Source organism: Agelaius tricolor, unplaced genomic scaffold (genome assembly GCF_023055355.1).
Source record: "Agelaius tricolor isolate 1412-34295 unplaced genomic scaffold, bAgeTri1.0.p SCAF_181, whole genome shotgun sequence".
NCBI classification, from domain to species: Eukaryota; Metazoa; Chordata; class Aves; order Passeriformes; family Icteridae; genus Agelaius; species Agelaius tricolor.
In genome coordinates, this window is record NW_027269441.1 from 1 (window position 1) to 68,139 (window position 68,139).

Here is a 68,139-nt window from a genome sequence, read left to right on the forward strand (position 1 = left end):
GGGGAAATGTTGTGGTTTTCCTGGTAATTTTTGGGGTTTTTGGAGGTGGTTTTTGAGGGGTTTCGGGGTCTTTTAGGGGGGTCCTGGAACGGATTTGGGGAGGATTTTGGGGGTCTCAGGGGAGAATTTTGGGGGGTCCTGAAAGGACACCAGGTCTACGCCATAGACTCCTATTGGAATGAGAGACAACAGGTCTACCCATAGACTTCTATTGGGATGAGAGACACCAGTCTACCCATAGACTTGTATTGAGAGGGGAGACAACAGGGTCTACCCATAGACTTGTATTGAGAGGGGAGACAACAGGTCTACCCATAGAGTTCTATTGAGAGGAGAGACACCAGGTCTACCCATAGACTTGTATTGAGAAGAGAGACAACAGGTCTACCCATAGACTTGTATTGGGATGAGAGACAACAGGTCTACCCCATAGACTCCAATAGGAACAGCAGACACCAGGTCTACCCCATAGACTCCAATAGGAGCAGCAGACACCAGGTCTACCCCATAGACTCCAATAGGAACAGCAGACACCAGGTCTACCCCATAGACTCCAATAGGAACAGCAGACACCAGGTCTACCCCATAGACTCCAATAGGAACAGCAGACACCAGGTCTACCCCATAGACTCCAATAGGAGCAGCAGACACCAGGTCTACCCCCATAGACTCCTATTGGGACAGCAGACACCAGGTCTACCCCATAGACTTCTATTGGGATGAGAGTCACCGGGTCTACCCATAGAGTTTTATTGGGACCACAGACACCAGGTCTACCCATAGACTTGTATTGAGAAGAGAGACAACAGGTCTACCCCCATAGAGTTCTATTGAAACGGGAGACACCAGGTCTACCCCATAGAGTTCCATTGGGATGGGAGACACCAGGTCTACCCCATAGACTCCTATTGGGACAGCCAGACACCAGGTCTACCCATAGAGTTCCATAGGTACAGCAGACACCAGGTCTACCCATAGACTTGTATTGGGAAGAGAGACACCAGGTCTACCCATAGGGTTCTATTAGAACAGGAGACACCAGGTCTACCCCTAGAGTTCTGTTATGAGGGGAGACACCAGGTCTACCCCATAGACTTCCATAGGGATGAGAGACACCAGGTCTACCCATAGACTCGTATTGGGACGGGAGACACCAGGTCTACCCACAGACTTGTATTGAGAAGAGAGACACCAGGTCTACCCCATAGAGTTCTATAGGGACGGGAGACACCAGGTCTACCCATAGGTTTCTATTAGGATGAGAGACACCAGGTCTACCCCATAGACTTCTATTGGGGCCGGAGGACACCAGGTCTACCCATAGACTTGTATTGAGAAGAGAGACAACAGGTCTACCCATAGACTTCCATAGGGATGGGGAGACACCAGATCTACCCCCATAGACTTCCATTGATACAGAAGACACCAGGTCTACCCATAGACTCCTATTGGAACAGAAGACACCAGGTCTACCCCATAGACTTGTATAGGGGCAGGAGGCACCAGGTCTACCCCATAGACTTGTATTGAGAAGAGAGACAACAGGTCTACCCATAGACTCCAATAGGAACAGCAGAGACCAGGTCTACCCATAGGCTTCTATTGTGAGGGAAGACACCAGGTCTACCCCATAGACTTCCATAGGGATGAGAGACAACAGGTCTACCCCCATAGACTCCTATTGGGATGAAAGACACCAGGTGTACCCCATAGACTCCTATAGGAGCAGCAGACACCAGGTCTACCCCATAGACTCCTATTGGTACAGGCGACACCAGGTCTACCCCCATAGAGTTCTATTGGGATGAAAGACACCAGGTCTACCCATAGACTTGTATTGGGATGAGAGACACCAGGTCTACCCCATAGACTTGCATTGGGACAGGAGACACCAGGTCTACCCCATAGACTCCAATAGGAACAGCAGACACCAGGTCCACCCCATCGTTTCACCCACCGAGCCCAATTTTCGGGGCCGTTCCTCCGGAAGATTTTGGGACTTCCCCGAGGACCTTTTGGGCCATCTCCCCTCCCCTTTGGGCCTTCTGACCGTGCTCTCCTCCCTCCCCCAGCGCTGCGAGCACTGCGGCCGCCCCGGGGCCACCGTCGGCTGCTGCTTGGCCGCCTGTGCCGCCAACTATCACTTCATGTGCGCCCGGCGCTGCCAGGCCGCCTTCCTCAGGGACAAGAGAGTGTTCTGCCAGCGCCACGGCCGCCTGCTGGCCGGGGACGTGAGTCTGGGGGGGATTTCGGGGGTCCTGAGGGGGATTTTGGGGATTACAGGGGGGTTTAGGGTGATTTGGGGAAGGTTTCGGGGTGCCCGTTCCTCAGGGACAAGGGAGTGTTGTGCCAGGGCCACGGCTGCCTGCTGGCTGGGGATGTGAGTCTGGGGGGATTTGGGGGGTCCTGAGGGGATCTGGGGGCTCCTGAGGGAATTTGGGGGTCCTGAGGGGGATTTTGGGGGGTTACAAGGGGGTTTAGGGTGATTTGGGGAAGGTTTCGGGGTGCCCGTTCCTCAGGGACAAGGGAGTGTTCTGCCAGGGCCATGGCCGCCTGCTGGCTGGGGATGTGAGTCTGGGGGGATTTAGGGGTCCTGAGGGAATTAGGGGGTCCTGAGGGAATTTTGGGAGTCCTGAGGGGGATTTTGGGGGGTTACAAGGGGGTTTAGGGTGATTTGGGGGAAGGTTTTGGGGTGCCCGTTCCTCAGGGATGAGAGAATGTTGGGCCAGGGCCACGGCTGCCTGCTGGCTGGGGATGTGAGTCCGGGGGGATTTTGGGAGTGATTTGGGGGGTCCTGAGGGGATTTAGGGGGTCCCCGAGGGGATTTAGGGGGTCCCATGGGGATTTTGGGGGGTTACAAGGGGTTTTAGGGTGATTTTGGGGAAGGTTTGGGGTGCCCGTTCCTCAGGGATGAGAGAGTGCCAGGGCCGCCTGCTGGCTGGGGATGTGAGTCTGGTGTGGGATTTTGGGGGGGTCCTGAGGGGATTTTGGGGGGTCCTGAGGGAATTTGGGGGGTCCTGGGGGGGTCCTCGAGGGGTTCCATAGGGATTTGGGGGGGTTCCATGGGGATTTTGGGGGGGTTCCAAGGGGTTTTAGGGTGATTTGGGGTGAAGTTTGGGGGTGCCCATTCCTCAGGGACAAGGGAGTGTTGTGCCAGTGCCACAGCTGGGGGAGTCTGGGGGAAATTTGGGGGGTCCTGAGGGAATTTGGGGGGTCCTGAGGGGAATTTGGGGGGTCCTGAGAGGAAATTTAGGGGGTTCCATGGGGATTTTGGGGGGTTACAAGGGGGTTTTAGGGTGATTTGGAGGAAGTTTGGGGTGCCCCTTCCTCAGGGACAAGAAGTGCCAGGGCCGCCTCATGGCCGGGGATGTGAGTCTGGGGGGATTTGGGGGGTCCTGAAGGGAAATTTGGGGGGTCCTGAGGGGATTTTGGGGGGTTTCTGAGGGGGGATTTGGGGTTTCCTGAGGGAGTTTGGGGGGTCCCCGAGGGGATTTTGGGGGGGTCCTGAGGGGATTTTGGGGGGTCCAGGGGGGGGATTTTGGGGTTTTTTTTTTGTGGGATTTTAGGGGTTTTTTTTAATAGGATTTTGATGTTTTTGGGGGGTATTTTGTAGGATTTTGGGGGGGTTTGGGGGTTTTTGGTGGTTTTGGGGGTTGGATTTTGGGGGTTTTTGGGGTGAATTTTGATGGTTTTAGGGTTGAATTTTGATGTTTTTGGGGTGAATTTTGATGTTTTTGGGGTGAATTTTGATGTTTTTGGGGTGAATTTGGGGGCTTTTAGGGTCGAATTTTGACGTTTTTGGGGTGAATTTTGGGTTTTTGGCGCAGGAGCTGGTTCGGGACGGGGGTTTCTGTAGGATTTTGGGTTTTTAGGGTTGAATTTTGGGGTGAATTTTGGGGTTGAATTTTTGATGATTTTGGTGTAGGATTTTGATGTTTTTAGGGTTGGATTTTGATGTTTTTGGGGTGAATTTTGGGGTTTTGTAGGATTTTGATGATTTTCGGTTGGATTTTGATGTTTTTGGGGTCGAATTTTGCTATTTCTGGGGTGAATTTTGGGTTTTTTGGCGCAGGAGCTGGTTCGGGCCGGGGTTTCTGTAGGATTCTGGGTTTTTAGGGTTGAATTTTGGGGTGAAATTTTGGTGTTTTTTGGCGCAGGAGCTGGTTCGGGACGGGGGTTTCTGTAGGATTTTGGGTTTTTAGGGTCGAATTTTTGGGGTGAATTTTGGGGTTGAATTTTGATGATTTTAGTGTAGGATTTTGATGTTTTTAGGGTTGGATTTTGATGTTTTTGGGGTCGAATTTTGATGTTTTTGGGGTGAATTTTGGGGTTTTTGGCACAGGAGCTGGTTCAGAACAGGGGTTTCTGTAGGATTTTGATGTTTTTAGGGTTGAATTTTTGATGTTTTTGGGGTGAATTTTGGGGTTTTTGGGGTGAATTTTGAGGGTTTTTTGGGGTTGAATTTTGATGATTTTGGGGTTGAATTTTGATGATTTTGGTGTAGGATTTTGATGTTTTTAGGGTTGAATTTTGACGTTTTTGGGGTGAATTTTGCAGTTTTTGGGGTGAATTTGGTGTTTTTGGCGCAGGAGCTGGTTCGGGACGGGGTTTCTGTAGGATTTTGGTTTTTTAGGGTTGAATTTTGGGGTGAATTTTGGGTTTTTTTGGCACAGGAGCTGGTTCGGGACGGGGGTTTCGCGGTGCTGCGCCGGGTCCTGGTGGATTTTGGGGGCATCAGCCTCAAGAGGAAATTCCTGGGGGGCCTCGAGCCCGAGGCCGTCAACGTCATGATCGGTGAGAATGGGGGGGGGGGGGACCCCAAATTGGGGAGGGGTCCCCGCTTTGGGGGGGTTGGGGGAAGTTGGGGGAATTTTGGGATTTTTTGGGATTTTTGGGAATTTTTAGGGGTGATTTTGGGGGGGGGTTGGGGGGAATTTTGGGGATTTTTTTGGGATTTTTGGGGTTTTTCGGGGGGGCTCTGAGGGGATTTTTGGGGATTTTTTTGGGGGGGTTTGGGGGGAATTTTGGGGATTTTTTTTGGGAATTTTTGGGGTTTTTTGGGGGGTCTGAGGGGATTTTTTGGGGAATTTTTTTTGGGGGGTTGGGGATTTTTTGGATTTTTGGGGATTTTTGGGGGGGGATTTTGGGGCTTTGGGGGGAATTTTTGGGATTTTTGGGGGGATTTTTGGGGGGGTTAGGGGGGAATGTTGGGGATTTTTTTTGGGATTTTTTGGGGGGTTTGGGGGGAATTTCGGAGATTTTTTTGGGGGGTTTGGGGGGAATTTTGGGGATTTTTTTTGGGGGGATTTTGGGGGGTTTGGGCTTTTGGGGGGGCTCTGAGGGGATTTTTTTTGAATTTTGGGGATTTTTTTGGGGCGGGAATTTGGGGGATTTTGGGGTTTTTCAGGAGGCTCTGAGGGGATTTTTTTGGGATTTTGGGGATTTTTGGGGATTTTTTGGGGGAATTTTTGGGGGGGTTTGGGGGGAATTTTGGGGACTTTTTGGGGGGGATTTTGGGGCTTTTTGGGGGGCTCTGAGGGGATTTTTTGGAATTTTGGGGATTTTTTGGGGTGATTTGGGTGTTTTTGTTATCCTGGGGCTGGTTTTGGGGTGATTTTGGGTTGTTTGGGTTATCCTGGGACTGTTTTTGGGGTGATTTTGGGTGATTTTAGGTGATTTTGGGGTGATTTTGGGTGATTCTGGTGCCTCTTCCAGGCTCCATCCGCATCGACCGCCTGGGGGCGCTCTCGGAGCTGTCGGAGCGCGAGGGGCGCCTGTTCCCCCGTGGGATACCAGTGAGTGACTGGGGTGTACTGGGTTATACTGGTTTGTACTGGGAGGGACTGGTTTATACTGGTTTGTGTTCCCCGTGGGATACCAGTGAGTGACTGGGGTGTACTGGTCTGTACTGGGATATACTGGTTTGTACTGGTTTGTGTTCCCCGTGAGATACCAGTGAGTGACTGGGGTGTACTGGGATATACTGGTTTGTACTGGAGGGACTGGTTTATACTGGTTTGTGTTCCCCGTGGGATACCAGTGAGTGACTGGGGTGTACTGGTTTGTACTGGGATATACTGGTTTGTACTGGTTTGTGTTCCCCGTGGGATACCAGTGAGTGACTGGGATAGACTGGTTTGTACTGGGATATACTGGTTTGTACTGGTTTGTACTGGGATGTACTGGTCTGTACTGGTTTATACTGGTTTGTGTTCCCCGTGGGATACCAGTGAGTGACTGGATAGACTGGTTTGTACTGGGATATACTGGTTTGTACTGGTTTGTACTGGGAGAGGCACCTGTTCCCAGTGGGATACCAGTGAGTGACTGGGATAGACTGGTTTGTACTGGGATATACTGGTTTGTACTGGTTTGTACTGGTTTGTACATGGTTTGTACTGGTTTATACTGGTTTGTGTTCCCCGTGGGATACCAGTGAGTGACTGGGATAGACTGGTTTATACTGGTCCATACTGGTCCATAGAGCTCTATAGGCTCTATATCACTCTGTACTGGTCCATACCGGTCCATACTGGTCCATACTGGTTTATACTGGTCCATACTGGTTTATACTGGTTTATACTGGTCCATAACTGGTTTATACTGGGTTATACTGGTTTATACTGGTCCATACTGGTCCGCAGGTGCTGGCGGCTGTACTGGAGCACGCGTGACGCCCACCGCCATTGCTGGGCTATACTGGGTTATACTGGTCCATACTGGTTTATACTGTCCATAGGGCTCTATAGGGGTTTATATCACCGCCATACTGGTCCATACTGGTCCGTACTGGTTTGTACTGGTTTTAGGTGCTCGGCGGCTGTACTGGAGCACGCGTGACGCCCTCCGCCATTGCTGGGCCATACTGGTCCATACTGGGTCCATAGGGCTCTATAATCACTCCATACTGGTCCATACTGGTCCATACTGGTTTATACTGGTCGGTACTGGTCCGCAGGTGCTGGCGGCTGTACTGGAGCACGCGTGACGCCCGCCGCCATTGCTGGGTTATACTGGGTTATACTGGTTTATACTGGTCCATAGGGCTCTATATCATGCCATACTGGTCCATACTGGTTTATACTGGTCCATACTGGTCCATACTGGTCCATACTGGTCCATACTGGTTCCAGGTGCTGGCGGCTGTACTGGAGCACGCGTGACGCCCGCCGCCATTGCTGGGCCATACTGGTTTATACTGGTCCCATACTGGTCCATACTGGTTTATACCGGTCCATACTGGTTTATACTGGTCCGTACTGGTCCGCAGGTGCTGGCGGCTGTACTGGAGCACGCGTGACGCCCGCCGCCGCTGTTGGTACCGGTGCCGGATCCTGGAGCAGCCCCCCGGGGCCCGCGGGGGGCGGGGCCGGGACCCCTCCCCAAATCCCCCCCGAGCACAACCGGACCATCGCCCACGGCAGCCCCGGTACGGCCCCTAATTAGCACTAATTAATGATAATTAATGCTAATTAACACACAGAGACCCCTCCCCAAATCCCCCCCCCCGAGCACAACCGGACCATCGCCCCACGGGCAGCCCCGGTATGGGACCTAATTAACGCTAATTAATGCTAATTAATGATAATTAACATACAGATCCCTCCCCAAATCCCCCCCCCCCGAGCACAACCGGACCATGGCCCATGGGAGCCCTGGTATGGGCCCTAATTAACGCTAATTAATGCTAATTAACATACAGACCCCTCCCCAAATCCCCCCCCCGAGCACAACCGGACCATCGCCCATGGGAGCCCCGGTATGGGCCCTAATTAACGCTAATTAATGCTAATTAACATACAGACCCCTCCCCAAATCCCCCCCCCCAGCACAACCGGACCATCGCCCACGGCAGCCCTGGTATGGCTCCTAATTAGCGCTAATTAATGATAATTAATCCTGATACTCCTCCCTAATTAACCCCAAATTCACTGAGACCCCTCCCCGAATTAACCCTGAGACCCCTCCCCAAATTAACCTTAATTAACCCTGATTAACTGTGAGACCCCTCCCCAAATCCCCCCCGAGCACAACTGGACCATCGCCCCTAGGAGCCCTGGTATGGCTCCTAATTAACGCTAATTAATGCTAATTAATACAGAGACCCCTGCCCTAATTAACCCTGAGACTCCTCCCCAAATTGTCCTTAATTAACCCTCATTAACCCTGAGACCCCCCCCTCCCCAAATTAACCTTAATTAACCCTAATTAACTGTGAGACCCCTCCCCAAATTCACCCCCTGAGCACAACTGGACCATCGCCCATGGGAGCCCTGGTATGGTTCCTAATTAATGCTAATTAACGATAATTAATGCTAATTAACACACAGATCCCCTCCCCAAATCCCCCCCCCCCCCAAGCACAACCGACCATCGCCCACAGGAGCCCTGGTACAGGCCCCTAATTAGCGCTAATTAATGCTAATTAATACAGAGACTCCTGCCCTACTTAACCCTGAGAGCCCTCCCCAAATTAACCCTGATTAACACTGAGAGCCCTCCCCAAATTAACCTTAATTAACCCTAATTAAACTGTGAGACCCCTCCCCAAATTCTCCCCCCGAGCACAACCGGACCATCGCCCACGGGAGCCCTTGGTATGGGCCCTAATTAATGATAATTAATACAGAGACCCCTGCCCTAATTAACCCCAAATTCACTGAGACCCCTCCCCGAATTAACCCTGATTAACCCCAAAGTAAACCCTTAAACCCCCTCCCCAAATTAACCCTGATTAACACAGAGACCCCTCCCCTAATTAACTTTAATTAACACTGAGACCCCTCCCCAAATTAACCTTAATTAACCCTGAGACCTCTCCCCTAATTAACCTTAATTAACGCTGAGACCCCTCCCCTAATTAACCTTAATTAACCCTGAGACCCCCATCCCTAATTAACCTTAATTAACCCTCAGATCCCTCCCCTAATTAACCTTAATTAACCCTCAGACCCCTCCCCTACTTAACCTTAATTAACCCTGAGACGCCTCCCCTAATTAACCTTAATTTGGGCCCCTCCCCCCCTCATTTCCACCCCTCCCCCCTCATTTTCCACCCCTCCCCCCCCTCATTTCCCACCCTCCCCCCCTCATTTTCCGCCCCTCCCCCCCCTCATTTTCTGCCCCTCCCCCCCCGCAGGTTCCAGCCCGGGACCCCCCCCCAGCCCGGGGGGAGGGGAGGGCGGAGGGGGGGGAGGGGACGCCGATGTCCCCAATGTCCCCAGCAAGGGGGCGGCCCCTCCCCCCCCCGCCGGGGGTGTCCCCCCCCCCGCCGCCCCCCCCCGGGCAGCTCCGGACGGCCCCTCCCCCCCCCGGGTGAGTGGACAGCGCCGAGGGGACAATGGGGACAATGGGGGGGGGGCAATGGGACAATGGGGGGGTTGGGGGGACATTGGGAAAAAATGGGGGGAAAAGGAAAAAAATGGGACTGGGGACATTGGGGACAATGGGGACAATGGGGGGGGGGCAATGGGGACAATGGGGACAATGGGGGGGGCAATGGGGACAGTGGGGGACAATGGAGGGATTGGGGACAATGGGGACATTGAGGGGACATTGAGCGAAAATGGGGAACAATGGGAAAAAATGGTGGAAAATTGGGAAAAAAATGGGATTGGGGACATTGGGGACTTTGGGGGACAATGGGGACATTGGGGACATTGAGGGGACATTGGGGATAATGGGGACAATGGGGACATTGAGGGGACAATGGGGACATTGGGGGCAATGGGGGGACAATGGGGACATTGGGGAAAAAATGGGGGGAAAAAAGGGAAAAAATGAGATTGGGGACACTGGGGACATTGAGGGGACATTGGGGACAATGGGGGGACAATGGGGGGACAATGGGGACATTGGGGACATTGAGGGGACAGTGGGGGGCATTGGGGACATTGAGGGGGACATTGGGGATAATGGGGACAATGGGGACATTGAGGGGGACATTGGGGACACAGAGGGGACAATGGGGACAGTGGGAAAAAATGGGGGAAAAAAAGGGAAAAATGAGATTGGGGACACTGGGGACATTGAGGGGGACATTGGGGACATTGGGAAAAAAATGGGACTGGGGACACTGGGGACATTGGGGACATTTTGGGACATTTTGGGGGACACCCTGGTGACATTTTGGTGCCATTTTGGTGCCATTTTGGTGCCATTTCTGGTGGCATTTGCTGTCCCCAGGCCTGGCCCCGGCCGTGCCGCGCCTCATCCCCACCGTGGGTGACCCCGAGGTGGCCCCGAGGCCGCGGTGGCCGCGCCGGGCGCTGTCCCCAGCCGGGGCCACCGCGCGCAGGGGACACCAAACCCCGACGGGACACCGGAGACGATGGCACCGATGGTGGCACCTGCAGGGACGGGGACAACGCCACCAACCCCGACCAGGTCAGTGTCACCCCCCCCAGTGTCACCTCCCAGTTCATTGTCACCTCTTGGGGACAGCGTCACCCCCAGTGTCACCTCCCAGGTGTCACCCAAGGGCACAGGGCCACCCCCAGTGTCACCCCCCAATGTCACCCCCCAGTGTCACCTCTTGGGGACAGTGTCATCTCCCAGTGTCACCCAAGGGCACAGGGTCACCCCCAGTGTCACCTCCCAGTTCATTGTCACCTCTCAGGGACAGCGTCACCTCCAAGGTGGTGGCAGCCAATGGGACAATGAGTGACATCGAGGCTGTTGTCACCTCAGTGTCATTGTCACCTCAGTGTCATTGTCACCCCCCAGGGTGACATCACCTTCCAGGCCATTGTCACCTCCATGGTGGTGGCACCCTCAGTGTCATTGTCACCCCAGGGGTGGTGGCACCCACAGAGTAACGTCAACCCTCAGTGTCATTGTCACCTCAGTGCCATTGTCACCTTGATGTCATTGTCACCCTCAATGCCATTGTCACCTCAGTGTCACTGTCACCTCAGTGTCATTGTCACCCTTGATGTCATTGTCACCCTCAGTGTCATTGTCACCTCAATGCCATTGTCACCCTCAATGCCATTGTCACCGTCAATGCCATTGTCACCTCAATGCCATTGTCACCTCAGTGTCACTGTCACCTCAGTGCCATTGTCACCTCAGTGCCATTGTCACCCTTGATGTCATTGTCACCCTCTGTGTCATTGTCACCTCAGTGCCATCGTCACCCTTGATGTCATTGTCACCTCAGTGTCATTGTCCACCTCAGTGTCACTGTCACCTCAGTGTCACTGTCACCTCAGTGCCATTGTCACCCCCAGGTCGATGCCACTCCCAAGGCCATCGTCGTTGTCGTCGTTGTCATCGTCGATGACGTCACCCAACGGGGCGGGGCTGGCGGCCCCGCCCCCGCCTTTGTCATTGTCACCGGTGGCCACCCCCGGGGCCAGCGCGGCTCTGGGGACAGAGGGCGGCGCACGAGGCCACGCCAAGGTCAGTGACGCCATTGTCACCATTGTCACATTGTCACATTGTCACCGTGTCACCATTGTCACATTGTCAACCATTGTCACCATTGTCACTATTGTCACATTGTCACCGTGTCACCATTGTCACATTGTCACCATTGTCACCGTGTCACCCCTTGGGGTCAGTGACGCCATTGTCACCTCCCCTTGGGGATATTGTCACCCTCTGGGTCATTGTCACCATTGTCACATTGTCACATTGTCACCATTGTCACCATGTCACCATTGTCACATTGTCACCGTGTCACCATTGTCACATTGTCACCCTCGGGGTCAGTGACGCCATTGTCACCATTGTCACCATTGTCACCATTGTCACCATTGTCACCATTGTCACCGTGTCACTCACATTGTCACCATTGTCACATTGCCACCATTGTCACATTGCCACCATTGTCACCGTGTCACCATTGTCACCATTGTCACCGTGTCACTCACATTGTCACCATTGTCACCATTGTCACATTGCCACCATTGTCACATTGCCACCATTGTCACCGTGTCACCATTGTCACCATTGTCACCGTGTCACCATTTTAGGCCATCGTCACCCCTGATGCCATTGTCACCCCCATGGCCACCATCCCCTGGAGCTCATTGTCACTGCCACCTCCTCATTGTCACCCCAAGGCCATTGTCACCGTCCTGGAGCTCATTGTCACTGCCACCCCCTCATTGTCCCCTGCCACCATGCCCTCATTGTCACCCCCTCATTGCCACCCCTTCATTGTCACCCCCTCATTGTCACCTCCTCGATCTCATTGTCCCCCGCAGGTCCCCCCCCTGCCCTCGGCCGCCGTCCCCCCCGCGGTGACACCAGTGATGACGACGATGACGATGCCACCGCCACCAGCGCGGCCTTGGGGACAGCGCCACCGCCGGTGCCACCGCGGGGACGCCGCTGCCTCGGCCACGCCCGCGCCGTGGTGGCACCGGGGGTGGTGGCACCTGGAATGGTGGCCCTGTCCCCTCTGGTGTCCCCCGTGGTGTCCCCGTGTCCCCGCATCCAGCAGCTGGACGGGGCCGACGATGGCGCCCGGGGGACAACGGGGACAGGGCCACCACCAATGGTGACATCAGGGCCACCACCAATGGTGACATCAGGGCCACCAACGGGGCCACCACCCCCCGAGGGGCTGCCACCCGACATCGTGGAGTTTGTGCTGCGCGGTGTCACCGGGGACGGGGACATCGGTGCCACCAACGGGGACACGGATGTCACCAATGGGGGACATGGATGTCACCAATGGGGACACGGATGTCACCAACGGGGACATGGCCACCAATGGGGACACGGATGTCACCAATGGGGACATGGATGCCACCAATGGGGCCTGGCAGGGACAGCGGCTCGGGGACATCGGTCAAGGCCACCACCTTGGAGATGCCACCAAGCTTGGGGACATCGGTCAAGGCCACCAATTTGGGGACATTGGTCAAAGCCACCACCTTGGGGACATCACTGAGAGCCACCAGCTTGGAGATGCCACCAAGAGCCACCAGTTTGGGGACATTGGTCAAAGTCACCAATTTGGGGACATCGTTCAGGGCCACCAGCTTGGGAATGTCCAAGGCCACCAGCTTGGGGACATCGATCAAAGCCACCACCACGTCAGGAACGTGCAGGGCCACCACCCTGGGGACATTGGCCAGGGCCACCACCTTGGGGACATCTCTCAAGGCCACCACCTTGGGGACACCTCTCAAGGCCACCACCTTGGGGACATTGGCCAGGGCCACCACCTTGGGGACACCTCTCAGGGCCACCATCTGGGTGTCACCGCCGCCAACGGCCACGGGGACTCCTTGGGGACACCTTGGGGACACCCCAAGCGTCCGGGGGAGGGGACGGGGCCGGGGACCAAGAGGCCACGGCTGGAGCTGGACACGGCCAGGTGAGGACACTTGGGGACATTGGGGACATTGGGGACATTGGGGACATTTGGGGGGTTGGGGACATTTGGGGGGATTGGGGACATTTGGGACATGGGGGAGGTTGGGGACACTTGGACATTGAAGGGACACTGGGGACATTTGGGGACATTGGGGAGGTTGGGGACAGTTTGTGTCCCCATGGTCCCAGTTTGGTGTCACCTGTCCCTGTTGATGTCACCTGTCCCCATCACTGTCACCTGTCCCTGTCCCATGGATGATGTCACCTGTCCCTGTCGGTGTCACCCGTCCCCATTGGTGTCACCTGTCCCCATCCCTGTCCCCATTGGTGTCACCTGTCCCATGGTTGATGTCACCTGTCCCAGTTCAGTGTCACCTGTCCTGTCCCTGTCCCCATTGGTGTCACCTGTCCCCGTCCCTGTCTCCCTGTCCCTGTCCCTGTCAGTGTCACCTGTCCCTGTCAATGTCACCTGTCCCTGTCCCTGTCCCCATGGATGATGTCCCTGTCCCTGTCCCTGTCCCTGTCCCTGTCCCCCGTCCCTGTTGGTGACGTCTCCGCTGTCCCTGTCCCTGTCGGTGTCACCTGTCCCCATTGGTGTCACTGTCCCCATTATTGTCACCTGTCCCCGTCCCATGGATGATGTCACTGTCACCTGTCCCCTGTCCCTGTCCCTGTCGGTGTCACCTGTCCCCATTGGTGTCACTGTCCCCATCCCTGTCCCTGTCAGTGTCACCTGTCCCCATTATTGTCACCTGTCCCCGTCCCATGGATGATGTCACTGTCACCTGTCCCTGTCCCCATCCCTGTCCCTATCAGTGTCACCTGTCCCCGTCCCTGTCCCCGTCCCTGTTGGTGACGTCTCCGCTGTCCCCTCCCCCCAGGCTGAAGGAGGAGCCGGAGGAGCCGATGAGCGACAGCTGCGGGTGAGCCCCGAAACCGCCCAAAATCCACCCCAAAATCAACCCCAAAATTACCCCAAAACCCTCCCAAAACCGCCCAAAATTGACCCAAAATCGTCACCCCAAAATCAACCCAAAATCAACCCCAAAACCGCCCAAAATCCACCCAAAATCGTCACCCCAAAATTACCCCAAAATAGCCCCGAAACCGCCCAAAATCCACCCAAAATCATCACCCCAAAACCGCCCAAAATCGACCCAAAATCATCACCCCAAAATGAACCCAAAATAGCCCCGAAACCGCCCAAAATTACCCCAAAATCCACCCCAAAATAGCCCCAAAACCGGCCAAAATTACCCCAAAATTACCCCAAAATCGACCCAAAATCATCACCCCAAAATTACCCCAAAATAGCCCCAAAACCCGCCCAAAATTGACCCAAAATCGTCACCCCAAAATGAACCCAAAATAGCCCCGAAACTGCCCAAAAGCCACCCAAAATCACCCCCAAAATAGCCCCAAAACCGGCCAAAATCAACCCAAAATTACCCCAAAATCGACCCAAAATCATCACCCCAAAATTACCCCAAAATAGCCCTAAAACCGCCCAAAATTGACCCAAAATCATCACCCCAAAATGAACCCAAAATAGCCCCGAAACCGCCCAAAAGCCACCCAAAATCACCCCCAAAATAGCCCCAAAACCGGCCAAAATCAACCCAAAATAGCCCCAAAATCGACCCAAAATCATCACCCCAAAATTACCCCAAAATAGCCCTAAAACCGCCCAAAATCGACCCAAAATCGTCACCCCAAAATGAACCCAAAATAGCCCCGAAACCGCCCAAAATCCACCCAAAATAGCCCCAAAATCGACCCAAAATCATCACCCCAAAACCACCCAAAATCGACACAAAATCAACCCCGAAACCGCCCAAAATCGATCCAAAATCGTCACCCAAAATGAACCCAAAATAGCCCCAAAATTACCCAAAATGAACCCAAAATTACCCCAAAATGAACCCAAAATCATCACCCCAAAATTACCCCAAAATGAACCCAAAATCGCCCCCAAATCAACTCAAAATTACCCCAAAATCATCACCCCAAACTCGCCCCAAAATTACCCAAAATGAACCAAAAATCACCCCAAAATTACCCCAAAATCAGCCCAAAGTAGCCCAAAAATGGCCCCAAAATCCCCCCAAAAAATCGCCCCAAAATGACCCCAAAATTGACCAAATCCACCCCAAATTTCCTCCAGATCTCCCCAAAATGGATCCAATTCCCCCAAATTCCCCCAAAATTGACCAAATCCCCCTGAATTTCCCCCAAATTCCCGAAATTTCCCCCAAATTCCCCCAAAATTGACCAAATTCCCCTGAATTTGCCCCAAATTCTCGACCCCGCCCCCAGGTCCCCGCCCGGTGACGTCACCGCGGAGCCGCCCTGGGCCGCCTGCGCAGGTGGGGGAGGGGAAATTTGGGGCATTTTGGGGAATTTTGGGGAATTTGGGGTTAATTTGGGGGGAATTTTAGGGTTAATTTGAGGGATTTTGGTGAATTTTGGGGGGAAATTTTGGGCGATTTTGGTGAATTTTGGGATTATTTTGGGGGATTTTGGTGAATTTTGGGGGCAGAATTTGGGTGAATTTTGGGGGGGGGTTTGGTGAATTTTGGGGCATTTTGGGGTTAATTTGAGGGATTTTGGTGAATTTTGGGGAGAGATTTTGGGGGGAATTTTGAGTGGATTTTGGGATTATTTTGGGGGATTTTTGGGGTGATTTTGGGGGATTTTGAGGGATTTTGGTGAATTTTGGGGGGAGATTTTAAGTGGATTTTGGGGGATTTTTGGTGAATTTTGGGGGTGGATTTTGGGGGTGAATTTTGGGGGATTTTGGTGAATTTTGGGGAGAGATTTTGGGTGGATTTTGGGGCATTTTGGTGAATTTTGGGATTTTTTGGGGGGTTTTTTCGGGTGATTTTGGTGAATTTTGGGGGGAGATTTTCAGTGGATTTTGGGATTATTTTGGGGGATTTTTAGGGTTAATTTGAGGGATTTTGGTGAATTTTGGGGGGAATTTTGAGTGGATTTTGGGGCATTTTGGGTTGATTTTGGGGCATTTTGGGATTAATTTGAGGGATTTTGGTGAATTTTGGGGAGAGATTTTGAGTGGATTTTGGGGGTGATTTTGGGGGTGATTTTGGGGGTGAATTTTGAGTGGGTTTTGGTGAATTTTGGGGGGAGATTTTGAGTGGATTTTGGGATTATTTTGGGATTATTTTGGGGGATTTTGGGTTAAATTTGGGGTGGATTTTGGGGTGGTTTTGGGGCTGATTTTGGGATATTATGGGGCTGATTTTGGGATAATTTCGTTCAATTTGCCTTAATTTCAATGTAATTTATGCTAATTTTATTAATTTTGTGTGAACTGCTTCATGCTAATCTATGCTAATTTATGCAAATCTCCCCCCCCTTCCCAGGCGGCAGCTCCGAGGACGAGGAGCCCGAGCCCCTCCCCCCGCAGCTGGGAGGGGGCGGAGCCTCCCCGGCCCCGCCCCCAAGCCCCGCCCCCTCCCCGCCCCTTCCCCACCTGCGCTTCGAGATCAGCTCCGAGGACGGGCTCAGGGTGACGGCCTCCAGCCTGGAGGGTACTGGGTTATACTGGGTTATACTGGGTTATACTGGGAGGGACTGGGTTATACTGGGTTATACTGGGAGGGGAAAAATCCGGGAATTTTGGGCAAAAAAATGGAGATTTTAGGGTGAAAAATGGGGATTTTATGGGGGAAAATGGGAATTGGGATGAACTGGTTTATACTGGGTTATACTGGGATGAACTGGGTTATACTGGTTTATACTGGGTTATACTGGGTTATACTGGGAGGGACTGGGAGGGACTGGGAGGGGAAAAATCCGGGAGGTTTGGGCAAAAAAATGGGGATTTTAGGGTGAAAAATGGGGATTTTAGGGTAAAAAATGGGGATTTTATGGGTAAAAATTGGAATTTTTGGGGTATAAAGGGAACTGGGAGGGACTGGTTTATACTGGGAGGGAACTGGGTTATACTGGTTTATACTGGGAAAGAATTGGGTTATGCTGGGAGGGACTGGGAGGGGAAAAATCCAGGAATTTTGGGAAAAAAATGGCGATTTTAGGGTGAAAAATGGGGATTTTAGGGTAAAAAATGGGGATTTTATGGGGGAAAATGGGAATTGGGATGGACTGGGTTATACTGGGTTATACTGGTGATTTTGGGGGTCAATTTTGGGGTTTTTTAAGGGGATTTTGGGGCTTTTTTGGGATGGTTCTGGGGCAGATTTGGGGAATTTTTTGGGGGGATTTTGGGGCTTTTTGGGGGGGGATTTTGGTTTTTTTTTGTGGTGGTTTTGGGGAGGATTTGGGGGATTTTGGGGGCAAATTTTGGGGTTTTTTAGGGGGGATTTTGGGGCTTTTTGGGGGGGGATTTTGGGGTTTTTTTGTGGTGGTTTTGGGGAGGATTTGGGGAGAAATTGGGGGATTTTGGGGGCAAATTTTGGGGTTTTTTTGGGAGGGGAATTTAGGATTTTTTTGGGATGGTTCTGGGGCAGATTTGGGGGATTTTTGGGGGGGATTTTGGGATTTTATTGTGATGGTTCTGGGTAGGAATTGGGGGATTTTGGGGGCAAATTTTGGGGTTTTTTTAGGGGGATTTTGGGGCTTTTTGGGGGGGGATTTTGGGGTTTTTTTGTGGTGGTTTTGGGTAGGATTTGGGGCAGATTTGGGGGATTTTGGGAGGGTTTTGGGGTGACCCCAGCCTGTGTCCCCCCAGGTGCCTGGAGGGCGGTGCTGGAGCGGGTGCAGGAGGCGAGGGCCAACGCCCACCTGAGGCACCTGAGCTTCGCAGGTGAGACCCCAAAAAACCCTGAAATCACCCCAAAAATACCCTAAAATCACCCCCAAAAAAACCCTAAAATCACCCCAAAAAGCCCCTAAAATCACCCCAAAAAAAAACCCAAAATCACCCCAAAAAACCCTGAAATCACCCCAAGAAAACCCCTAAAATCACCCCAAAAAAACCCTGAAATCACCCCAAACCCCCCCAAAATCATAAAAAAAAATCGCCCCAAAAATCATTGAAAAATCACCCCAAAATCACCCAAAAAAACCCAAAAAAATCATGAAAAATCACCCCAAAAATCACCTTTCAAAGCCCCCAGACCCCATTTTTACACCCCCAGACCCCCTCTAGCCCCCATGTGGACACCCCCAGACCCCATTTTAACACCCCCAGCCCCATTTTAACACCCCCAGCCCCATTTCGAAGCCCCCAGACCCCCTTGAAACCTCAACAAACCCCATTTTAGAGCCCCCAGACCCCATTTCAAAGCCCCCAGACCCCATTTTGACACCCCCAGCCCCATTCTAAGGCCTCCATACCCTCTCTAAACCCCATTTTAAAGCCCCCAGACCCCCTCTAACCCCCGTTTTGACACCCCCAGCCCCATTTTGACACCCCCAGACCCCATTTCAAAGCCCCCAGACCCCATTTTGACACCCCCAGCCCCATTTTAAGGCCTCCAGACCCCCTCTAGCCCCCATTTCAAGCCCCCAGACCTCCTCTAACCCCATTTTGACACCCCCAGACCCCATTTTAAGGCCCCCAGCCCCATTTTGACACCCCCAGCCCCATTTCCTCCCTCCCAGGCATGAGCGGGCTGCGGCTGCTGGGCATCCACCACGACGCCGTGGTTTGCCTGCGCCCCAAAGCACCCCCAGACCCATTTCAAAGCCCCCAGACCCATTTTAACACCCCCAGACCCCATTTTAACACCCCCAAAACCCATTTTGACACCCCCAGACCCATTTCGAAGCCCCCAGACGCCATTTTGACACCCCCAGACGCCATTTTGACACCCCCAGCCCCATTTTAAAGGCCCCATACCCCCTCTAACCCCCATTTTGACACCCCCAGACCCCATTTTGACACCCCCAGCCCCATTTTTACACCTCCAGACCCCCTCTAACCCCCATTTCAAAGCCCCCAGCCCCATTTCAAAGCCCCCAGCCCCCATTTTGACACCCCCGGACCCCATTTCAAAGCCTCCATACCCTCTCTAAACCCCATTTCAAAGTCCCCAGACCCCATTTTAACACCCCCAGCCCCATTTTGACACCCCCAGCCCCATTTTGACACCCCCAGCCCCATTTTAAATCCCCCGGACCCCATTTTTACACCCCCAGACCCTCTCTAACCCCCATTTCAAAGCCCCCAGACTCCATTTCGAAGCCCCTGGACCCCCTCTAACCCCCATTTTGACACCCCCAGACCCCATTTCAAAGGCCCCAGACCCCATTCTGACACCCCCAGATCCCCTCTAACCCCCATTTTAAAGCCCCCAGCCCCATTTTTACATCCCAAGACCCCCTCTAGCCCCCATTTTAGAGCCCCCAGCCCCATTTGGAAGCCCCCAGACCCCATTTTCATACCCCCAGGCATGAGCGGGCTGCGCCTCCTGGGCATCCACCACGACGCCGTGGTTTGCCTGCGCCCCAAAGCACCCCCAGCCCCATTTCAAAGCCCCCAGACCCCATTTTAAAGCCCCCAGACCCCATTTTGACACCCCCAGACCCCATTTTGACACCCCCAGACCCCATTTCAAAGCCCCCAGACCCCATTTTAGAGCCCCCAGCCCCATTTCAAAGCCTCCAGACCCCCTCTAGCCCCCATTTCAAAGTCCCCAGCCCCATTTTGACACCCCCAGACCCCATTTTTGCACCCCGAGACCCCCTCTAGCCCCCATTTTGACACCCCCAGACCCCCTCTAACCCCCATTTTAAAGCCCCCAGACCCCATTTTAACACCCCCAGACCCCCTCTAACCCCCATTTTAAAGCCCCCAGCCCCATTTTTACATCCCAAGACCCCCTCTAGCCCCCATTTTAGAGCCCCCAGCCCCATTTGGAAGCCCCCAGACCCCATTTTCATACCCCCAGGCATGAGCGGGCTGCGCCTCCTGGGCATCCACCACGACGCCGTGGTTTGCCTGCCCCCTAAAGCACCCCCAGACCCATTTTAACACCCCCAGACCCCATTTTGACACCCCCAGACCCCATTTCAAAGCCCCCAGCCCCATTTCCTCCCCTCCCAGGCATGAGCGGGCTGCGCCTCCTGGGCATCCACCACGACGCCGTGGTTTTCCTGCTGGAGCAGCTGCCGGGGGCCGGGAGCTGCTCCCGGTACCGGTTCCGGTACCACCCCCCCCGCCGGGACCCCCCCCACAGCGCCCCCCCCAGGAACCCCTCGGGCTGCGCCCGCGCCGAGCTGTACCTCAGGTGGGGGCTGGGATACACTGGGATAGACTGGGTTATACTGGGAGGGACTGGGAGGGACTGGGAGGGGATTGGGAGGGACTGGGAGGGACTGGGAGGGGATTGGTTTATACTGGGAGGGACTGGGTTATACTGGGTTATACTGGGTTATACTGGATTATACTGGATTATACTGGGTTATACTGGGTTATACTGGGAGGGACTGGGTTATACTGGGAGGGACTGGGATATACTGGGTTATACTGGGAGGGACTGGGTTATACTGGGTTATACTGGGAGGGACTGGGTTATACTGGGATATACTGAGTTATACTGGGTTATACTGGGTTATACTGGGAGGGGACTGGGTTATACTGGGAGGGACTGGGAGGGACTGGTTTATACTGGGAGGGATTGGGAGGGGATTGGGAGGGACTGGGAGGGGACTGGGTTATACTGGGAGGGACTGGGAGGGAACTGGGATGGGACTGGGAGGGACTGGGAGGGGATTGGTTTATACTGGGAGGGACTGGGATGGGACTGGGAAGGGATTGGGTTATACTGGGAGGGACTGGGAGGGACTGGTTTGTACTAGGAGGGACTGGGAGGGGATTGGGAGGGGATTGGTTTATACTGGGATGGACTGGGAGGGGATTGGTTTATACTGGGAGGGACTGGGAGGGGATTGGTTTATACTGGGAGGGACTGGGAGGGACTGGGAAGGGATTTGAGGGAGCTGGGATGGACTGGAGGACTCTGGGCCATACTGGGAGCCACTAGGCCATACTGAGCCATACTGGGAGTCACTGGGCCATACTGGGAGCCACTGGGCCATACTGGGAGCCACTGGGCCATACTGGGCCATACTGGGCCACACTGAGCCATACTGGGCCATACTGGGAGCCACTGGGCCATACTGGGAGCCACTGGGCCATACTGGGCCACACTGAGCCATACTGGGCCATACTGGGAGCCACTGGGCCATACTGGGCCATACTGGGAGGGTCCCAAGCCCCATTCCCAGAGCCCCCCCCAGGGGTGGGCACAACCCGGGGATCCCCCAGGGGTTCAGAGGGAGGAGGGGGCGGTCCCAGTGTTTGGGGGCGGGGTCAGGCATGGGCGGGGTCCCCTCTGAGGCCCTCCCCTCCCCCACAGGAAGTGCACCTTCGACATGTTCAGCTTCCTGGCCTCACAGCACCGCGCCCTGCCCCAGGGACCCCCTCCCCGCGAGGAAGAGGAGGATGAGGTGCAGCTCAAGCCCACCCGGTGAGGCCTCACCCATCCCAGGGAAATTTTGGGTGGGGGGGTTTGAACCCCAAAAACCCCTTCAAGGGACCCCCCCCAAAATTCTTGATTTTCCTATTGGAGTCTATGGGGGTAGACCTGATGTCCCTCCAATACATTTCAATGGGGGTAGACCTGATGTCCCTCCAATACATTTCAATGGGGGTAGACCTGATGTCCCTCCAATACATTTCAATGGGGGTAGACCTGGTGTCTCTCCAATACATTTCTATGGGGGTAGACCTGATGTCTCTCCAATACATTTCAATGGGGGTAGACCTGATGTCCCTCCAATACATTTCAATGGGGGTAGACCTGATGTCCCCCCAATACATTTCTATGGGGGTAGACCTGATGTCTCTCCAATACATTTCAATGGGGGTAGACCTGATGTCCCTCCAATACATTTCAATGGGGGTAGACCTGATGTCCCCCCAATACATTTCTATGGGGGTAGACCTGATGTCCCTCCAATACATTTCTATGGGGGTAGACCTGATGTCCCTCCAATACATTTCTATGGGGGTAGACCTGATGTCCCCCCAATACATTTCAATGGAGGTAGACCTGATGTCCCTCCAATACATTTCTATGGGGGTAGACCTGATGTCCCTCCAATACATTTCTATGGTGGTAGACCTGATGTCTCTCCAATACATTTCTATGGGGGTAGACCTGGTGTCTCTCCAATACGTTTCAATGGGGGTAGACCTGGTGTCCCTCCAATACATTTCTATGGGGGTAGACCTGGTGTCCTCCCTATTGAAATCAATGGGGGTAGACCTGGTGTCTCTCCAATAGAACTCTATGGGGGTAGACCTGGTGTCCCCCAATACATTTCCATAGGGGTAGACCTGGTGTCTCTCCTATACAATTCTATGGGGGTAGACCTGGTGTCCCCCCTATTGAAATCAATGGGGGTAGACCTGGTGTCCCCCCAATACATTTCAATGGGGTAGACCTGGTGTCCTTCCCATAGAACTCTATGCGGGTAGACCTGGTGTCCTTCTCATACATTTCAATGCAGGTAGACCTGGTGTCTCTCCCATACATTTCTATGGGGGTAGACCTGGTGTCCCCCTAATAGAACTCTATGGGGGTAGACCTGGTGTCCTTCCCATACATTTCAATGGGAGTAGACCTGGTGTCCCTCTAATACGTTTCTATGGTGGTAGACCTGGTGTCCCTCCAATACATTTCTATGGAGGTAGACCTGGTGTCTCTCCCATAGACTTCAATGAGGGTAGACCTGGTGTCCCTCCAATTGAACTCTATGGGGGTAGACCTGGTGTCCCCCCAATACGTTTCAATGGGGGTAGACCTGATGTCTCTCCCATACATTTCAATGGGGGTAGACCTGGTGTCCCTCCAATACGTTTCTATGGGGGTAGACCTGGTGTCTCTCCTATAGACTTCAATAGGGGTAGACCTGGTGTCCCCCCTATTGAAATCAATGGGGGTAGACCTGATGTCCCTCCAATACATTTCAATGGGGGTAGACCTGGTGTCCCTCCAATACATTTCAATGGGGGTAGACCTGGTGTCCCTCCAATTGAACTCTATGGGGGTAGACCTGGTGTCCCCCCAATACATTTCTATGGGGGTAGACCTGGTGTCCCCCTAATAGAACTCTATGCGGGTAGACCTGATGTCCTTCCCATACATTTCAATGGGGGTAGACCTGATGTCCTTCCCATAGAACTCTATGGGGGTAGACCTGGTGTCCCCCAATAGATTTCAATGGGGGTAGACCTGGTGTCCGTTCTTACCCAAGGAGTTTTTAGGGTTCCCCAAAACTCTGGAGCGCTTTTGGGGGGGTTCCCCATGAGAGAGATTTTTTGGGTCATTTCTTGGGATTTTAGGACGTCCCAAATTTGGAGGGAATATTTGGGCGGGGTTTTTTTTGGGGGGGATTTCGAGGAGTGGGGGGGGAGGTCTTGGGAATTTTATTGGTTTTGGGGTTTTTTTGGGGAGGGAGGATTTGGGAATTTTATTGGGTTTGGGGTTTTTTTGGTGGGGGGTGCTGGGATTTTGGGAGGGTTTTTTTGGGATTTTGGGGGCGTGGTTTTGGGATTTTTGGGGGGGTTCTTTTTGGGATTTTTGGGATTTCTCGGGGGAGGTTTCGGGGGGATCCCCCCCGGTTTTGGGGACCCCCCCCTGACGCCCCCCCAGCCGCGCCACCAGCCTGGAGCTGCCCATGGCCATGCGCTTCCGGCACCTCAAGAGAACGGCCAAGGAGGCGGTGGGCGTCTACCGGTGAGCACCTGCGGGCACACCTGGGCACACCTGGGGCATCTGGGGGCATCTCAGATACACCTGGGGGCATCTCTGATACACCTGGGCACACCTGGGGACACCTGGGCACACCTGGGGGCACCTGGGGGCACCTGGGGCACCTGGGGGCATCTCAGATACACCTGGGGGCATTTCAGATACACCTGGGCACACCTGGGGGCAGCTGGGGGCATCTCAGATACACCTGGGGGCATCTGGAGCACCTGGGGGGCATCTCAGATACACCTGGGCACACCTGGGGGCATCTGGGACACACCTGGGCACACCTGGGGGGCATCTCAGATACACCTGGGGCACCTGGAGGCATCTCAGATACATCTGGGCACACCTGGGGGGAATTTCAGATACACCTGGGGCACCTGGGGGGTGTCTCAGATACACCTGGGCACACCTGGGCACACCTCAGATACACCTGGGGGCATCTCAGATACACCTGGGCACACCTGGGTGCACCTTGGGGCATCTCAGATACACCTGGGCACACCTGGGGGCATCTCAGATACACCTGGGCACATCTGGGCACACCTGGGGGGCATCTCAGATACACCTGGGCACACCTGGGCACAGCTGGGGTGGGTTTTGAGCAGAATATTTGGGCAGGTTTTGGGTGAAATTTGGGTTTTCTGAGTGGATTTTTATGGGGTTTTTTTGGCATTCCTGGTTGGATTTTTTGGGGGGGGGGGAAATTTCTGGGATTTTTGGGGTTCCCGGATTTGGGGGTGACCCTGACCCCCCCTCCCTGAGCTCAACCTTTTCCAGGCAGGGAGGAATTTTGGGGGAATTTTTGGGGGGAAATTTCAGTGAATTTTTATGGGGATTTTTGTATTCCTGGGGGAAATTTTTTTGGGGGGATTTTCCCAAAATTTGGGGGTGACCCTGACACACCACCACCCCCAAATCCAGCTCGGCCATCCATGGGAGGGGCCTGTTCTGCAAGAGGAACATCGAGGCCGGGGAGATGGTGATAGAATATTCCGGAATCGTCGTGCGCTCCGTGCTCACCGACAAGCGGGAGAAGTTCTACGACAGCAAGGTGGGCGCCCCCGAATTTCGGGGTGAAAACCCCAAAAAAAACACGGCAAAAACACCTCGAAAATGAGGAGAACGCCCCAAAAAATGAGGAGAACGCCCCAAAAAATGAGGACATCCTAAAAAATGAGAATATCCCAAAAAATGAGAAAAACGCCCCAAAAAATGAGGAGAACGACCCTTGACTGTCCCAAACCCTTGACCACACCCCAAGCCTTGATTGTCCCCAACCCTTGACCGCGCCCCAATTTTTGATGGGTCCCCATCCATTGACCACGCCCCCAACCCTTGACCACGCCCCAACCCTCTCTGATGTCCCCAACCCTTGACAGGTCCCCATCCATTGACCACGCCCCCAACCCTTGACAATGTCCCCAATTTTTGATGGGTCCCCATCCATTGACCACGCCCCCAACCCTTGACCACACCCCAACCCTTGACAATGTCCCCAACCTTTGATGATGTCCTCAACCCTTGATGGGTCCCCATCCATTGACCACGCCCCCAACCCTTGACCACGCCCCCAACCCTTGACGATGTCCCCAACCCTTTATGATGTCCCCATCCATTGACCACGCCCCCAACCCTTGACCACGCCCCAATTCTTGACCATGTCCCAGTCCTTGATTGTCCCCAACCCTTGACCGCGCCCCAACTTTTGATGGGTCCCCAAGCCTTGATGGGTTCCCATCCATTGACCACGCCCCTAACCCTTGACAATGTCCCCAATTTTTGATGGGTCCCCATCCATTGACCACGCCCCCAACCCTTAACCACACCCCCAACCCTTGATGGGTCCCCATCCATTGACCACGCCCCCAACCCTTAACCACACCCCAACCCTTTCTGACATCCCCAACCCTTGACCTGTCCCAACCCCTGACCACACCCCCAACCTTTGACGATGTCCCCAATCCTTTATGAGTTCCCATCCATCGACCACGCCCCCCAACCTTTAACCACACCTCAACCCTTGATGGGTCCCCATCCATTGACCACGCCCCTAACCCTCTGACCACACCCCAACCCTTGATGGGTCCCCAACCCTTGACAATGCCCCCAACTTTTGATGGATCCCCATCCATTGACCACGCCCCCACCCCTCTGACCACGCCCCCACCCCTCTGACCACGCCCTCTCCCTCCCTGCACCCGCCCCCGCAGGGCATCGGCTGCTACATGTTCCGCATCGACGAGGCCGAGGTGGTGGACGCCACCATGCACGGCAGCGCCGCGCGCTTCATCAACCACTCGTGCGAGCCCAACTGCTACTCCCGGGTCATCCACGTGGAGGGCCACAAGCGCATCGTCATCTTCGCGCTGCGCCGCATCCTGCGCGGCGAGGAGCTCACCTACGACTACAAGTTCCCCATCGAGGAGCCGGCCGCCAAGCTGCCCTGCAACTGCGGCGCGCGGCGCTGCCGGCGCTTCCTCAACTGAGCCGGGGCCGGGGTCCCCTCCGAGGGGTCCCTCGGGTGGTTTGGGGGGCGTGGGGATGGAGGTGTGGGAGGATGGAGAGGTTCCGGAGGTGGTTGGAGGTGGTTGGGTGTGGCGGGGGGTGGTTTGGAGAAGGTTGGGGAGGCGCGGTGGCCAACCAAGTGTGGTGGTGGTCAGTCAAGAGTCATGGAGGTCAACCAAGAGTCGTGGTGATCAACCAAGAGTGGTGGTGGTCAGTCAAGAGTCATGGAGGTCAACCAAGAGTCGTGGTGATCAACCAAGAGTCGTGGTGGTCAACCAAGAGTCATGGTGGTCAACCAAGAGTTGTGGTGGTCAACCAAGAGTCGTGGAGGTCAATCAAGAGTCCTGGAGGTCAACCAGGAGTTGTGGTGGTCAACCAAGAGTCGTGGAGGTCAATCAAGAATCATGGAGGTCAACCAAGAGTTGTGGTGGTCAATCAAGAGTCATGGAGGTCAACCAGGAGTCCTGGAGGTCGTTCAAGAGTTGATGAGGTCAACCAGGAGTTGTGGTGGTCAACCAAGTGTGGTGGTGGTCAACCAAGAGTTGTGGAGGTCAACCAAGAGTCGTGGTGGTCAACCAAGAGTCGTGGTGGTCAACCAAGAGTTGTGGTGGTCAACCAAGAATCATGGTGGTCAACCAGGAGTCCTGGAGGTCATTCAAGAGTTGATGAGGTCAACCAGGAGTTGTGGTGGTCAATCAAGAGTCCTGGAGGTCAATCAAGAGCCATGGTGGTCAACCAAGAGCCACAGGGGTCAATCAAGAGTCCTGGAGGTCAACCAAGAGTTGTGGTGGTCAACCAAGAGCCATGGGGTCAACCAAGAATCATGGAGGTCAACCAAGAGTTGATGAGGTCAACCAGGAGTTGGGGAGGTCAACCAAGAATCATGGTGGTCAATCAAGAGTCCTGGAGGTCAACCAGGAGTTGTGGTGGTCAGCCAAGAATCATGGTGGTCAACCAACAGTCCTGGAGGTCGTTCAAGAATCATGGTGGTCAATCAAGAGCCATGGTGGTCAACCAAGAGCCATAGGGGTTAATCAAGAGTCGTGGAGGTCAACCAAGAGTTGTGGTGGTCATCCAAGAGTTGCAGAAGTCAACCAAGAGCCATAGGGGTCAACCAAGAATCATGGTGGTCAAGCAACAGTTGTGATGGTCAACCAAAAATCATGGTGGTCAACCAAGAGTCATGGTGGTCAACCAAGAGTTGTGGCCAACCAGGAATCATGGTGGTCAACCAAAAGTCCTGGATCTCAACCAAGAGTCTTGGGAAGAAGATACTGAGGTGCTCCTTGAAGCCATAGAGATACCTCCAGTCAACTGGGAAGACCCAAAATCGTGGAAGTCCTTGAGATGACTCCAGTCAATCATGAGTCATGGGAAGAAGATGTTGGGGTGCTCCCAGAAGTCCTTGAGATGCCTCCACTCAACCGGAAGATCTTAAAAATCATGGGAATAAAATTTTGGGGCGCTCCTGGACGTTCCTGAGATGCCTCCACTCAATTGGAAGATGCAATAAACCACGGGAATGAAATTTTGGGGTGCTCCTGGAAGTTCCTGAGATGCCTCCACTCAATTGGAAGATGCCAGAAATCATGGGAATGAAATTTTGGGGTGCTCCTGGAAGTTCCTGAGATGCCTCCACTCAATTGGAAGATGCAATAAACCACGGGAATGAAATTTTGGGGTGCTCCTGGAAGTTCCTGAGATGCCTCCAACCCTGGGGACCCCCTGAGAAGAGACTTTGGGGTTCTCCCAGTGCCACCTCCTGCCCTGGAGACCCCTCCCCTCCCCCCCAAACCCCTCCCATGGGGCCCCTCCCCCAATTTTCCCCCCCCAAAAATGGGTCCAGCCCCTCCCCCCGCAGCATTTTTGGGGCGTTTCCGGGTGTTTTTGGGATTTTAGGGTTTTGTATTTTAATTTAAAGGCGGCGCGAGCTCCGCCCACAATAAAGACTCTGATTGGTTCAGGGCGGTTCTGGATTTTTGGGGGATGGAGAATGGGGGGGTAAAAAACCTGAATTCCACCATTTTGGGGGGAAAATAAGAGGGGAAGAGGGGGAAATGGCGGAGAAAATGCGGGAAAATGAGCGGGAAATGTGAGGGGGGGGAAGAATAAGGAGGAAAAATGGGAAAATGAGGGGAAAATGGAGGGAAATGTGAGGGGAAAATGGCGGGAAATATGAGGGGGAAATGGTGGAAAATGTGAGGGGAATAAAAGGGAAATGTGAGGGGAAAATGAGGAGAAAATGGCAGAAAATGTGAGGGGGAAAAAACGAGGAAAATATGAGGGGAAAATGGAGGGAAATGGGAGGGGAAAAAGACAGGAAATATGAGTGGAAATGGTGGGAAATGTGAGGGGGAAAAGGTGAGAAAAATGTAAAGGAAAGGTGGGAAATGTGAGGGGGGAAATGGTGGGAAATGTGAGGGGAAAAAAGGCGGGAAATGTGAGGGGGAAAATGGCGGAAAATATGGCGGGGGGAAATGGTGAGAAATGTGAGGGGAAAATGGAGGGAAATGTGAAGGGGAAAATTGCAGGAATTGTGAGGGGAAAATGGTGGAAAATGTGAGGGGGAAAAGGCGGGAAATGTGAGGGGGAAAATGGCGGAAAATATGAGGGGGGGGGAAGGGGAAGGGAAATGTGAGGGGAAAAGGCAGGAAATGTCAGGGGGAAATAGAGAGAAATGTGAGGGGAAAAGGGTGGGAAATGTGAGGGGAAAATGGTGAAAAATGTGAGGGGGAAAATTGTAGGAATTGTGAGGGGAAAATGGTGGAAAATATGAGGGGGGGGAAAGGGAAATGTGAGGGGAAAAAGCAGGAAACATGAGAGGGAAATGGTGAGAAATGTGAGGGGAAAATGGAGGGAAATGTGAGGGGAAAAAAGGCGGGAAATGTGAGGGGAAAATGGTGAAAAATGTGAGGGGAAAATGGTGGGAAATGTGAGGGGAAATGTGAGGGGAAAAAAGGCGGGAAATGTGAGGGGGAAAATGGCGGAAAATATGAGGGGGGGGGGAAAAGGGAAATGTGAGGGGAAAAATTGTAGGAATTGTGAGGGGGAAATGGTGGAAAATGTGAGGGGGAAATGGTGAAAAATGTGAGGGGAAAATGGTGGGAAATGTGAGGGGAAAATGGTGAAAAATGTGAGGGGAAAAGGGTGGGAAATGTGAGGGGAAAAAGGTAGGAAATGTGAGGGAGAAAATGGTGGAAAATATGAGGGGGGAAAAAGGGAAATGTGAGGGGAAAAGGCAGGAAATGTCAGGGGAAAATAGTGAGAAATGTGAGGGGAAAAGGGTGGGAAAAGTGAGGGGGAAAATGGCGGAAAATATGAGGGGGGGAAAAAAGGGAAATGTGAGGGGAAAAGGCAGGAAATGTCAGGGGGAAATAGTGAGAAATGTGAGGGGAAAAGGGTGGGAAATGTGAGGGGGAAATGGTGAGAAATGTGAGGGGAAAAGGGTGGGAAATGTGAGGGGGAAATGGTGGAAAATATGAGGGGGGGGGAAAAGGGAAATGTGAGGGGAAAAATTGTAGGAATTGTGAGGGGGAAATGGTGGAAAATGTGAGGGGAAAAGGGTGGGAAATGTGAGGGGAAAATGGTGGAAAACGTGAGGGGGAAATGGTGAGAAATGTGAGGGGAAATGGAGGGAAATGTGAGGGGGAAAATTGCAGGAATTGTGAGGGGAAAATGGTGGAAAATGTGAGGGGGAAAAGGCGGGAAATGTGAGGGGGAAATGGCGGAAAATATGAGGGGGGGGAAAAAAGGGAAATGTGAGGGGAAAAGGCAGGAAGTGTCAGGGGGAAATAGTGAGAAATGTGAGGGGAAAAAAGGGTGGGAAATGTGAGGGGAAAATGGCGGAAAATATGAGGGGGGAAAAAGGGGAAATGTGAGGGGAAAAGGGTGAGAATTGTGAGGGGAAAAAGGCGGGAAATGTGAGGGGGAAATGGTGAAAAATGTGAGGGGAAAATGGTAAAAAATGTGAGGGGAAAAGGTGGGAAAAATGAGGGGAAAAGGTGGGGAATGTTGGAGGAAAAAAGAAGGAAACGTGAGGGGAAAATTGAGGGAAACGTGAGGGGAAAATTAAGGGAAAATTGAGGGGAAAATTGAGGGGAAAATTGAGGGAAAATTGAGGGGAAAATTGAGGAGAAAATTGAGGGAAAAGTGAGGGGAAAATTGAGGGAAAAGTGAGAAAATGTGAGGGGGGGAAATGAGGTGGAAAATGCAGGAAGGGGAATTTTTTTTCAATTCCATTTTTAAATACCCACCCCCCAAAAAAATCTCTCCCAAAATTCCTCCCCTTCTTCCCCAAAATCCCCTCTCAGCCAATCAGGACCCCCCCAAAAAAATCCCCCCAAAATTCCTCTTCCAACCAATCAGAAACCCTGAAAATCCTCCCCAAAATTCCCCCCTCCCCCAAAATTCCAGTCAGCCAATCAGAACCACCCTAAAATCCCCCAAAATTCCCCCTCAGCCAATCAGAACCTCCCCCCAAAAAATCCCCCCCAAAATCCCTCCCAAAGTTCTCCCATTCCCCAAAATTCACCCTCAGCCAATCAAGACCCCCCAAAATCCCCCCAAAAATCCTCCCCAACCAATCAGGACCCCCCAAAATTCCCTCTTAACCAATCAGGACCCCCTAAAATTCCCTCTTAGCCAACCAGGACCCCCCTAAAATTCCCTCTTAGCCAATCAGGATCCCCTCAAAATCCCCCCAAAAATCCTCCCCAACCAATCAGAACCCCCCAAAAATCTCCTCTCAGCCAATCAAGAGAGGACCCCAATCAGGACCCCCCCAAAATCCCCCTCAAAAATCCTCCCCAACCAATCAGGACCCCCCCAAATTTCCCCCTTCTCTCCCCCTTTCCCCTTCCCCCCCCTCCCCCTTTTCCCCTTCCCCGCCCCTCCCCCACCCCCTCCACCCCCTCCCTCCCCTCCCCTCCCCCCCCCCCCCGCAGCCCCGCCCGGATTAATCCGCGTCCCCCCCACGCCCAAAATTAAAAAATCCGGGGGGAGGGGCAGGGGAGGGAAAGAACGGGGGGGGGGGGGGGGGATGGGGGAGGGGCGTGTCCCCCGTTTGGGGACAGCGCGCGCGGGGACGGCGGCGAGGAGGGGACGGCGAGGAGGGGACGGCGAGGAGGGGACGGCGACGGAGGCGACAGCGGCCGGACAGGAAGGAGCCGGGGCGGCCCCACCCCCACCCCCCGGCCCCCCCGAGGGGCGGCGCGAAGGTTTGGGGGGGGGGGGGGGGGAGGGGGGAGGGGCCGGGGGGGGGAGGGGTGGGGTGGGGGGAGCAGTCCCATTTCCCAGTTTGGCCCCAGTTTGTCCCAGTTTGACCCAGTCCCAGGGCCCCAGTTTGTCCCAGTTCCCCAGTGTCACCCTGTCCCAGTATGGCCCAGTTTGGCCCCAGTCCCATTTCCCAGTTTGGCCCCAGTTCCCACTTTGACCCTGTCCCAGTTTGGCCCCGGTCCCATTTCCCAGTTTGGCCCCAGTTTGTCCCAGTTTGACCCAGTCCCAGGGCCCCAGTTTGTCCCAGTTCCCCAGTGTCACCCTGTCCCAGTATGGCCCAGTTTGGCCCCAGTTCCCAGTTTGACCCTGTCCCAGTTTGGCCCCAGTCCCATTTCCCAGTTTGGCCCCAGTTCCCACTTTGACCCTGTCCCAGTTTGTCCCAGTTTGGCCCCAGTCCCATTTCCCAGTTTGGCCCCAGTTCCCACTTTGACCCTGTCCCAGTTTGGCCCCGGTCCCATTTCCCAGTTTGTCCCAGTTCCCACTTTGACCCTGTCCCAGTTTGTCCCAGTTTGACCCCATCCCAGTTTGTCCCAGTTTGGGCCAGTCCCATTTCCCAGTTTGTCCCAGTTCCCCGGTGTCACCCTGTCCTGGTTTGGCCCCATTTCCCAGTTTGACCCTGTCCCAGTATGGCCCAGTTTGGGCCAGTCCCATTTCCAGTTTGGCCCCAGTCCCATTTCCCAGTTTGTCCCAGTTCCCCGGTGTCACCCTGTCCCAGTTTGTCCCAGTTTGGCCCCAGTCCCATTTCCCAGTTTGTCCCAGTTCCCACTTTGACCCTGGCCCAGTTTGGCCCCATTTCCCAGTTTGACCCCATCCCAGTTTGTCCCAGTTTGGCCCCAGTCCCATTTCCCAGTTTGGCCCCAGTTCCCAGTTTGACCCTGTCCCAGTTTGGCCCAGTCCCACTGTCCCAGTATGGCCCAGTTTGGGCCAGTCCCATTTCCCAGTTTGGCCCCTGTTTGGCCCCAGTTTGGCCCCAGTTTCTGGTGCCACCCTGTCCCAGTTTGTCCCAGTTTGACCCAGTATGGCCCAGTTTGACCCTGTCCCAGTTTGTCCCAGTTTGACCCAGTCCCATTTCCCAGTTTGGCCCCAGTTCCCACTTTGACCCTGTCCCAGTTTGTCCCAGTTCCCCGGAGTCACCCTGTCCCAGTTTGTCCCAGTTTGACCCAGTCCTATTCCCAGTTTGGCTCCAGTTCCCCGGAGTCACCCTGTCCCAGTTTGGCCCCATTTCCCAGTTTGACCCAGTATGGCCCAGTTTGACCCCATCCCAGTTTGTCCCAGTTTGGCCCAGTCCCATTTCCCAGTTTGGCCCCAGTCCTATTTCCCAGTTTGTCCCAGTTCCCCGGTGTCACCCTGTCCCAGTTTGGCCCCAGTTTGTCCCAGTTTGACCCTGTCCCAGTTTGTCCCAGTTTGACCCAGTCCCATTCCCAGTTTGGCCCCAGTTCCCACTTTGACCCTGTCCCAGTTTGGTCCCAGTTTGTCCCAGTTTGACCCCATCCCAGTTTGTCCCAGTTTGGCCCCAGTCCCATTCCCAGTTTGGCCCCAGTTCCCCCGAGTCACCCTATCCCAGTTTGTCCAGTTTGACCCGGTTGCAGGCCCCAGTTTGTCCCAGTTCCCCGGTGTCACCCTGTCCCAGTTTGGCCCAGTTCCTCGTTTGATCCCATCCCAGTTTGTCCCAGTTTTGTCCCAGTCCCGGTGTCACCCTGTCCCAGTATGGCCCAGTTCCCAATTTGACCCTGTCCCAGTTTGTCCCCAGTTTGACCCCAGTTTGGCCCAGTTTGACCCAGTCCCAGTGTCCCAGTTTGTCCCAGTTCCCCGGTGTCACCCTGTCCCAGTTTGTCCCAGTTTGTCCCAGTTTGGCCCAGTTTGACCCAGTCCCCCTGTCCCAGTTTGGCCCAGTTTAACCCAGTCCCAGTTTGGCCCAGTTTGGCCCAGTTTGTCCCAGTTCCCCCTGTCCCTTCTCTCCCAGTTTATCCCAGGCCCAGTTTGGCCCAGTTTGGCCAGTTTGACCCAGTCCCAGGGTCCCAGTTTGGCCCAGTTTGACCCCAGTTCCCGGGTTCTTCCTGTCCCAGTTCATCCCAGTTTGTCCCAGTCCCCAATTTCCCCCCTCTCCCAGTTCATCCCAGTTTGTCCCAGTCCCCGATTTCCCCCTCTCCCAGTTCATCCCAGTTTATCCCAGTTCATCCCAGTTGGTCCCAGTTCATCCCAGTTTCTCTCTGGTTCCGGTTCCCACGGGAAAGGGGCGGGGCCAATTTCTGGTGGGCGGGGCCTGAACCCAAACTGGGAACCCAACCCCAAACTGGGAACCCTGACCCCAAACTGGGATCTCAAACTGGGATCCCAACCCCAAACTGGGACCCCAAACTGGGAACTCCAGCCCCAAACTGGGACCTGAACCCAAAAATGGGAACCTAAACTGGGACCCCAAACTGGGAATCCAACCCCAAACTGGGACCCCAAACTGGGACCCCAAACTGGGACCTCAAACTGGGACCCTAAACTGGGAGCCCCAAGCCCAAACTCAGAACCCAAACTGGGAACCTGAACTGGACCTGAACCCCAAACTGGGAACGCAATCCCAAACTGGGACCCCAAACTGGGAACCTGAACTGGGATCTGAACCCCAAACTGGGAACCCCAAACATGGACCCCAAACTGGGAACCCCGACCCCAAACTGGGACCTCAAACTGGGACCTGAACCCCAAACTGGGACCCCAAACTGGGACCGGGACCCCAAACTGGGACCCCAACCCCAAACATGGACCCCAAACTGGGACCCGAACTGGGAACCCGAAAACCAAACCGGGACCCCAAACTGGGATCCCAGCCCCAAACTGGGCCCCGCCCCTTTCCCATCGGCCCCGCCCCTTTCCCATCGGCCCCGCCCTTTCCAAGGCCCCGCCCTTCCCGAGGCCCCGCCCCTTTCCCATCGGCCCCCGCGGGGTCTCCGGAGGTCACCGAGCCCCGGGCCGGGCTGGGGGCGGGGCGGGGCGGTGCCCGCTAATGAGGGCCCCTAATTAAGGCCAATTAACGCCCTCGTTAATGAGCCCCAACGGGTTGGGCCCGATGACGTCACCGTTGCGAAAGGGCCCCGGTGGGGCGGGGGAGGGGAGAACCTGAAATGATCCCAAAATCCCCGAAATTGCCCGAATTGACCCCAAATTTTCGGCTCCGCCCCCCAGCGGCGATGACGCGGCGCCCCCTGGCGGCTCCCGCGGCGCTGCTGGCGCTGCTGATGGCGACAGGTGAGGGGACAGGTGGGGACAGGTGAGGGGACAATGGGGACAATGGGGACAATGGGGACAATGGGGACAGGTGAGGGGACAGGTGGGGACAGGTGAGGGACAATGGGGATAATGGGGACAATGGGGACAGGTGAGGGGACAGGTGAGGGGACAATGGGGACAGGTGAGGGACAATGGGGACAATGGGGACAGGTGGGGACAATGGGGACAATGGGGACAATGGGGACAGGTGAGGGGACAGGTGAGGGGACAGGTGGGGACAATGGGGACAATGGGGACAGGTGAGGGACAATGGGGACAATGGGAACAGGTGAGGGGGGACAGGTGAGGGGACAGGTGGGGGACAATGGGGACAGGTGAGGAGACAGGTGAGGGGTGGCACAGGTGAGCCAGGTGACAGCGACAGGTGTTCCATGTTCTGATTGATGTCCCCACAGTGACACAGGTGACACAGATGACACTGACAGGTGGCACAGGTGACACTGACAGGTGTCCATTGTCCCCACAGTGGCACAGGTGACAGGTGACACTGACAGTGACACTGACAGGTGTTCATTGGTGTCCATGTCTCTGTCCCCACAGTGACACAGGTGACACTGACAGTGACAGGTGTCCATGTCCCATGTCCCCACAGTGACACAGGTGGCACAGGTGACACTGACAGGTGTCCATGTCCCATGTCCCCGCAGTGACACAGGTGACACTGACAGGTGACACAGGTGACACTGACAGGTGTCCATTGTCCCCACAGTGTCCCAGGTGGCACAGGTGACAGGTGACACACGTGTTGTGGGCGGCCACGCCTGCGTCCCGCACTCGCAGCCCTGGCAGGTGGCACTGACAGTGACAGTGACACTGACAGGTGACACAGGTGACACTGACAGGTGTTCATTGTCCCCACAGTGGCACAGGTGACACTGACAGGTGGCACAGGTGACAGATCTCTCTCTGTTCATTGTCCCTACAGTGACACAGGTGCCACAGGTGACTGACAGGTGACACTGACAGTGACAGGTCTCTGTTCATTGTCCCCACAGTGACACAGGTGGCACAGGTGACACTGACAGGTGTCCATGTCTCTGTCCATTGTCCCCACAGTGACACAGGTGGCACAGGTGACAGGTGACACGCGCGTTGTGGGCGGCCACGCCTGCGTCCCGCACTCGCAGCCCTGGCAGGTGTCACAGGTGACACTGACAGGTGTCCATGTCTCTGTCCATTGTCCCCACAGTGACACAGGTGACACAGGTGACAGGTGACACGCGCGTGGTGGGCGGCCACGCCTGCGTCCCGCACTCGCAGCCCTGGCAGGTGGCCGTGCTGGACATGTACAAACTCTACTGCGGCGGCGTCCTGGTGGCACCCAGATGGGTGGTGACAGCGGCGCACTGCACCACACCTGGGTAAGGACACACCTGGGGACACCTGGGCACACCTGGGGACACCACACCTGGGTAAGGACACACCTGGGGACAGGTGACACCACACCTGGGGACACTGCACCACACCTGGGTAAGGACACACCTGGGCACACCTGGGGACACCTGGGGACACCTGGGGACACCACACCTGGGTAAGGGCACACCTGGGGACACCTGGGGACACACCTGGGCACACCTGGGGACACCACACCTGGGAAGGGAGACACCTGTCCCACCTGTCCCTGTGCCCTGTGCCCTCCAGGTGTTCCCCATGTCCCTCATGTTCCTCAGGTGTTCCTCAGATGTTCCCCATGTCCCTGAGATGTTCCTCAGATGTTCCTCACCCATCCTGTCCCCTCCATGTATTCCCCATGCCCCCCAGATGTCCCTGAGATGTTCCTGAGATGTCCCTCAGAGTCCCTGAGATGTTCCTGAGATGTCCCTCAGAGTCCCTGAGATGTTCCTGAGACGTTCCTCAGATGTTCCCCACGTCCCTGAGATGTTCCTCACCTGTCCTGTCCCCTCCGTGTATTCCCCATGCCCTCCATGTTCCTCAGGTGTTCCTGAGATGTTCCCCAGATGTTCCCGAGATGTTCCCCATGTCCCTCAGAGTTCCTGAGATGTTCTTGAGATGTTCCTCAGATGTTCCTCACCCATCCCGTCCCCTCCATGTATTCCCCATGCCCCCCATGTTCTTCAGGTGTTCCTGAGATGTCCCTCAGGGTCCCTGAGATGTTCCTCAGATGTTCCTCAAATGTTCCTGAGATGTTCCCCGTGTCCCCCAGATGTTCTTGAGATGTTCCTGAGATGTTCCTCACCCGTCCTGTCCCCTCCATGTGTTCCCCATGCCCCCCATGTTCTTCAGGTGTTCCTGAGATGTCCCTCAGGGTCCCTGAGATGTTCCTCAGATGTTCCTGAGATGTTCCTGAGATGTTCCGCGTGTCCCTGAGATGTTCCTGAGATGTTCCTCACCCATCCCGTCCCCTCCGTGTATTCCCCATGTCCCCGAGATGTTCCTTGGGTGTTCCTCAGGCCTTCCTCAATGTCCCTGAGATGTTCCTCAGATGTTCCTCAGATGTTCCCCATGTCCCTGAGATGTTCTTGAGATGTTCCTCAGATGTTCCTCACCCATCCTGTCCCCTCCATGTATTCCCCATGCCCCCCATGTTCTTCAGGTGTTCCTGAGATGTCCCTCAGGGTCCCTGAGATGTTCCTCAGATGTTCCTGAGATGTTCCTGAGATGTTCCCCATGTTCTTGAGATGTTCTTGAGATGTTCCTCACCCATCCCGTCCCCTCCGTGTATTCCCCATGTCCCCGAGATGTTCCCCAGCTGTTCCCCAGGTGTCCCTCACCTGTCCCTCACCTGTCCCTCACCAGGGTGACCACGGTGTCCCTGGGCAAGCACCGCCTGTACGCGCGCGAGGCGGGCGAGCAGCGCCGCATGGTGGCCCGCATGGTGGCCCACCCGGGCTACGACCCCTCCACCAAGGACAACGACATCATGCTCCTCAAGCTGCTGTCCCCCGCCGCCATCTCCGACCGCGTCCGCCCCATCCCGGTGGCCTCGTGCCTGCCCCAGCCCGGCACCGCCTGCGTCACCTCGGGCTGGGGGGCCACCACCTCGCCTGAAGGTACCTGGGACAGGGAGGGCGCAGGTGGCATCTGGAGGGGGTTTGGGGCTCCTGGTGGCATCTGGAGGGGGTTTGGGGGCACCTGGTGGGCACCTCGTGGTCATCTTGTGGTCACTTGTGGCATCTTGTGGTCATCTCGTGGTCATTTGGGGCATCTTGTGGTCATCTCGTGGAGATGGGGCATGGCCCAGGTGGCATCTGGAGGGGGTTTGGGGCACCTGGTGGTCATCTCGTGGTCATTTGGGTCTCCTCGTGGTCATCTTGTGGTCATTTGGGGCACCTCATGGGCACCTGGTGGAGATGGGGCATGGCCCAGGTGGCATCTGGAGGGGGTTTGGGGCACCTGGTGGCATCTGGAGGGGGTTTGGGGCTCCTGAAGGAGATGGGGCAGGGCCCAGGTGGCATCTGGAGGGGGTTTGGGGCACCTGGTGGCATCTGGAGGGGGTTTGGGGCTCCTGAAGGAGATGGGGCAGGGCCCAGGTGGCATCTGGAGGGGGTTTGGGGCACCTGGTGGAGATGGGGCATGGCCCAGGTGGCATCTGGAGGGGGTTTGGGGCACCTCGTGGTCATTTGGGTCTCCTCGTGGTCATCTTGTGGTCATTTGGGTCTCCTCGTGGTCATCTTGTGGTCATCTCATGGTCATTTGGGGCATCTTGTGATCACCTCATGGTCATCTGGGTCTCCTCGTGGTCATCTCGTGGAGATGGGGCATGGCCCAGGTGGCATCTGGAGGGGGTTTGGGACTCCTGGTGGCATCTGGAGGGGGTTTGGGGCACCTGGTGGAGGTGGGGCATGGCCAGGTGGCATCTGGAGGGGGTTTGGAGGCTCCTGGTGGCATCTGGAGGGGGTTTGGGGCACCTGGTGGTCATCTTGTAGTCATTTGGGTCTCCTCGTGGTCATCTTGTGGTCATTTGGGGCACCTCATGGGCACCTGGTGGAGATGGGGCATGGCCCAGGTGGCATCTGGAGGGGGTTTGGGGGCACCTGGTGGTCACTTGGGTCATCTCGTGGTCATCCCATGGTCATCTGAGTCTCCTCGTGGTCATCTTGTGGTCACTGGGGTCTCCTTGTGGTCACCTTGTGGTCATTTGGGTCTCCTTGTGGTCACCTCGTGGTCGTCTGGGGCACCTCGTGGTCATCTCGAGGACATGGGGCATGGCCAGGTGGCATCTGGAGGGGGTTTGGGGCTCCTGGTGGCATCTGGAGGGGGTTTGGGGGCACCTGGTGGAGATGGGGCATGGCCAGGTGGCATCTGGAGGGGGTTTGGGGCAGTTTGTGGAGGTGGGGCAGGGCCCAGGTGGCATCTGGAGGGGGTTTGGGGCACCTGGTGGTCATCTCATGGTCATCTGGGTCTCCTCGTGGTCATCTCGTGGAGATGGGGCATGGCCCAGGTGGCATCTGGAGGGGGTTTGGGGCTCCTCGTGGGCACCTCGTGGTCATCTTGTGGTCATCTGGGTCTCCTTGTGGGCATCTCGTGGTCATTTGGGTCTCCTTGTGGTCATCTCGTGAACATCTGGGTCTCCTCGTGGTCATCTCGTGGACATGGGGCATGGCCAGGTGGCATCTGGAGGGGGTTTGGGGCACCTGGTGGGCACCTTGTGGTCATTTGGGTCTCCTCGTGGTCATCTTGTGGTCATTTGGGTCTCCTTGTGGGCATCTCATGGTCATCTTGTGGTCACTCATGGTCACTCAGTGGTCACTCACGGTCACTCTGTGTCCCCACAGTGACCTACCCCGAGGTTCTCCAGTGTGTCAATGTCACTCATGGTCACTCATGGTCACTCATGGTCACTGTGATGGTCACTCAGTGATGGTCACTCAGTGGTCACTCATGGTCACTGTGATGGTCACTCAGTGGTCACTCAGTGATGGTCACTGTGATGGTCACTCAGTGATGGTCACTGATGGTCACTCATGGTCACTCATTGGTCACTCATGGTCACTCCGTGATGATCCCCATGATGGTCACTCAGTGATGGTCACTCATGGTCACTCAGTGGTCACTGTGATGGTCACTGTGATGGTCACTGTGATGGTCACTCGTGGTCACTCATGGTCACTCATGGTCACTCTGTCCCCACAGTGACCTACCCCGAGGTTCTCCAGTGTGTCAATGTCACACTCAGTGATGGTCACTCATGGTCACTCATGGTCACTGTGATGGTCACTCAGTGATGGTCACTGTGATGGTCACTCAGTGATGGTCACTGTGATGGTCACTCATGGTCACTCACGGTCACTCTGTCCCCACAGTGACCTACCCCGAGGTTCTCCAGTGTGTCAATGTCACGCTCAGTGATGGTCACTCATGGTCACTCATGGTCACTCAGTGATGGTCACTGTGATGGTCACTGATGGTCACTCAGTGGTCACTCATGGTCACTCATGGTCACTCAGTGATGGTCACTGTGATGGTCACTGATGGTCACTCAGTGGTCACTCATGGTCACTCATGGTCACTCTGTGTCCCCACAGTGACCTACCCCGAGGTTCTCCAGTGTGTCAATGTCACGCTCTGCTCCCCGGCCATTCCTGGTCACTCAGTGATGGTCACTCAGTGATGATCCCCATGATGATCCCCATGATGGTCACTCATGGTCACTCAGTGGTCACTCATGGTCACTCACGGTCACTCTGTCCCCACAGTGACCTACCCCGAGGTTCTCCAGTGTGTCAATGTCATGCTCAGTGATGGTCACTCATGGTCACTCATGGTCACTCATGGTCACTCATGGTCACTCACGGTCACTCTGTCCCCACAGTGACCTACCCCGAGGTTCTCCAGTGTGTCAATGTCACGCTCTTCTCCCCGGCCCAGTGTCGCCGTTTCTACCCCGGCTCCATCACCGACAACATGATCTGTGCCGGACACCTGCAGGGGGGACAGGACTCCTGCCAGGTACACCTGGGACACACCTGGGGACACACCTGGGACACCTGGGGACACACCTGGGACACACCTGGGACAGCTGGGGACACACCTGGGACACACCTGGGGACACACCTGGGACACACCTGGGGACACCTGGGACAGCTGGGACACACCTGGGGACAGCTGGGACACACCTGGGACACACCTGGGACACACCTGGGACACACCTGGGACACACCTGGGGACACCTGGGGACACACCTGGGGACATCTGGGGACAGCTGGGACACACCTGGGACACCTGGGACACACCTGGGACACCTGGGACACCTGGGACACACCTGGGGACAGCTGGGACACACCTGGGACACACCTGGGACACACCTGGGACACACCTGGGGACACCTGGGGACACACCTGGGACACCTGGGACAGCTGGGGACACACCTGGGACACCTGGGACACCTGGGGACAGCTGGGACACACCTGGGACACACCTGGGGACAGCTGGGGACACCTGGGGACACACCTGGGGACATCTCAGATACACCTGGGGACAGCTGGGAGGGGTCAGAGATGCAGGGGAACCTGGGTTTGGGGTCTTCAAACCCAATGAGGTCCATCCAGGGTTTGACCAATCCATGGGGTCCCTCAACCCAACGAGGTCCATCAAGGGGTCACCCAACCCACCAAGTTCACCCAACCCAACGAAATCCACCATGGGTTTGGCCAACCCAAGGAGGTCACAGAACCCAACGAGGTCCACCAAGGGGTCACCCAACCCTACGAGATCCATCAAGGGGTCACCAAACCCAATGAGATCCACCATGGGGTCACCAAACCCAACGGGATCCATCAAGGGCTCACCCAACCCAACGAGGTCCATCAAGAGTTTGACCAACCCAACAAGGTCCAGCATGGGGTCACCCAACCCACCAAGTTCACCCAACCCAACGAGATCCATCAAGGGGTCACCCAACCCAATGGGATCCACCAAGGGGTCACCAAACCCAACGAGGGCTTGGTTGATCCAACCTAATGAGGTCCATCAAGGGTTTGGCCAATCCATGGGGTCCCTCAACCCAATGAGGTCCATCAAGGGGTCGCCAAACCCAACGAGGTCCACCATGGGGTCACCCAACCCAGTGAGGTCCATCAAGGGTTTGGCCAATCCATTGAGGTCCCTCAACCCAATGGGGTCACCCAACCCAACAAGATCCATGAAGGGGTCACCAAACCCAATGGGATACACCAAGGGGTCCCCAAACCCAACGAGATCCATCAAGGAGTCACCCAACCCAATGAGGTCCATCAAGTGTTCACCCAACCCAATGAGGTCCATCAAGTGTTCACCCAACCCAATGAGGTCCATCAAGTGTTCACCCAACCCAATGAGGTCCACCACGGGGTCACCCAACCCAAGTTCACCCAACCCAACGGGACCCACCAAGGGTTTGCCCAACCCAACGAGGTTCATCAAGGGTTTGGCCAATGCATGGGGTCACCCAACCCAACGAGGTCCACCATGGGGTCACCCAACCCAGTGAGGTCCATCAACGGTTTGGCCAATCCAAGGGGTCACCCAACCCAATGAGATCCATGAAGGGGCCACCCAACCCAACGACATCCACCATGGGGTCACCAAACCCACCAAGTTCACCCAACCCAATGGGATCCACCAAGAGTTTGACCAACCCATGGAGTCACCAAACCCAATGAGGTCCACCAAGGGGTCACCCAACCCAAGTTCACCCAACCCAATGAGATCCATCAAGGGCTCACCCAACCCAACGAGGTCCATCAAGAGTTTGACCAACCCAACAAGGTCCACCATGGGGTCACCCAACCCAACGGGACCCACCAAGAGTTTGCCCAACCCAAGGAGGTCACAGAACCCAATGAGATCCACCAAGGGGTCACCCAACCCAATGGGATCCACCAAGGGGTCACCCAACCCAACGAGATCCATGAAGGGGTCACCAAACCCAATGAGGTCCAAGGGGTCACCAAACCCAACGAGGTCCACCATGGGGTCACCCAACCCACCAAGTTCACCCAACCCAATGGGATCCACCATGGGGTCACCCAACCCAATGAGATCCACCATGGGGTCACCAAACCAACAAGCTCCACCACGGGGTCACCCAACCCAAGTTCACCCAACCCACCGGGACCCACCAAGGTTTTGCCCAACCCAGGAGGTCTGGGCTGACCCCAGAGCCCCCAGCCAGGCCCCGGTGGCCGCCGTGGGCGGAGTCCCGGTGGTGCCACGGTGCCGTTGTCCCCCCAGGGCGACTCGGGCGGGCCCCTGGTGTGCGAGGGCGCCTTGCAGGGCATCGTCTCGTGGGGCATGGAGCGCTGCGGGCAGCCCCGGCGGCCGGGCGTCTACACCAAGGTGTGCCGCTACGCCCGCTGGATCCACGACACCATGGAGGACACCTGAGGGACACCCGGGGTGGACACACCTGGGGTGGCATCTGAGGGGACACCTGGGGTGGACACACCTGAGGTGGACACACCTGGGGTGGAACTGGGGATGGAACCTGAGGAGGAACCTGAGGTGGCATCTGAGGGGACATTAAAGATGTGCCAGGGGACCCCGGGCTCCGTGTGGTTTCTTCTGGGATGGGATTTTGGGGTGAATCTGTTGGGTTTTGGGGACGTCCTGAGGAGGAACCTGAGGAGGAACCTGGGGTGGAACCTTGGGTGGAACCTGAGGTAGATCCAGGAGACCATGGAGGACACCTGAGGTGGAACCTGTGGTGGCATCTGGGGAGGACACCTGAGGTGGACACACCTGGGGTGGAATCTCAGGTGGAATCTGGGGTGGAACCTGAGGAGGAACCTGAGGTGGCATCTGAGGGGACACCTGAGGTGGCATCTGGGGTGAAACCTGGGGTGGAACCTGAGGAGGAACCTGAGGAGGAACCTGAGGTGGAATCTGAGGGGACATTAAAGATGTGCCAGGGGACCCCGGGCTCCGAGTGGTTTCTTCTGGGATGGGATTTTGGGGGGGATTTGGGGTGAATTTGTTGGGTTTTGGGGACATTCTGAGGTGGAACCTGAGGTGGATCCAGGAGACCATGGAGGACACCTGAGGGGGTACCTGGGGTGGCATCTGGGGTGGAACCTGGGGTGGACACACCTGAGGTGGACACACCTGGGGTGGAATCTGGGGTGGAACCTGAGGAGGAACCTGAGGTGGCATCTCAGGTGGCATCTGAGGGGACACACCCAGGGGACACCTGAGGGGACACCTGAGGTGGCATCTGAGGGGATACAACCAGGGGACATTAAAGATGTGCCAGGGGACCCCGGGCTCCGTGTGGTTTCTTCTGGGATGGGATTTTGGGGTGAATTTGTTGGGTTTTGGGGACATCCTGAGGTGGAACCTGGGGAGGAACCTGGGGAGGAACCTGAGGGGACTCTGGTCCAAAATTTGGGATTTTGGGGGATTTTGGGGGATTTTTTTTGGGATTTTTGGGGAAATTCTGAGGGGATTTTGGGGTAAATCTGAGGGGATTTTGGGGTAAATCTGAGGGGATTTTGGGGTAAATCTGAGGGGAATTTTGGGGTAAATCTGAGGGGATTTTGGGGAGATTCTGAGGGGATTTTGGGGTAAATTTGAGGGGATTTTGGGGAGATTCTGAGGGGATTTTGGGGAGGTTCTGAGGGAATTTTGGGGTAAATTTGAGGGGATTTTGGGGAGATTCTGAGGGAATTTTGGGGGGGGTTTCGGGGATTTTTTGGGGAGATTTAGAGGGAATTTCGGGGGGCAAATTTCAGGAGATTTTGGGGAGATTCTGAGGGAATTTTGGGGGGATTTTGGGGGTGAATTTGAGGGAATTTGGGGGAAATTTTGGGGGGATTTAGGGGAGATTTTGGGGAGAATTTGAGGGGATTTTGGGGGGAATTTGAGGGAATTTTTGGGAAATTTTGGGGTAAATTTGAGGGGATTTTGAGGAAATTCCATGGGAATTTTGGGGCAATTTGAGGGAATTTCGGGGGTGAATTTGAGGGGATTTTGGGGTAAATTTGAGGGAATTTTGAGGAGATTCCATGGGAATTTTGGGGCAATTTGAGGGAATTTTTGGGGGGGAATTTGAGGGAATTTTTTGGGGGGGAATTTGAGGGGAAATTTTGGGGAGAATTTGAGGGGATTTTGAGGAGATTCCGTGGAAGTTTTGGGGCAATTTGAGGGAATTTCGGAGGGGAATTTGAGGGGATTTTGAGGAGATCCTGAAGGAATTTTGGGGAAATTTTGGGGGGAATGTGAGGGGATTTTGAGGGGGAATTTGAGGGAATTTTGGGGTAAATTTGAGGGGATTTTGGGGAGATTCTGAGGGAATTTTGGGGGCAATTTTCGGGTATTTTTTGGGGAGACTTAGAAGGAATTAGGGGGGGGAAATTTCAGGAGATTTTGGGGAGATTCTGAGGGAATTTTGGGGGGATTTTGGGGTTGAATTTGAGGGAATTTGGGGGAAATTTTGGGGGGATTTCGGTGAGATTTTGGGGAGAATTTGAGGAGATTCTGAGGGAATTTCGAGGGGATTTAGGGGGGGAATTTGAGGGGATTTTGGGGGTGAATTTGAGGGAATTTGGGGGAAATTTGGGGGGGATTTCGGGGAGATTTTGGGGAGAATTTGAGGAGATTCTGAGGGAATTTCGAGGGGATTTAGGGGGGGAATTTGAGGGGATTTTGGGGGGAATTTGAGGGAATTTTTGGGGTAAATTTGAGGGAATTTTTGGGGAAATTTTGGGGTAAATTTGAGGGAATTTTTGGGGGGAATTTTGGGGGAAATTTGAGGGAATTTTGGGGGAAATTTTGGGGTGAATTTGAGGCAATTCCCCCCCAAACCCCCCGAATTTCTCCCCCCCAAAATCGGCGTTTCCCGGGGTGGGGGAGGGGTGGGAAAGGCCCCACCTGCGGCGGCACCGCCCGCGGGGGGTGGGGGAGGGGCCGCCCCCTTAATTAATCATTAACGGGGCCTCCTTTAATTAACGGGGTCACGCGGAGCCCCCCAAAAAACGCCCCATGGAGCCCCTGGGCCTCGTCTTCCTCCTCCTCCTCCTCCTCCTGCCCCCCGGTGAGGGGGGACCCGGATTTTGGGGGAAATTCGGGGGATTTTGGGAAAAAAATTGGGGATTTTGGGGGAAAAAATTGGGGATTTTGGGGAAAAAAAATTGGGGATTTTGGGGGAAAAAATTGGGGATTTTGGGGAATTTCAGGGAAATTCGGGAAATTTCGGGAAAATTTCGGGAGAATTTTGGGGAATTTCAGGGAAATTTGGGGAAAATTCGGGAATTTCAGGGAAAATTTTGGGGAATTTCGGGAAATTTTCGGGAAAAATTTCGGGAAAATTCGGGAATTTTCAGGGAATTTTGGGGAAATTCAGGAATTTTGGGAAAATTTTGGGAAATTTCGGGAAAATTTTGGGAAAATTTCAGGGAAATTTCGGGAAAATTTGGGGAAAATTTAGGGAAAATTCAGGAAAATTTTGGGAATTTCTGGAAATTTCTGGGAATTTCTGGGAATTCCGACCCCCCCCCCGCCCCTCCCCCAGGCCGGCCCCACCCCGGGCGGATTTTGGGGGGCTCCGAGTGCCCCCCCCAGGCCCACGCGGGGCTCGTGCGGCTTTTCCAGTTCGAGCAATTCGTGTGCGGGGGGGCCCTGCTGAGCCCCCAGTGGGTGCTGAGCGCAGCCCACTGCTGGGCCAGGTACGGACTGGGACATACTGGGATATACTGGGAGGGACTGGGAGGGACTGGGATATACTGGGAGGGACTGGGATAGACTGGGAGGGACTGGGATAGACTGGGAGGGGAATGGGAGGGACTGGGATGGACTGGGATAGACTGGGAGGGACTGGGAGGGGATTGGGATATACTGGGATGGACTGGGAGGGACTGGGATGGACTGGGAGGGACTGGGATGGACTGGGAGGGACTGGGAGGGCCCTGCTGAGCCCCCAGTGGGTGCTGAGCGCCGCCCACTGCTGGGCCAGGTACGGACTGGGAGGGACTGGGATATACTGGGAGGGACTGGGATCAAACTGGGATAGACTGGGATATACTGGGATGGACTGGGATAGACTGGGATGGACTGGGATGGACTGGGAGGGGATTGGGAGGGACTGGGAGGGACTGGGATCAAACTGGGATAGACTGGGATAGACTGGGATGGACTGGGAGGGACTGGGAGGGGATTGGGAGGGACTGGGATAGACTGGGATTAAACTGGGAGGGACTGGGAGGGGATTGGGATATACTGGGATCAAACTGGGATAGACTGGGATAGACTGGGATAGACTGGGAGGGCCCTGCTGAGCCCCCGGTGGGTGCTGAGCGCCGCCCACTGCTGGGCCAGGTACGGACTGGGACAAACTGGGATATACTGGGATGGACTGGGATATACTGGGATATACTGGGATATACTGGGATATACTGGGATATACTGGGACAAACTGGGATATACTGGGATGGACTGGGAGGGCCCTGCTGAGCCCCCAGTGGGTGCTGAGCGCCGCCCACTGCTGGGCCAGGTACGGACTGGGACAAACTGGGATATACTGGGATGGACTGGGAGGGACTGGGAGGGGATTGGGAGGGACTGGGAGGAACTGGGATCAAACTGGGATAGACTGGGATGGACTGGGAGGGACTGGGAGGGGATTGGGATATACTGGGATAGACTGGGATGGACTGGGATATACTGGGATGGACTGGGAGGGACTGGGATCAAACTGGGATATACTGGGATAGACTGGGATGGACTGGGAGGGGATTGGGGGGGATTGGGAGGGACTGGGAGGGACTGGGATCAAACTGGGATGGACTGGGATGGACTAGGAGGGACTGGGAGGGAGTGGGATCAAACTGGGAGGGACTGGGAGGTGGTAAAGAGGGGATTTGGGGTTACTGGTCTGAACTGGTTTGAACTGGGAAGGATCTTCTGGCCTCATCCAGGTGAGCTCAGGTGTGGGGAACAACGGGGATTTATGGGATTTGTCTGGTTACTGGTCAAACTGGGAAGGACTGGGATGGACTGGGGGTTACTGGTTTGAACCGGTTTGAACTGGTTTGGGCCCTCCAGCCACCTGCAGGTGCGCGCAGGTGAGCACAGCCTGGCCCAGCCCAGCGGCCATGAACGGGGAATGATGGGGTGAACTGGGATGAACTGGTCTGAACTGGGATGAACTGGGATGAACTGGGAGTTACTGGGATGAACTGGGATGGACTGGGAGTTACTGGGATGAACTGGGATGGACTGGGATGGACTGGGATGGACTGGGAAGGACCTTCCAGCCTCATCCAGGTGAGCTCAGGTGTGGGGAACAATGGGGATTTATGGGATTTGTTTGGTTACTGGTCAAACTGGGATGGACTGGGACGAACTGGGGGTTACTGGTTTGAACTGGGGGTTACTGGGGGTTACTGGGATGGACTGGTCTGAACTGGGATGAACTGGGATGGACTGGGAGTTACTGGGATGAACTGGGATGGACTGGGAATGACCTTCCGGCCTCATCCAGGTGAGCATAGGTGAGCTCAGGTGTGGGGAACAACGGGGATTTATGGGATTTATCTGGTTACTGGTCAAACTGGGATGGACTGGGATGAACTGGGGGTTACTGGGAGGGACTGGGAGGGACTGGTTTGAACTGGTTTGAACTGGTTTGAACTGGTTTGGGCCCTCCAGCCACCTGCAGGTGCGCGCAGGTGAGCACAGCCTGGCCCAGCCCAGCGGCCATGAACGGGGAATGATGGGGTGAACTGGGATGGACTGGTTTGAACTGGGGGTTACTGGGAGGGACTGGGGTTACTGGTTTGGACTGGTTTGAACTGGTTTGGGCCCTCCAGCCACCTGCAGGTGCGCGCAGGTGAGCACAGCCTGGCCCAGCCCAGCGGCCATGAACAATTCGCCGCCGCCGTGGAGCTCGTGGTGCACCCGGACTTCGGCAAACCCGCGGCAAATTCCCGCGATTTCGGCAAATCCGGGAACTTTTCCGGGAATCTCGGGAATCTCGGGAATGCCGGGAATCCCGAGGGGGTTTTTGGGGATTTTTTTGGGGATTTTTTTGGGGAGTTTTCGGGCGATTCCGGCCGTTCCCACGATCTGATGCTGCTGAGGGTGGAGCCGCCCTTCAGCTGCGGGCCCCGGGTCAGGCCCCTCCCCCTGGGCCAGGCCACGCCCACCGCCGGCTCCACCTGCACCGTGATGGGCTGGGGCAGCACCAGCAGCCCCCAGGGTACGCACTGGGAGCACTGGTTTATACTGGGAGCCACTGGGAGGGACTGGGATCAAACTGGGAGGGACTGGGAGAGACTGGGATGGACTGGGATGGGGTAAAGAGGGGATTTAGGGTTACTGGGATGGACTGGGAGGGACTGGGAGGGACTGGGATCAAACTGGGAGGGGACTGGGATCAAACTGGGAGGGACTGGGAGGGACAGGGATGGACTGGGAACCACTGGGATGGGGCAAAGAGGGGATTTAGGGTTACTGGGATGGACTGGGAGCACTGGGAGCCACTGGTTTATACTGGGAGGGGACTGGGATCAAACTGGGAGGGGACTGGGAGCCACTGGGAGGGACTGGGAGGGGGCAAAGAGGGGATTTAGGGTTACTGGAAGGGACTGGGATGGACTGGGATGGACTGGGATGGACTGGGATGGACTGGGATCAAACCGGGAACACTGGGAGGGACTGGGATCCAACTGGAATGGACTGGGATCAAACTGGGAGGGACTGGGAGGGGACTGGGAGGGACTGGGATGGACTGGTTTATACTGGGAGGGGACTGGGAGGGAGCAAAGAGGGGATTTAGGGTTACTGGGAGCGACTGGGATGGACTGGGAAGGGACTGGGAAGGGATTGGGAAGGGATTGGTTTATACTGGGAGGGACTGGGAGAGACTGGGAGGGGGTAAAAAGGGGATTTGGGGTTACTGGGATGGACTGGGAGCACTGGAAGCCACTGGTTTATACTGGGAGGGGATTGGGAGGGAACTGAGAGGGACTGGGATCAAACTGGGATGGACTGGGAGGGGACTGGGAGGGACTGGGAGGAGGCGAAGAGGGAATTTGGGGTTACTGGTTTATACTGGGAGGGACTGGGAGCCACTGGGAGGGGGTGAAGAGGGGATTTGGGGTTACTGGGATGGACTGGGATCGAACTGGGATGGACTGGGAGGGACTGGGAGGGACTGGGAGGGCCCCAGCTGTCCCAGGTGTGTCCCAGGTGTGTCCCAGCTGTCCCCAGGTGTCCCCAGCTGTCCCCAGGTGTGTCCCAGGTGTCCCCAGCTATCCCCAGCTGTCCCCAGCTGTCCCCAGGTGTGTCCCCAGCTGTCCCCAGGTCTGTCCCAGGTGTGTCCCAGGTGTCCCCAGCTGTCCCCAGGTGTGTCCCAGGTGTGTCCCCAGGTGTCCCCAGGTCTGTCCCAGCTGTCCCCAGGTGTGTCCCAGGTGTGTCCCAGGTGTGTCCCAGCTGTCCCCAGCCGTGTCCCCAGGTGTCCCAGGTGTGTCCCAGGTGTGTCCCAGGTGTCCCCAGGTGTGTCCCTGTCCCCAGAGTCGTACCCGGACGTGCCCCAGTGCCTCAATGTCACCGTGCTCGGGGACAGCGCCTGCAGTGACGCCTACGGGGCGCAGGTGACACCGGACATGCTGTGCGCAGGTGTGCCCGAGGGCGGCAGGGACTCCTGCCAGGTGCGGCGCCAGTGGCACCTGTGTGTCACATTGTCACCTGTCTGAGTCACCTGTGTGTCACCTGTGTCACCTGTGTCACTGCAATGTCACCTGTGTGTCACCTGTGTCACCTGTGTCACTGCAACGTCACCTGTCTGTGTCACATTGTCACCTGTGTGTGTCACCTGTGTCACTGCAATGTCACCTGTGTGTGTCACCTGTGTGTCACCTGTGTCACCTGTCTGTGTCACCTGTGTCACTGCAATGTCACCTGTGTGTCACCTGTGTCACTGCATTGTCACCTGTGTGTCACTTGTATCACCTGTGTCACCTGTCTGTATCACCTGTGTCACCTGTGTCACCTGTGTGTGTTACCTGTCTGAGTCACCTGTGTCACTGCATTGTCACCTGTGTCACATTGTCACCTGTGTCACCTGTGTGTCACCTGTGTCACCTGTCTGTGTCACCTGTGTCACATTGTCACCTGTGTGTCCCTGTGTGTCCCCTGTGACACCTGTGTGTCCCCTGTGTGTCATCTGTCACCTGTGTCACCTGTGTCCCCTCACCTGGCCCTGTCCCCTCACCTGTACCAGGTGCCACCACCTTGTCTCCAAATGTCCCCCCAATGTCCCCAATGTCCCAAATCCCCTTTTTTCCCGTTTTCCCCCCGTTTCACCCCAATGTCCCCAATGTCCCCAATGTCCCCAATCCCATTTTTCCCTTTTTTCCCTTTTTTCCCTTTTTTCCCTTTTTCCCCTTTTTTCCCTTTTTCCCTTTTTTCCCTTTTTCCCCCCATTTTTCCCCAATGTCCCCAATCCCCATTTTCCCATTTTTCCCCATTTTACCCCAATGTCCCCAATCCCCATTTTTTCCCTTTTTCCCCCTTTTTCCCCCATTTTCCCCCAATGTCCCCAATGTCCCCAATCCCCTTTTTCCCATTTTTCCCGTTTTTCCTCCATTTTTCCCATTTTCCCCCGTTTCACCCCAATGTCTCCATTTTACCCCAATGTCCCCAATCCCATTTTTCCCCATTTTCCCCCGTTTTTCCCCCATTTTCCCCGTTTCACCGTCCCCGTTGCCGTCCCCAATGTCCCCAATGTCCCCAATCCCATTTTTCCCCATTTTTCCCCATTTTCCCCCATTTTCCCCATTTTTTCCCGTTTTCCCCCGTTTTTCCCCATTTCCCCCGTTTCACCCCAATGTCCCCAATGTCCCCAATCCCATTTTTTCCCATTTTCCCCCGTTTTTTCCCCATTTTCCCCCGTTTCACCGTCCCCGTTGCCGTCCCCAATGTCCCAAATCCCCGTTTTTCCCGTTTTCCCCCGTTTTTTCCCCATTTTCCCCGTTTCACCGTCCCCGTTGCCGTCCCCAATGTCCCCAATATCCCCAATCCCATTTTTCCCCTTTTTCCCATTTTCCCCCATTTTTTCCCCGTTTCCCCCCGTTTCACCGTCCCCGTTGCCATCCCCAATGTCCCCAATGTCCCCAATCCCTTTTTTCCTGTTTTTCCCATTTTCCCCCGTTTCACCCCAATGTCTCCATTTCACCCCAATGTCCCCAATCCCATTTTTTCCCGTTTTCCCCCATTTTTCCCCATTTTCCCCGTTTCACCGTCCCCGTTGCCGTCCCCAATGTCCCCAATCCCATTTTTTCCCATTTTTCCCATTTTCCCCCGTTTTTCCCCCATTTTCCCCGTTTCACCGTCCCCGTTGCCATCCCCAATGTCCCCAATCCCATTTTTCCCATTTCCCCCGTTTTTCCCCCATTTTCCCCGTTTCACCGTCCCCGTTGCCGTTCCCAATGTCCCCAATGTCCCCAATCCCATTTTTCCCGTTTTCCCCTGTTTTTTCCCCCATTTTCCCCGTGTCACCGTCCCCGTTGCCGTTCCCAATGTCCCCAATGTCCCCAATGTCCCCAATGTCCCCAATCCCATTTTTCCCATTTTCCCCCGTTTTTCCCCCATTTCCCCCGTGTCACCGTCCCCGTTGCCGTCCCCAGGGTGACTCCGGGGGTCCCCTCGTGTGCGGGGGGCAGCTCCAGGCCGTGGTGTCCTGGGGTGGTCACCCCTGTGGTCAGCCCGGCCGCCCGGGGGTCTACGCCCGCGTCCAGCCCGCCCTGGCCTGGATCCGAGAGGTCACCGGGCTGACCGCGGAGCCCTCGTGTGACCCGGAGTGACCACGGAGTGACCACGGAGTGACCACGGACCCCTCATGTGACCCTGAGTGACCACGGACACCACAGACTGATCCTGACTGACCACAGACCCCTCGTGTGACCCGGAGTGACCACGGAGTGACCACAGACCCCTTGTGTGACCCTGACTGACCACGGAGCCCTCGTGTGACCCTGAGTGACCACGGACTGACCACGGACCCCTCGAGACCAATGAGTGACCGCTGAACCCCCTGAGTGACCACGGACACCACGGAGTGACTACGGACCCCTCATGTGACCCTGAGTGACCACGGAGTGACCACGGAGTGACCACGGACCCCACGGAGTGACCCAGAATGACCCTGAGTGACCACAGAGCCCTCGAGACCAATGAATGACCACTGAACCCCCTGAGTGACCACAGACACCACAGAGTGACCACGGACCCCTCATGTGACCCTGAGTGACCACAGAGTGACCACGGACACCAATGAATGACCACTGAACCCCCTGAGTGACCACTGACACCACAGAGTGACCCTGAGTGACCACAGAGACCAATGAATGACCACTGAACCCCCTGAGTGACCACGGACACCACGGAGTGACCACGGACACCACAGAGTGACCCTGAGTGACCACAGACACCATGGAGTGACCCTGAGTGACCACTGAACCCCTTGAGTGACCACAGACACCACAGAGTGACCGCTGACCCCTCCTGTGACCCTGAGTGACCACGGACACCACAGAGTGATCCTGAGTGACCACGGACACCACGGAGTGACCCTGAGTGAGCAATGACACCACAGAGTGACCACTGACCCCTCGTGTGACCCTGAGTGACCACTGACCCCACAGAGTGACCACAGACACCACAGAGTGACCACTGACCCCTCCTGTGACCCTGAGTGACCAATGACCCCACAGAGTGACCTCTGACCCCTCGTGTGACCCTGAGTGACCACTGACCCCACAGAGTGACCACGGACATCACACAGTGACCGCTGACCCCTCCCTTTGCAATAAAGACCAATCAGAGCTCAGAACGCGTCTGGCTCCGCCCCCTTCGCGTTGTCTGATTGGCTGGGGAGGGGGGTGAGGTCATTGGTGGCACTGGGAGCCAACTGGGAACAAACTGGGAACAAACTGGGAACAAACTGGGAGCAAACTGGGAGCACTGGGAGCCTTTTCCCCTCAGGTTTCCGCCCTTTTTATCCTCAAATTTCCCGCCCTTTTCCCCTTAGATTTTCCACCTTTTCCCCTCACGTTTTTCTGCCCTTTTTATCCTCAAATTTCCCGCCCTTTTCCCCTTAGATTTTCCACCTTTTCCCCTCAGGTTTCCGCCCTTTTTTGTCTTCAAATTTCCCGCCCTTTTCCCCTCAGATTTTCCACCTTTCCCCTCACGTTTTTCTGCCCTTTTTATCCTCAAATTTCCCACTCTTTCCCCCTCAGATTTCCCCCTCATAATTCCCTCATTTTCCCCTCACATTTCCCTCATTTTTCCCCTCAAGTTTTCCCTCATTTTCCCCTCATGATTTCCTCACTTTTCCCTCCATTTTCCCCCTCACATTTCCTGCCATTTTCCCCTCATGATTTCCTCACTTTTCCCTCCATTTTCCCCCTCACGTTTCCCGCCATTTTCCCCTCACAATTCCCAACCCTTTTGCCTTCACATTTTTCGCCTTTTCCCCCTCACATTTCTCTTGTTTTTCCCCTCATGATTTCCTCACTTTTCCCTCCATTTTCCCCTCACGTTTCTCTGCCATTTTCCCCTCACATTTCCCTCATTTTTCCCCTCAAGTTTTCCCTCATTTTCCCCTCATGATTTCCTCACTTTTCCCTCCATTTTCCCCCTCACATTTCCCTCATTTTCGCCCTCATGTTTCCCTTGTTTTCCCCTGAGGTTTGCCATATTTTTCCCCCTCACGTTTCCCGCCATTTTCCCCTCACAATTCCCAACCCTTTTCTCTTCACATTTTTCACCTTTTCCCCCGCAAGTTCTCCATCCTTTTCCCCTCACGTTTTTCTCACTTTTCCCTCCACTTCCCCCCTCATGTTTCCCGCCATTTTCCCCTCACATTTCCCCCCACATTTCCCTCCTTTTCCCCTCACGTTTCCTTTATTTTTCCCTTCACGCTTTCCACCTTTTCCCCTCACATTTTTCCTCACTTTTCCCTCCTTTTTTCCCCTCATGTTTCCCGCCATTTTCCCCTCACAATTCCCAACCCTTTTTCCTTCATATTTCCCAACTTTCCCCCTCATAATTCCCTCATTTTCCCCTCACATTTCCCTCATTTTTCCCCTCAAGTTTTCCCTCATTTTCCCCTCATGATTTCCTCACTTTTCCCTCCATTTTCCCCCTCACATTTCCTGCCATTTTCCCCTCATGATTTCCTCACTTTTCCCTCCATTTTCCCCCTCACGTTTCCCGCCATTTCCCCCTCACAATTCCCAACCCTTTTGCCTTCACATTTTTCGCCTTTTCCCCCTCACGTTTATCTTGTTTTTCCCCTCATGATTTCCTCACTTTTCCCTCCATTTTCCCCTCACGTTTCTCTGCCATTTTCCCCTCACATTTCCCTCATTTTTCCCCTCAAGTTTTCCCTCATTTTCCCCTCATGATTTCCTCACTTCTCCCTCCATTTTCCCCCTCACATTTCCCTCATTTTTCCCCTCAAGTTTTCCCTCATTTTCCCCTCATGATTTCCTCACTTTTCCCTCCATTTTCCCCCTCACATTTCCCTCATTTTCGCCCTCATGTTTCCCTTGTTTTCCCCTGAGGTTTGCCATATTTTTCCCCCTCACGTTTCCCGCCATTTTCCCCTCACAATTCCCAACCCTTTTCTCTTCACATTTTTCACCTTTTCCCCCTCAAGTTCTCCATCCTTTTCCCCTCACGTTTTTCTCACTTTTCCCTCCACTTCCCCCCTCATGTTTCCCGCCATTTTCCCCTCACATTTCCCCCCACATTTCCCTCCTTTTCCCCTCACGTTTCCTTTATTTTTCCCTTCACGCTTTCCACCTTTTCCCCTCACATTTTTCCTCACTTTTCCCTCCTTTTTTCCCCTCATGTTTCCCGCCATTTTCCCCTCACAATTCCCAACCCTTTTTCCTTCATATTTTCCAACTTTCCCCCTCATAATTCCCTCATTTTCCCCTCACATTTCCCTCATTTTTCCCTTCAAGTTTTCCCTCATTTTCCCCTCATGATTTCCTCACTTTTCCCTCCATTTTTCCCCTCACATTTCTCTTGTTTTTCCCCTCATGATTTCCTCACTTTTCCCTCCATTTTTCCCCTCACGTTTCCCTCCATTTTCCCCCTCACGTTTCCCTCCATTTTTCCCCTCATGATTTCCTCACTTTTCCCTCCATTTTCCCCTCACATTTCCTGCCATTTTCCCCTCATGTTTCCCACCATTTCCCCCTTATTTTTCCCATTTTCCCCACTCATTTTGCTGCCCTTTTTTCCCTTCACGTTTTCCACCTTTCCCCCCTCACATTTACCTCGTTTTTCCCTCTCACATTTTCCTCACTTTTCCCTCCATTTTTCCCCTCATGTTTTCCACCATTTTTCCCTCACAATTCCCAACCCTTTCTCCTCCATCTTTCCCACGTTTTCCCCCTCACGTTTCCCACCATTTCCCCCTCTTATTTCTCACCTTTTTTCTTCACTTTTCCTGTCCTTTTCTCCCTCAAAATTCCCATTTTCCCCTCACTTTTCCCACCTTTATTTCCCCTCACATTTCCCGCCTTTTCCCGCCTTTTTTCCTCACTTTTCCCTGAGGGGTTTTTTTGGGGTCTTGATGTGACAGCCAGGCCGTGCTCCAGGTGAACCCCTCAGGTGTCACAGGTGAAGTCAAAAAGCCACACGGGAGTTAAAAGGAGCCCCTCAGGTGTCACAGGTGAGGCCAAGGAGCCCCTCAGGTGTTACAGGTGAGGCCAAGGAGCCCCTCAGGTGTTACAGGTGAGGCCAAGGAGCCCCTCAGGTGTTACAGGTGAGCTCAAGGAGCCTCCCAGGTGTCACAGATGAGCTCAAGGAGCCCCTCAGGTGTTACAGGTGAGGCCAAGGAGCCCCTCAGGTGTTACAGGTGCGGTCAAGGAGCCTCCCAGGTGTCACAGATGAGGTCAAGGAGCCCCTCAGGTGTCACAGATGAGGTCAAGGAGCCTCCCAGGTGCATCCAGGTGCCCCCCAGGTGTTACAAGGAGCTGCCCCAGGTGTGCTCAGGTGACATCCAGGTGCCCCCCAGGTGCCCCCCAGGTGTTGCAGGTGCCCCCAGGTGCCCCTCAGGTGTCACAGGTGAAGTCAAAAAACCACACAGGTGTTAAAAGGAGCCACTCAGGTGTTACAGGTGAGCTCAAGGAGCCCCCCAGATGCCCCCCAGGTGCCCCCAGGTGCGCCCAGGTGCCCCCAGGTGCCCCCCAGGTGTCCCCAGGTGCCCCCCAGGTGCCCCCCAGGTGCGCCCAGGTGCGTCAGTCGCCGCCGTTGGCGCGGATGGTGCGGCGGATCCAGGCGGTGAAGGCGCAGACCCGGCTGTACACACCTGGCTTGCCCTGCTGGCCGCACACCTGCAGCCCCCAGGAGACCACGCCCTGCAGGTACCCATCGCACACCAGCGGGCCCCCGGAGTCACCCTGGGACAGGTGGGACACAGGTGTGACAGGTGAGACACAGGTGGGACACAGGTGGGACACAGGTGAGACACAGGTGAGACACAGGTGGGACACAGGTGAGACACAGGTGGGACACAGGTGAGACACAGGTGAGACAGGTGAGACACAGGTGGGACACGGGTGGGACACAGGTGGGACACAGGTGGGACACAGGTGGGACAGGTGGGACAGGTGGGACAGGTGAGACAGGTGAGTCCCCCAGGTGTTTCTCATCCATTTCCCCCATCCAGGTGTGTCCCACCCATTCCCCCATACAGGTGAGTCCCCCCAGGTGTCCCCCATTCCCATTCTCCCCATACAGGTGAGTCCCAGCCCCATTCCCATTCTCCCCATCCAGTGAGTCCCCCCAGGTGTTCCCCAGGTGTGTCCCACTCCCATCCCTCCCATCCAGGTGTGCCCCCCCCACACCTGCCCGCCCGCACACCTGGCAGGAGTCGGTGCTGTCCCCGGCGCGGCCGCCGGCGCAAAGCATGTTGGGAGTGATGGCACCTGGGTACAGGTGAGCGCAGGCGGCGTTGGACCAGGTGAACACCTCCCCGCACTGCAGCACGTCCGGGAACGCACCTGGACAGGTGGGGACAGGTGGGGACAGGTGGGGACAGGTGGGGACAGGTGGGGATGGATGGGACAGGTGAGGACAGGTGTGACACAGGTGGGGATGGATGGGACAGGTGGGGACAGGTGTGACACAGGTGGGGATGGATGGGACAGGTGAGGACAGGTGAGTCCCCAGGTGTGTGTCCCCCAATCCCTCACCTGTCCCCCAGGTGTGTCCCACCCTCACCTGTCCCCCCCCATCCCTCACCTGTCCCCCAGGTGTGTCCCCCCCCCTCACCCTCACCTGTCCCCCAGGTGTGTCCCCCCTCACCCTCACCTGTCCCCCAGGTGTGTCCCCCCCCATCCCTCACCTGTCCCCCAGGTGTGTCCCCCGCTCACCCTCACCTGTCCCCCCCTCACCCTCACCTGTCCCCCAGGTGTTTCCCCCCCCCACCCTCACCTGTCCCCCAGGTGTGTCCCCCCCTCACCCTCACCTGTCCCCCAGGTGTGTCCCCCCCTCACCCTCACCTGTCCCCCAGGTGTGTCCCCCCCCCATCCCTCACCTGTCCCCCCCTCACCCTCACCTGTCCCCCAGGTGTGTCCCCCCCTCACCCTCACCTGTCCCCCAGGTGTGCCTCACCTTGCGGGCTGCGGGTGCTGCCCCAGCCGCTCACCACGCACCTGTCCCCTACCTGGGGGCACCTGCGGGGCAGCGGCGCGGGGCGCACGCGCGGGCTCAGCTGGGCGGGGCCGCTGAGGCGCAGCAGCATGACGTCACTGTCATGGCGGCCGGGCAGGTAGCGCGGGTGCACGAAGGCGCGCGCCCAGGTGAGGCATTGCTCCGCCCCGTCCCGCTCCTTGAGGCTGTGCTCGCCCAGCAGCACGCGCAGGGGGCTGGGGATGGACAGGTGGGCACAGGTGAGTGCACCTGGGGCAGGTGAGTGCACCTGGGGGTAGGTGAATACACCTGGGGCAGGTAAATGGGGTTTGTAATGGGAGAGGTGAGCACAGGTAAATACACCTGGGGTAGGTGAATACACCTGGGGATAGGTAAAGGTGAGCACAGGTGAATACACCTGGGGATAGGTGAGTACACCTGGGGTAGGTGAATACACCTGGGGATAGGTAAAGGTGAGCACAGGTGAATACACCTGGGGATAGGTGAGTGCACCTGGGGTAGGTGAATACACCTGGGGCAGGTGAGTACACCTGGGATAGGTGAGTACACCTGGGGCAGTTAAAGGTGAGCACAGGTGAATACACCTGGGGATAGTGAATACACCTGGGGCAGGTAAATGGGGTTTGTAATGGGAGAGGTGAGCACAGGTGAATACACCCGGGACAGGTAAAGGTGAGCACAGGTGAATACACCTGGGGATAGCTGAATACACCTGGGATAGGTGAGTACACCTGGGGCAGGTGAATGGGGTTTGTAATGGGACAGGTGAGGGACAGGTGAGCCCAGGTGAGGCATTGCTCCGCCCCGTCCCGCTCCTTGAGGCTGTGCTCGCCCAGCAGCACGCGCAGGGGGCTGGGGATGGACAGGTGAGCACAGGTGAGTGCACCTGGGGACAGGTGAGTACACCTGGGGATAGGTGAGTGCACCTGGGGATAGGTGAATACACCTGGGGCAGGTGAGTGCACCTGGGGTAGGTGAATACACCTGGGATAGGTGAATGCACCTGGGGCAGGTGAATACACCTGGGATAGGTGAATGCACCTGGGGCAGGTGAATACACCTGGGATAGGTGAGTACACCTGGGGCAGGTGAGTACACCTGGGATAGGTGAGTGCACCTGGGACAGGTACAGGTGAGTACACCTGGGGCAGGTGAATACACCTGGGATAGGTGAATGCACCTGGGGCAGGTGAATACACCTGGGGATAGGTGAGTGCACCTGGGGGTAGGTGAGTGCACCTGGGGCAGGTAAAGGTGAGCACAGGTGAATACACCTGGGGGTAGGTGAATACACCTGGGGCAGGTAAATACACCTGGGATAAGTGAATACACCTGGGGCAGGTAAAGGTGAGCACAGGTGAATACACCTGGGAGAGGTGAATACACCTGGGATAGGTGAGTACACCTGGGAGTAGGTGAATACACCTGGGGCAGGTAAAGGTGAGCACAGGTGAATACACCTGGGGATAGGTGAGTGCACCTGGGATAGGTGAATGGGGTTTGTAATGGGAGAGGTGAGCACAGGTAAATACACCTGGGACAGGTAAAGGTGGGGACACAGGTAAATACACCTGGGGCAGGTAAATACACCTGGGGCAGGTGAATACACCTGGGAGAGGTGAATGGGGTTTGTAATGGGACAGGTGACCACAGGTGAATACACCTGGGGCAGGTAAAGGTGGGGACAGGTGAGTGCACCTGGGATAGGTGAGTACACCTGGGGATAGGTGAATACACCTGGGGATAGGTGAATACACCTGGGGTAGGTGAATACACCTGGGAGAGGTAAAGGTGAGCACAGGTGAGCACAGGTGTGGTTTTATCCCCTTCAGGTGTATCCCCAGGTGTGCTCAGGTGTGTTTCCATCCCCCTCAGGTGTATCCCAGCTGTCCCAGGTGTCCCCAGCCGTGCCCAGGTGTGTTTCCATCCCCCCCAGCCATGTCCCCAGCTGTGCCCAGCTGTGCCCAGGTGTGTTTCCATCCCACTCAGGTGTATCCCAGCTGTCCCCAGCTGTCCCCAGCCATGTCCCCAGGTGTCCCAGGTGTGTCCCCAGGTGTGTTTCCATCCCCAGGTGTCCCCAGCCATCCCCAGCCATGTCCCCAGGTGTGTCCCCAGGTGTGTTTCCATCCCCAGCCGTGTCCCCAGCCATGTCCCCAGGTGTGTCCCCAGGTGTGTCCCCAGGTGTGTTTCCATCCCCAGCCGTGTCCCCAGGTGTGTCCCCAGCTGTCCCCAGCCATGTCCCCAGGTGTCCCAGGTGTGTTTCCATCCCCAGCCATCCCCAGGTGTGTCCCCAGGTGTGTTTCCATCCCCAGCCGTGTCCCCAGCCGTTCCCAGCCATCCCCAGCCATCCCCAGCCGTGTCCCAGGTGTGTCCCCAGCCATCCCCAGGTGTGTCCCCAGGTGTGTTTCTATCCCGAGCCGTGTCCCCAGGTGTCCTCAGCCACCCCCAGCCATCCCCAGGTGTCTCCCAGCCGTCCCCAGCCGTCCCTGGTGTCCCAGGTCTGCCCAGGTCTGCCCAGGTGTGTCCCCAGCCGTGTCCCCATGTGTCCCCAGGTGTGTCCCAGCCGTGTCCCAGCCGTGTCCCCAGGTGTGTTTCCATCCTCAGCCGTGTCCCCAGCCATGTCCCCAGGTGTGTTTCTATCCCCCTCAGGTGTATCCCAACTGTCCCATGTGTCCCCAGCCGTGTCCCCAGCCATCCCCAGCCGTTCCCATGTGTCCCCAGGTGTCCCAGGTGTGTTTCCATCCCCAGCCGTGTCCCCAGGTGTGTCCCCAGGTGTCCCCAGGTGTGTCCCCAGGTGTCCCCCCAGATGTCCCCAGCCGTGTCCCAGCCGTGTCCCAGCCGTGTCCCCAGGTGTGTTTCCATCCCCAGCCGTGTCCCAGCCATCCCCAGGTGTCCCCATGTGTCCCCAGGTGTCCCCAGGTGTGTCCCAGCCATGTCCCCAGGTGTCCCCAGGTGTCCCCAGGTGTGTCCCCAGGTGTCCCCAGGTGTGTCCCCAGCCATCCCCAGGTGTCCCCAGGTGTGTCCCAGCCATGTCCCCAGGTGTCCCCATGTGTCCCCAGCCATGTCCCCAGGTGTCCCCATGTGTCCCCAGCCGTTTCCCCATGTGTCCCCAGGTGTGTCCCCAGGTGCGCTCACCTGTCCGTGTGGCAGTGGGCGGCGGTCAGGACCCACCTGCGGCCGATCAGGACCCCCCCGCAGTGGATGGCGCCCCCCGGCTGCAGCAGCAGCGCCTGGTACGGGTGGCGCCGCCGCTCGCACCTGGCCCCGCCCACGATGCGGTTCTCGTCCGCCCCCGCGGCCGCTGCCGACCAGTATAAACCAGTATAAACCAGTTAGGACCAGTATAAACCAGTAAAAACCAGTTAGAACCAGTATAAACCAGTTAGAACCAGTTAGAACCGGTACGGACCAGTATAAACCAGTATAAACCAGTGTGGACCAGTACAAACCAGTATGGACCAGTACAAACCAGTTAGGACCAGTACAGACCAGTATAAACCAGTACAAACCAGTTAGGACCAGTTAGGACCAGTTAGAACCAGTACAAACCAGTATAAACCAGTATGGACCAGTTAGGACCAGTAGAAACCAGTTAGAACCGGTACGGACCAGTTAGAATCAGTACGGACCAGTTAGAACCAGTAAAAACCAGTTAGGACCAGTATGGACCAGTATAAACCAGTTAGAACCGGTACGGACCAGTAGAAACCAGTTAGAAGCAGTAAAAACCAGTTAGGACCAGTAAAAACCCGTTAGAACCAGTACGGACCAGTTAGAACTGGTGAGGACAGGTAGGGACCAGTTAGAACCAGTACGGACCAGTTAGAACCAGTAAAAAACAGTTAGAACCAATAAAAACCAGTTAGGACCAGTACGGACCAGTATAAACCAGTAGAAATTGGTAGAGACCAGTTTGGAGCGGTCATATCCCAGTACCCCCAGTTCTCGTCCGCCCCCCGCGGCCGCTGCCGACCAGCACGGACCAGTATGGACCAGTATGGACCAGTACGGACCAGTATAAACCAATAGAAATCGGTAGAAACCAGTCTGGACCAGTTTGGACCAGTGGTCTCCCAGTTCATCCCAGTTCATCCCAGTTCATCCCAAAGGGTCTCCCCAGTTCTCGTCCGCCCCCGCGGCCACTGCCAACCAGTATAAACCAGTTAGGACCAGTATCAACCAGTTAGAACCAGTACGAACCAGTTAGAACCAGTAAAAACCAGTTAGGACCAGTACAGACCAGTTAGAACCAGTAAAGACCAGTAGAAACCAGTTAAAACCAGTACGAACCAATCTGGACCAGTATAAACCAGTATGGACCAGTGTAGACTGGTGGTCTCCCAGTCCCTCCCAGTTCCCTCCCAGTTCATCCCAGTCCCTCCCAGTCCATCCCAGTTCCCTCCCAGTTCATCCCAGTCCCTCCCAGTCCCTCCCAGTTCCCTCCCAGTTCATCCCAGTCCCTCCCAGTCCATCCCAGTCCATCCCAGTTCATCCCAGTCCCTCCCAGTTCATCCCAGTTCCCTCCCAGTTCATCCCAGTCCCTCCCAGTTCAGCCCAGTTCATCCCAGTTCCCTCCCAGTTCATCCCAGTTCATCCCAGTTCCTCCCCAGTCCATCCCAGTTCATCCCAGTCCCTCCCAGTCCATCCCAGTTCATCCCAGTTCATCCCAGTCCCTCCCAGTCCATCCCAGTTCATCCCAGTTCATCCCAGTTCCTCCCCAGTCCATCCCAGTTCATCCCAGTCCCTCCCAGTCCATCCCAGTTCATCCCAGTCCCTCCCAGTTCATCCCAGTTCCCTCCCAGTTCATCCCAGTCCCTCCCAGTTCAGCCCAGTTCATCCCAGTTCCCTCCCAGTTCATCCCAGTTCATCCCAGTCCCTCCCAGTCCATCCCAGTTTACTCCCAGTTCATCCCAGTTTATCCCAGTTCCTCCCAGTTCATCCCAGTTTATCCCAGTTCCCTCCCAGTTCATCCCAGTTCATCCCAGTTTGCTCCCAGTGCCCTCCCACTTCCCACCCACTCCCTCCCAGTTCATCCCAGTCCCTCCCAGTGCCCCCAGTTCACCTCCCAGTACAAACCAGTTCACCCAGTCGATGCCTCCCACTCATCCCAGTCCCTCCCAGTTCCTCCCAGTCCCTCCCAGTTCCCTCCCAGTGTCCCCAGTTCACCCCTGGCTCCATCCCAGTATGGCCCAGTTCATCCCAGTTCACCCCAGTGCTCCCAGTTCCTCCCAGTTCATCCCAGTTCCTCCCAGTTCATTCCCAGTTCATTCCCAGTGCTCCCAGTTCATCCCAGTTCCTCCCAGTTCATTCCCAGTTCCTCCCAGTTCATCCCAGTCCATCCCAGTTCATCCCCAGTTCATTCCCAGTGCTCCCAGTTCACTCCCAGTCCCCCCCAGTCTCTCCCAGTCCCCCCCAGTCCAAACCAGTCCAAACCAGTATAAACCAGTGGCCAGCAGCCCCCTCCCAGTGCCCCCCAGTACAAACCAGTATAAACCAGTCCAAACCAGTACAAACCAGTACAAACCAGTGACCAGCAGCAGCAATGGCAGCGCCCTCCCAGTGCCCCCCGGTCCCTCCCAGTATAAACCAGTATAAACCAGTGCCCCCCAGTCCCTGCCAGTCCCTCCCAGTCCAAACCAGTATAAACCAGTACAAACCAGTACAAACCAGTGCCCCCCGGTCCCTCCCAGTACAAACCAGTACAAACCAGTGGCCAGCAGCCCCCTCCCAGTGCCCCCCAGTCCCTCCCAGTTTGCTCCCAGCGCCCCCCAGTCCCTCCCAGTCCAAACCAGTATAAACCAGTATAAACCAGTATAAACCAGTACGAACCAGTGGCCAGCAGCAGCAGCGGCAGCAGCCGCTCCATCGGGAGGAGGAGGAGGGCGAGGAAGGAGCCGAGGCCTTTAAATCCCAGTTCAGACCAGTTCAAACCAGTTCAGCCCAGTGCCCAGCCCAGCTCCCCTCCCAGTTCAGCCCAGTCCCTCCCAGTTCAGCCCAGTTCATCCCAGTCCCTCCCAGTCCATCCCAGTCCCTCCCAGTTCATCCCAGTTCATCCCAGTCCCTCCCAGTTCAGCCCAGTCCCCTCCCAGTTCAGCCCAGTTCATCCCAGTCCCTCCCAGTTCAGCCCAGTTCAGCCCAGTCCCTCCCAGTTCAGCCCAGTCCCTCCCAGTTTCCCCTTCTGGGGCCTCCCAGTTCATCCCAGTCCTTCCCAGTCTCTCCCAGTCCCTCCCAGTTCAGCCCAGTTCACTCCCAGTCCATCCCAGTCCCTCCCAGTTCAGCCCAGTTCACTCCCAGTCCATCCCAGTCCCTCCCAGTTCAGCCCAGTTCACTCCCAGTCCCTCCCAGTTCAGCCCAGTTCAACCCAGTGCTCTTAAGTGGCTTTTCCAGTCCCTCCCAGTCCCTCCCAGTTCATCCCAGTCCCTCCCAGTTTCCCCTTCTGGGGCCTCCCAGTTCATCCCAGTCCCTCCCAGTTCATCCCAGTCCCTCCCAGTTCAGCCCAGTTCATCCCAGTGCTCTTAAGTGGCTTTTCCAGTTCCTCCCAGTCCCTCCCAGTCCCTCCCAGTGCCCATCCCAGTTTAGCCCAGAGCCTTTTCCAGTTCCTCCCAGTCCCTCCCAGTATAAACCAGTAACCCCAAATCCCCTTTTTACCCATCCCAGTTCCCCCCCAATCCCTCCCAGTTTATCCCAGTAACCCCAACCCCCAAACCAGTATAAACCAGTAAACTCCAGTCCCTCCCAGTTCCCTCCCAGTTCATCCCAGTTCAATCCCAGTTCATCCCAGTTCCCTCCCAGTTCAGCCCAGTTTGAGTCCCGATGTCATCCCAGTAACTCCCAGTTCCCTCCCAGTTTATCCCAGTCCCTCCCAGTTTATCCCAGTCCCTCCCAGTTAATTTCCCCCATTTTTATTTTATTTTTATTTTATTTTTATTTTATTTTTAAAAATTTTTAATTCTTATTTTTATTTTATTTTTATTTTTTAATTTTTATTTTATTTTTATTTTATTTTATTTTAATTTTTTAATTTTATTTTATTTTATTTTATTTTTATTTCTATTCATTCTCCGTTAATGCTGCTCTGCCCCCGCCCCTCGCGTGGGCGGAGCCTCTGATGCCCAAAGGGGCGGGGCCTCCCCGTCGCCGCCGCCTCTGATTGGTCCCTGCTCTGCTGCTGGGCGGGGCCTCCCTGGGGGCTCATCAATCCGCCGGGAAGCCCCGCCCCTTCCACCCGATTGGCTGCGGATGCGGAAGTGGGCGGGGCTTCTGCGGCGGCGCCTGCAAAGGGAGCGGGGCCAAAATTGGGGATTTTTTTTCCGGCCGGGAGCCCCAAAATTGGGGAATTTTGGGCTCTTGGGGCCCCAAAATCCACCCGGGACCCCCCAGAATTTGGGGAATTCCCACCCAGGACCCCCAAAAAACTCCCCAGGACCCCAAAATTTGGGAATTTCCCCTCAAAATTTGGAAATTTTCACTCAGGACCCCCCCCACAAAATCCCCCCCCCCCAGGGACCCCAAAGTTTTGGAATTTTCCCCCAGGATCCCCCAAAATTTGGGAATTTCCCACCCAGGACCCCCCAAAATCCGGGAATTTGCCCCCAAAATTTGGGAATTCCCACCCAAGACCCCCCAAAAAACCCCTCAGGATCCCAAAATCTGGGAATTTTCCCCCTCAAATTTGGGAATTTCCCCCCCAGGACCCCCCCAAAAATCTCCCCCCAGGGCCCCCAAAGTTTTGGAATTCTCCCCCCAGGAACCCCCAAAATTCGGGAATTTCCCCTCAAAATTTGGGAATTTCCCCCCCCAGAGACCCCAAAATTTGGGGAATTTTCCCCCCAAATTTGGGAATTCCCACCCAAGACCCCCCCAAATCCCCCCAGGACCCCAAAATTTGGGAATTTCCCCCTCCCAAAATTTGGGAATTTCCCACCCAGGACCCCCCAAAATTTGGGAATTTCCCCCCTTCCCCCCCCCCCCAGAGACCCCAAAATTCGGGGAATTTTCCCCCGAAATTTGGGAATTCCCACCCAGGAACCCCCAAAATTTGGGAATTTCCCCCCCAAAATTTGGGAATTCCCACCCAGGACCCCCCAAAAACCCCTCAGGGACCCCAAAATTTGGGCATTTTCCCCCCAAAATTTGGGCATTTTCCCCCCAAAATTTGGGAATTTTGCCCCTTAAAATTTGGGCATTTTCCCCCCAAAATTTGGGAATTTTCCCCCTCAAATTTGGGCATTTTCCCCCTCAAATTTGGGAATTTTCCCCCCAAAATTTGGGGCATTTTCCCCCTCAAAATTTGGGAATTTTCCCCCTCAAAATTGGGCATTTTCCCCCCAAAATTTGAGAATTTTCCCCCCAAAATTTGGGAATTTCCCCCCCAGGACCCCCCAGGACCCCCCCAAATTTGGGGCTCACCGTGGGGGGGGTCCTGGGGGGATTTTGGGGGGTCCTGGGGGGGTCTCGAGGCTTTTCCCCTCAGGATGTCGATCACCTGACGGGGGAGGGGCGGAGACACCAAAATCCACAAAATTCAACCCAAAATCCGACCCAAAATCCCCCAAAAATCCCCCCCCCCCAAAATCTGACCCAAAATTCCCCAAATTTAACCGAAATTACAAAAAATTTAACCCAAAATTTGACCCCAAATCCTCAAAATTTGAACCCCAAAACCTCCCAAAGCCGACAAATTTAACCCAGGATCTGACCCAAAATCCCCAAAATTTGACCCAAAATCCTGAAAATCTAATCCAACCCCAAATCCCCCAAAATCCTCAAAATTTAAACCAAAAGCACCAAAATCTTCAACATTTAACCCAAAACCGAAAAAAAATCCTCAAAATTTAACCCAAATCCTGAAAATCCCCCAAAATTTAACCTAAAATCCACCAAATTTAACCCAAAACCCAACCCCAAATCTGACCCAAAATCCCCCCAAAATTCTCAAATCCCGACCTCAAAATCCCCCAAAAATCACAAAAAATTCACTTTAAATCCCATTTAAACTCCTAAAACCTCCCCAAATTTATTCAAATTTATTCAAATTTATTCAAATTTATTTCAAGTTTCCCACCTGCCCCAGACTCACCTGCGGCTGCAGCTTTGGGACACAAAATCCCCCAAAAATTCCAAATAAATCCCCCAAAAATTGAAAATAAATCCCAAAAAATTCACTTTAAACGCCCAAATCCCCCAACTTTATTCCAAATTAATTCCCATTTTTTCCCAATTTTTTTTCCCGATTTATTCCCAATTTTCCCGATTTTTTCCCCAATTTTTTCCCAATTTTTCCCCAATTTTTCCCCATTTTTCCCCAATTTTTTCCCAATTTTTTCCCGATTTTTTCCGAATTTATTCCCAATATTTTCCCAATTTATTCCCATTTATTCCCAATTTA

The 68,139-nt window shown here is 55.3% G+C and overlaps 6 protein-coding genes and 1 long non-coding RNA gene across 22 annotated transcripts; 5 read left to right on the forward strand and 2 right to left on the reverse strand.

The window, feature by feature from the left end:
* Positions 1–2,072: 2,072 nt before the first annotated feature.
* On the forward strand, positions 2,073–12,363 carry LOC139587118 (histone-lysine N-methyltransferase 2B-like; the record flags this gene model as incomplete). Its single annotated transcript, XM_071420993.1, has 9 exons — positions 2,073–2,231; positions 4,674–4,794; positions 5,716–5,775; positions 6,096–6,114; positions 7,271–7,429; positions 9,140–9,315; positions 10,186–10,386; positions 11,232–11,403; positions 12,213–12,363. Coding segments are annotated over 8 exons (948 nt in total), but the record flags the coding sequence as incomplete, so codon positions are not given.
* Positions 12,364–12,671: 308 nt separating this feature from the next.
* Positions 12,672–28,551, forward strand: LOC139587120 (histone-lysine N-methyltransferase 2B-like). Its single transcript, XM_071420995.1, has 11 exons — positions 12,672–13,100; positions 13,182–13,333; positions 14,214–14,255; positions 15,649–15,698; positions 16,716–16,883; positions 18,044–18,118; positions 20,363–20,546; positions 21,678–21,788; positions 23,979–24,062; positions 25,005–25,134; positions 26,294–28,551. Exons 1-11 carry the CDS (start codon positions 12,672–12,674, stop codon positions 26,567–26,569), a joined length of 1,701 nt encoding a protein of 566 aa, XP_071277096.1. The 3' UTR covers positions 26,570–28,551.
* Positions 26,641–28,551, forward strand: LOC139587121 (uncharacterized). 15 transcript variants are annotated; one of them, XM_071421008.1, is made up of 4 exons: positions 26,641–27,098; positions 27,139–27,218; positions 27,259–27,378; positions 27,418–28,551. In XM_071421008.1, exons 1-4 carry the CDS (start codon positions 26,641–26,643, stop codon positions 27,693–27,695), a joined length of 936 nt encoding a protein of 311 aa, XP_071277109.1. In that variant the 3' UTR covers positions 27,696–28,551. The 15 variants fall into 15 exon arrangements, with proteins under 15 accessions (XP_071277109.1, XP_071277108.1, XP_071277107.1 ...); XM_071421007.1 differs by having other exon boundaries at positions 26,641–27,218; positions 27,458–28,551; XM_071421006.1 differs by having other exon boundaries at positions 26,641–27,218; positions 27,259–27,358; positions 27,438–28,551.
* A 3,108-nt stretch (positions 28,552–31,659) lies between these two features.
* Positions 31,660–43,907, forward strand: LOC139587123 (kallikrein-14-like). Of its 2 annotated transcripts, XM_071421013.1 has the most exons (8): positions 31,660–31,804; positions 35,040–35,102; positions 36,334–36,505; positions 37,902–38,155; positions 40,918–41,054; positions 43,317–43,496; positions 43,536–43,550; positions 43,814–43,907. In XM_071421013.1, exons 2-6 carry the CDS (start codon positions 35,045–35,047, stop codon positions 43,467–43,469), a joined length of 774 nt encoding a protein of 257 aa, XP_071277114.1. In that variant the 5' UTR covers positions 31,660–31,804; positions 35,040–35,044; the 3' UTR covers positions 43,470–43,496; positions 43,536–43,550; positions 43,814–43,907. The 2 variants fall into 2 exon arrangements, with proteins under 2 accessions (XP_071277114.1, XP_071277115.1); XM_071421014.1 differs by lacking the exon at positions 43,814–43,907 and having other exon boundaries at positions 43,536–43,599.
* Positions 41,213–41,477, reverse strand: LOC139587124 (uncharacterized). The gene is made up of 3 exons (XR_011678220.1): positions 41,430–41,477; positions 41,348–41,377; positions 41,213–41,275 (listed from the first exon to the last, which is right to left on the reverse strand). It is a non-coding gene; the product is annotated as an uncharacterized lncRNA (long non-coding RNA).
* Positions 43,908–46,061: 2,154 nt separating the features above from the next.
* On the forward strand, positions 46,062–53,180 carry LOC139587119 (trypsin-like). The gene is made up of 6 exons (XM_071420994.1): positions 46,062–46,113; positions 46,591–46,744; positions 48,887–48,995; positions 49,113–49,275; positions 50,592–50,728; positions 52,706–53,180. Exons 1-6 carry the CDS (start codon positions 46,062–46,064, stop codon positions 52,880–52,882), a joined length of 792 nt encoding a protein of 263 aa, XP_071277095.1. The 3' UTR covers positions 52,883–53,180.
* A 4,108-nt stretch (positions 53,181–57,288) lies between these two features.
* Positions 57,289–64,753, reverse strand: LOC139587116 (kallikrein-6-like). The gene is made up of 5 exons (XM_071420992.1): positions 64,581–64,753; positions 61,887–62,052; positions 58,713–58,966; positions 57,960–58,099; positions 57,289–57,496 (listed from the first exon to the last, which is right to left on the reverse strand). Exons 1-5 carry the CDS (start codon positions 64,615–64,617, stop codon positions 57,335–57,337), a joined length of 759 nt encoding a protein of 252 aa, XP_071277093.1. The 5' UTR covers positions 64,618–64,753; the 3' UTR covers positions 57,289–57,334.
* Positions 64,754–68,139: the final 3,386 nt, after the last annotated feature.

What these genes read in the sequence shown, in the direction of transcription:
- LOC139587121 (XM_071420997.1), top strand. Translation starts at nt 26,641, where the DNA reads ATGGAGAGGTTCCGGAGGTGGTTGGAGGTGGTTGGGTGTGGCGGGGGG. An exon ending in GTCAACCAAGAGTTGTGGTG is followed by an intron (nt 27,379 to 27,437) that starts GTCAACCAAGAG and finishes AGAGTTGATGAG; the next exon opens with GTCAACCAGGAGTTGGGGAG.
- LOC139587119 (XM_071420994.1), top strand. Translation starts at nt 46,062, where the DNA reads ATGGAGCCCCTGGGCCTCGTCTTCCTCCTCCTCCTCCTCCTCCTGCCC. An exon ending in CCTCCTCCTCCTGCCCCCCG is followed by an intron (nt 46,114 to 46,590) that starts GTGAGGGGGGAC and finishes CCCCTCCCCCAG; the next exon opens with GCCGGCCCCACCCCGGGCGG. An exon ending in CGGACTTCGGCAAACCCGCG is followed by an intron (nt 48,996 to 49,112) that starts GCAAATTCCCGC and finishes TTTTTTGGGGAG; the next exon opens with TTTTCGGGCGATTCCGGCCG.
- LOC139587116 (XM_071420992.1), bottom strand. Translation starts at nt 64,617, where the DNA reads ATGGAGCGGCTGCTGCCGCTGCTGCTGCTGGCCACTG. An exon ending in GCCCACTGCCACACGGACAG is followed by an intron (nt 58,967 to 61,886) that starts GTGAGCGCACCT and finishes GTCCATCCCCAG; the next exon opens with CCCCCTGCGCGTGCTGCTGG. An exon ending in CAGCACCCGCAGCCCGCAAG is followed by an intron (nt 58,100 to 58,712) that starts GTGAGGCACACC and finishes CCACCTGTCCAG; the next exon opens with GTGCGTTCCCGGACGTGCTG.
- LOC139587120 (XM_071420995.1), top strand. Translation starts at nt 12,672, where the DNA reads ATGGATGTCACCAATGGGGACACGGATGTCACCAACGGGGACATGGCC. An exon ending in CTGGAGCTGGACACGGCCAG is followed by an intron (nt 13,334 to 14,213) that starts GTGAGGACACTT and finishes CCCTCCCCCCAG; the next exon opens with GCTGAAGGAGGAGCCGGAGG. An exon ending in CCGATGAGCGACAGCTGCGG is followed by an intron (nt 14,256 to 15,648) that starts GTGAGCCCCGAA and finishes CCCCGCCCCCAG; the next exon opens with GTCCCCGCCCGGTGACGTCA.
- LOC139587123 (XM_071421013.1), top strand. Translation starts at nt 35,045, where the DNA reads ATGACGCGGCGCCCCCTGGCGGCTCCCGCGGCGCTGCTGGCGCTGCTG. An exon ending in GGCGCTGCTGATGGCGACAG is followed by an intron (nt 35,103 to 36,333) that starts GTGAGGGGACAG and finishes TTGTCCCCACAG; the next exon opens with TGACACAGGTGACACAGGTG. An exon ending in GGGGACAGGACTCCTGCCAG is followed by an intron (nt 41,055 to 43,316) that starts GTACACCTGGGA and finishes TTGTCCCCCCAG; the next exon opens with GGCGACTCGGGCGGGCCCCT.